This window comes from Electrophorus electricus, chromosome 8 (assembly GCF_041902795.1).
Source record: "Electrophorus electricus isolate QZ-2024a chromosome 8, ASM4190279v1, whole genome shotgun sequence".
In the NCBI taxonomy this organism is placed as follows: Eukaryota; Metazoa; Chordata; class Actinopteri; order Gymnotiformes; family Gymnotidae; genus Electrophorus; species Electrophorus electricus.
This window is the reverse complement of record NC_137504.1, coordinates 6,043,978-6,103,184: the sequence shown is the minus strand read 5'-3', so window position 1 is coordinate 6,103,184 and position 59,207 is coordinate 6,043,978. Positions and strand designations below refer to the sequence as shown.

The window sequence follows — 59,207 nt, the reverse complement described above, 5'->3', positions numbered from 1 at the left end:
TACTGGATAAGATACATCAGCACTTAGATAAAGCAAATGCTTATGTCTGGGTTATTTGTAGGGATTTTCAGCAGATTTTAATAAAGTCTAGCCTCATCTTCTCCTAAAGCCCCTGTGAAATCTGAATGTCAATACTAACCTGGTGACTATGTGGCCATCACAGAAGGATAATCCTCATAGAGGGCATCCTCTACCTCCATTACTGGATCCTTCAAGCAGTTGACCTCCGAGTCCAATCGGAGGCTGATGTCCTGGTACTCCTCACTCCACTTGTACTCCCCGTAGTCTTCCTGGTAGTCCCAATATGGGTAATAGGACCCTGCAGAGTCCGACCCTGGAGACTGGTCGCCATCATACCAGTTCCGGTAGTCCATCAAGGATCTGTAGGACTCCACCGAGTCCAACTCTGTACTACACTCAGGGCCCCCCCAAAAGTTTCCAGGACCACTCTCCCCTGTTGTACCAGTGTGGAGAGTGCTCAAGAATATGGGGGGTTTCCCTGCAAGGGCTGGGGAGGAATGGTTACCTGCTTTCTTCCCCTTCTTCTTCTTTTTGCTCCTCTTCCATGGCATCCTTCCGCAGTCAGCATTTCTGTAATGAGGGGAGGCTTGGCAGGAGGCACAGATGAGCCATGTGACACACTACAGCATTTATTGATACACACAAAAGACAACGTAGTGCTTAGACTATCGCGAGTTCCAACACTAACAACAACTAACGTTTAGACAAGACCTTAAATGCACACATGACAACGATGGAGAACGAGAAACAAGTATGAGACACAGAGGGGGCGGCGGGCGTGGTCCTACCAATGAACATATACACATGCACACACACATGGAGGCGTTTGGAAGGAGGGGTCGTACCGTGACATTAGCACACTTCAACACCCATTTACTCATTTATATACCTACACAACAGCACCATATTACCAATATATCTTGCAGAATTTAACTTACTAATATGCTATCATTTAACTTTGTAACTTGGAACATTTGTGATAATGGCACACACAAAAAAAATTAGATTTAAATCTTTTGATTCCATTTTCTCCAAATGTTACTGAAAAACAAACCACCAAGAATTAAACAAAAATTAAAAAAGCACAGAGACCTTGGAGCTCCTAATTTTCAACAACATCTATTTGCAAATCAACTACAGAACATTCTCAAATGGATAAAGTCTAGTCAGTTAGATGAACTTTGGAGAGAAATAGAACAAACCCTAGCCAGTGAAGTCCAAATCTCAAACTTTTGCAATACTTAAACAGCACCCTTTTATTGCAGACACAAGCCAATGATAACTGGCACTCTGACAGCTTGGTCGACACACGATCACAAACATCTTAACACGAACTAAATTTGCACCCATATGGCATAATCCTGACCTCCCACTTACCAAAAAAATTCCATAAATAGATTGAAAAGGGTTTAACACATTTCAAGCACAAAATAAGAATTTTATATCTTTCTCACATCTAACCCAGATATATGGTATTGGACGTATCAAATTCCTTGAATATCTACTTAAATCAATTACATGCTCAAAAGAAAAAACATCAAACATATCAACTTACCTGCCAAATCTGTTTTCATTAATCTTCCTTCAACAAATTAAACCCCTATCCAAAATGTATAATATCCAAATCAGATAGCATGTAGGAAACTGAAAGATCTTTCATTTATTCCCATTGCTGATAGTCACAAATCCTTAAACATATTTAACATGACTAACAGTACTAATCTGCATCTCATACAATGCTAAATTATTCACTACATTGGACAAAAATGATATAAAATAGGATTCATAAGCCTCCAAAATCTGCTCACACTGCTCACCAGACACCCCTGATAACTACATTCATCATATAGCACTGTATGTCTATTAAGCATTTTTGGCAACAAATTATTCATCATTTAACCACACTATTGAAGCAGCCCACTTTCTCTATCACTCTGTCTAATAGGAGATATATCCACAGTAAGATTAACAGGAAAACAGTAGAATACTTTGCGCGTGCACACATTAATAATAATATTATTGTAAATAGTTATCATTTATAAATTAGACTTATGCATAAATGTTGAATGACAAGTATGTATAAACTCATTTTATTTTTTATTATTATTATTTTATTTACAACCTTTTCCCATTTCTTATTTAATTTGTTAATGTTATTGTTTATCTTTCCTTTTATATGGCTTCCTTCTTAGACCTCAAAGATTAATTAAATATGTATTATGAAAAATAAAGCACTATAAAGCACTATTCCCCTCCAAAGAGTGGGAATAGTTGTGAGCCAAAAAACAAGAAGTGGACAATGAAGTATTTATGATTTCGATTAAAATGATGTTTAGTCATGGAAATTGTTTGTAGTTTATTCCAAATGATGGGCATTCACAACCTGTTGTCTGAGATCTTCAAGAATGTCTCTCCTCTGTGTCAAAACATCCTTTGAATCTATCTCAGTATCATTTAATGGTGAATAAGAATGTTATATGCAGAGGACTTTGATGATGCCAGTGTCTAGTTAACATGCCTAACACAGACAACATTCTTCCCAGAAATCCATATCACATGATCTCACCATCACCCTGAGATACTTTTATGGTGTTTTCAATAACAACATACTATTCAGGATTCTATTGCACATGCTTATTCTTTGGTGATGGAAAACAACTGCATTTGGGTGGCAAATCATTCACATCATCGTGTCATCTCAATGCATTTTTATAGACTGGTTATGAAACAATTTGACAGAGGAAGAGACGGATGTGTCAGTAATGAATCCTGAGGCTATAGCTTGTTAATATAAAGGAACATATGAGAAGTAGCGGCAAGACTGGTTTGCCAGTTCCTGATGTCTAGCTGTGTCAGTATGAGGAACAAAGAGATCTGCAGATCTTCTGTTTTGATCTTTGTGAAGTTTAAAAGCTTTTCTTCAGATCATGGACACCCTTTTCACCAACAATGATCAAGATATGTGGTATAATCAGGAGATGGCGGGACTGCTACCATGGCAGACAGACAGACTACTATAATACACAGAGGCACACATTTTTCATGCATGCAAACATCTAGAGATATGTTATGCCTGTTGTCCAATAACTACCACATTAATTTTCTTTCATCGAGTAGCTCCATTTTCAAACATAAAATATGTAACCACACACACAGTAAGCTTTTAACAAAAGTGTGAAATATTTTCTTGAATATTGCACTACTACTGCACTAGTCTTTGTAGGAATATCCTTATTTGAAGACCCAGTTAGCAACTCCCTCTTCTCCTTTCCAGCATCTCAGTGTGACCTCTGTGCCAATTAGAAATAATGAGCTTCTTTGTTCATTACATATTGTGTATACCTTAAACGTGTATGCCGATAAATCTTTAAATAATAATATAAAAAATCACACTGAGAGGTCAGTCTTACCACAGTGTGCATCATTATAAGTGGGTTTGTTGTAAAGTTAATTTGTCACATCTGTATTCAACTTGATGGTTTTGATGGTTTTAGAACAAAACAAATAGACCAAATATTATATTTAATACTGTCATGCTGATCTGACCACCATTATCATAGTATGGGTTCACTGCTTTGGAAATCACTCAGTTAAAAAATTCTCTAATCCAAAGTAAAATGGTGCACATGTACATATGTGCATGTTTCAAAGCCTTGATTATTCTCTTGATTATTATATTTTGAAGTTCAGCTTTGAACAACTGTGTTATTATTTTCCATATTACTTAAGGTGAAGTTGAATATGCATTGCATCAAACTCTAGATGGCAGTATGTCCTTTACTTAAGAAGTCATCCCTTCCTTCAGGTGATATAACTAGACGACTTGTTCTGCATACATCATATGTGTACAAGTGTACTCATGTACATACAGGAATTCAATTACAGACTTTATATTACAATACTACATACATACATACATACATACATACATACATTATATTATATATATATATATATATATATATATATATATATATATATATATATATATATATATATAAATAGAGAGAGAGAGAGAGAGAGAGAGAGAGAGAGAGAGAGAGAGAGAGAGAGAGAGAGATGTTCAAAATTGCAGAGGCTTTAGTCAAAGGTTTCCAAAGAAAGGACATTTCAGACAGAGATTCTTCTGTCCCAAGATACTTCTGTCTATATACATATGATATATGCAGAACACATAAAGTCTGTGTAAAATTCAGGGCAGTCCTTATCCTCATCTGGTTTTAAATATTTGCATGAACGATGTAACATGCAGTTAACCTCGGTGCAGTGGCTGCGAAGCATGCCTGTAGCATGTGTTAATGCTGACAGAGATGTAGGATTCCTGACATGCTCTGATCAGTGTCATCTAGCTATTTATGGCCAAAGTGAAACACGAGGTCGGCTGTGCTGATCACGCCGAATGCTTTCGGTCAGCATAAGTGCACTCAGACTTCTAAGACTTAAGAGCAATAAAACCTCTTTGAAACTATGGCACTTCAAAGCTTTATCAGTTATGACTGTGGTTAAATAACAAAGATGTGCTCGCGAGTGTAGCAACATCATAATTAGGACACAAAGCAGCGTGGTAAATGTCATTTACCTCTGTAATAGGGTCAAACAATCAAAATCCAATTCCAGCACCCTTGAAGTTATCTAGAAATGTTGGTGTGGAAATTTCAGTTTGGTGCACAAAGCCAATTTTGAGAGATTTTGCATCAAAATCCATTGCTTAACCAGTTCTGAACCAAATAAAAATCAACTGAACTGAACAATTAACTGAGCTAAAACAGTCAACTGAACAGAACAGTTAACTGAACTGAAACAGTTAATTGAAAAGTTAACTGAACCGAACAGTTAACTGAACTGAAACAGTCGACTGAATTGAAACAGTTAACTGAACTGACCTGAAAATGTATATAAACTTCAAGGTCTTTTTGCACCTTGTAACAATATGTAGACCAGTGTCTGAAGCAACACTTTTGTTCTTGCTACTGATATGGGGGATGTGAGAAACAATAAATGCACATTTGTATGCAAATATGTGACAACAAATGATTTATTTGTGATAGGTTATATTTTCACAAAAAGCTTTCTACAGAGGACCTAGGACATTTTTGTCAAAACAAGAATTAATGATTACCACAAATGAATGTCACTGCACAGCATATTAACACATATTAACAAAAAGAAAGAAAAAGCTTTTGAGGCTGTTTTTTGTTCAGGACATATTCCAAATAATAAATAGATCAAAGTAATTTCTAAAATGATTTAAACTGTTGGTCCTTCAACATTTCGACAAAAAAATACAAGCATCATGAAATCCAATAGTAATAATTACAGTAATAATTAATAGTGACTACGAGGTATATGCTACTGAAAGACGTATCTAAAGCCTGTTTTCATTGCACTTTGCCCCTGAGGGTCTCAAGACATCTCTCCATAACATCTGTTTTTGTTGCAAGCCCAGTCTGTATGATATAATACCTCTATTATATTTTCTGAATGATTGATCAATGGTAATATGAAGTAACCTCAGAAATTTCCACACAACCCACGGGAGACTGATGGACTCAAAACTGACACTGTTTGATTTTAGAGTTAAACTAAACGTCTACCCTCCTGCTCCTATCTGTAATGGTTGGCCCTGCTCTCGAGCCAGAGAGGCGGTCAGCTCATATAGGCAGAACTATGCAACAGTGCACAAAGGCTGGCTAACGCCACAGCTCTTAGGGCCATTTAAAGTCCACTTTCAACTGCACACCTGAGGAGAACAGCTCAGTTGTTTTCCTTTGTGCCTTTGGGTTCATTTATCGCTCGGCCCAACATCCTGTCTGGCAGGAGCAAGCCTTGTCGTCCAGCTACACACAGCCCTGGAGACAAATCAACACACACATCTGGGCTGATACCACAGCATAGAGAAGCACAAGAAAAGCTACAATGATAATTTTCGATAATTGTGACCTACATTGTGATTGTACTTAACAGTAATTCAAAGGGGTTACACACTTGAAAACATGTGTCTGAGCTACCTCCAATGACTGATATCAGGAACAGGTGAGACCCAGTTTTCAGGCATACTCAGAATCAGTGCTGCTTATTACTAGGACTGCTTATAAAGGATTGTCATAGAGCTTGTATTCTAAAGGAAGGAACTCAGACTGTGGCCACTGAATAACAGCTAGTTGCACAGGTAAATAATAAAACATGTTAATAAGAATACCCATTTAATTGCATAAACCATTGTGTTTTTGGTTCTTGTTCAAAGTAGAAAGTAAATCAACTGTAGAAAGAAGGTGTATCTGATAGATTTTAATCCAGTTACCCCCTTACACATTACTTAATCCCAGAGAGACAGATGTTTTAGTGACTGTAACACATTCAGTCATTCATATCATTGAATATCTGCTATACTGAATGGCTGAATATCAGTGACTGTCGAATCCACTTGGATCCTCATAAAGTAAACAAGCATTGAGTAAACGGTTAAAACTTAACCAAGCTTTGCAGAGATTTCCATCTTTAGACCAGTACTTCCCTGCCGTGCTAAACAGAACTCCTATGACTTGCTCTTCATAATCAGCACTTTCTTTATTTGGGAGTCTTTTGTTTGTTTTGTCTAGGCACCCAAGATGTTTACTCACATGATTTTTCATAAATTTAGCAATTATACTTGCTACTGTTGAGTTCCCACAACAGCTCTACAAGAAGAACGCAGCATTAACAGTCATATTAATCAAATTTATTGAAGCCCTATTGTTAATAGCAGTTTTTGCTGAGAAAACCACAAAAGAGTGGGAGAACTGGTCAAGTTCTGGTTCCTACTGAGGTAGTTGGACTTTCAGTATGGTTTAGCTTTCACTAGAGAGTCCAGCTGTGAGCAATGCACAAATAATGTACGCCAACTCAGACATGCTTTATGGTTGGAGACTTTATGCACACATGCCCTTTTACAGCTTCCAAGAGTGACTTGCTGCTTTTGATCCACCTCAGGGAAGATCACATTCATTGTCCATTTAAGGAGTGGAAACAGTGTACCATCCGATTTATCTGACAGATGGGTCCTAGCTCAGCTTAATAGATGCCAAGATTTGAAGACTTACCCCACTAGAAGCACACAGAGGTTTATGATGCTTTTTAAAATTATTTTACCTAAAAGTAACACCACCACTACTAATGTATTTAGCCATGGTATGGCTTGTATATTCAATTCTAATATCCAGATCAATGATTGGGTCATGATTGGCTCTGAACAATCAGGTACCAAATAGACTATTAGCATTGCACTGGGTGGTGAACTAAATGGACAAATACATATGGCCACATGGACATGCAAGGATTTAGGGATCTTGAAGATACTCACTTCATACAGTATTTGTATCAGATGTGTCTGCAGGGACAGCTGAAGCTTCGTTTGGGTTCAGTGTATTAAGCCTCTCCACTTCATCCCTTTTTCCATTTTTTCTTTTTTTTCCACAGAGTTTCAGTCTGCTACTGAAAAAGGAAAGTACAGAAATACTCTTCATTATGTTGCTAGTGTACAGTTCAGTTAATAAATCACCTTAACTGTACAAATCACCTTATAACAACTTCATATTAATATCCAGCATATGTTATTAGAGCATAGTCACTGGTTCAATCTCACTGGTTCAATCTGATAAATACACAGTGGTTTCACACCCGCCCTTTTCAGTCTGATTATGAGGCCAGTGTGATACAATTATTTGTACAATATGGGAGTAACATTATAACATGTGTAGAGAGAACATATGGACATTTCCCACAACAGAAGGATCTGGCCACAGTACTAGATTGCCTCATAAATAGCACTTTGTGATCTGATTACATTCCAGTCATTGGTGCCCACACCTTTTTTAACTCACTGGAATGCGAATAAGGAAATGTGCAGAGAATGCTCTTGAAGAAATGTAATCTTACATTTTAGGCATAACAAAGCAGACATACAAAAAAAATAGATCAAGACTGGAAATTATACCACAGAATGGTACTACATATTTTCATGGAAAAAAGTTGTCACTCACTGTACACAGATGCATGTGAAGACAATGACGAGAAGGAGAAAGACCAGTCCAACTATAACACCAGCAATGACTATATGCTTGCGATCTCCCACCAGCCAGCCAAGGTCTAAATATTCACATCTTGAACCAATATATCCACTTTCACATCTGTATAAAAACCAGACATTTCAACACCATGGTAGAGAAGAAGAAGCCAGAATATGATCAGCCCTGTTCTATAGGGTAGGCATGGGAACAGAACAATAATAAATAGGTAGCATGGCATAATGATAGATTATGACATAAATAATTTATTTTGTAAGGAAAAATTACTGAAAACCACAACAGACTTTAGAAGACCACCACTGCACCTAACTACATGCTCAAGAGAGACTTGCTCCTACATTCTGACTCAAATTAAAGCCAGACCTGTTGGCAGGAAAGGGACAGACAGATCAAAGGCTTACCTGCAGGCTGGAGTGTTCTGCTCCTGCACAAACTGGCAGGTCCCATGGATGCAGAAGTGTTCATACTCCTGAGGACACTTGGAAAAGTGGCCACTCTGTCTGTGAATATCCTTCTCATCTATTCAAGACAGAAATAATTAGCATTAGACACACACTGGAGAGCAGAGCTTACTTTTGAATGTGTATGAATGCAAAGTCCAAAGATTTCCATTTCCACTGCTCCAGATTTCTACCCCAGGAGAGATATCAGTAGACTAGAAAGATAATCACAATCTTTGCTACTACTTTTCACACTGAAAAGACAGCTTGGTGTGAAATAACCAGTGGAGTCAAATTAAAGTATTACCTTTCTGTCTTTGTCAAAATGGACTTTGTGTGTGTTTGTTTTGTTTTTTTTTGTTTTTTTGTGTGTGTGTGTGTGTGTGTGTGTGTGTTACTGTACGACGCTAAAGGCTACTGTGGCTAAAGGGCGTGGCAGCAAACCAGCTGCATTTCAGCTGCCTTCTGAAACTCGAAGTCCTGATGCCTTCAGAATGACTTACAAGTTGAATGGAGTAGGATTTGGTTACTACTCCCAAGCATATGTAACATGATATTCTTGTTCAACATCAGGAGATTACCTCACAATATAGATGCTTTGAAGTGTTCTTAACCGAGAATCCTTTGCAAATCTAAAATTTATCTTATTTATCTACAGCATGTCTACAGCATACATAGCATTGTGTAAAGATGTGTGTGAAATGAGCCCATTCTTTTTGCCTGACATCAGGCTTCTTTAAAAGCACTGATCTGAAATATGTGTCTTGTGATGGCTTATAAAACAAAGACATTGAATATTTTTCACCATTATCTTTTAAATTCCTTGTGAATATTTTCTCAGCATGTTCTATGGCAACTGATAGCATGTACACAATAGTTTCATTCACAAGGCTAGAGATATTGTTTTCCTTTAAACTTGCTTTTATTGGTTCATGGCAGATAATTAGAAATGAAATTACAGGGAGGTGCAAGCCCGAATTATTTACCTGCGCAGTCGCTGTTGTTGTCATGGGGACCACAGGACACAGTCTTATTTATTGTGTCCTTTGTGGCATTCCATTGAGCCTGTGAATATTTGCATAGGGCAACAACTACAGGTAGAAAAAAAAACACAGGTGGCAAGATGCACACAAATAAATAAAAATCCATACAAACCCTGAAGCATCTGTTCTCTTAATATGAATAAAGCACAACAGAAATTCCATAATGTACTAAACTATCTATGTGGGGCTTTGACACACATTTATGGCAATTCTTAAACAAAAGCCTTTGTTTTCAGGCCTCTGGATAACAAAAAAAAATATATTTTTAAAGTTACAATTGTTAACATCAACAGCACGTTAAATAGAACAACTTAAATATAACAACTAAACAGCTGATTAAGCTTAAGTATGAAAAAACTGAAAGTTCTCAAAGAAGATTAGCAGCATTCTGACAAACATACTCACGCGCCTAACCACTCCCTCCTAGTGTCATTCATATGCAAAAATAGCAGAGACTTCCTAATGCATACTTGGCAAAATGGGTGCTTTGGAGACATGGAAAGTAATGTTTCTGACTTTTCTCTCGCTAGGAGGCTGAATGATTCTTACCTGTAAATATCCCCAACATTAATTTGTGTGTCTTGTCCATCGGTCATTTGCTACGGCTCCAAATCAATAGTTCATTCTCGAGGTCATCTCTTCATACAGTCGCTACGACATACATGCTACTGCAGTTCCGGCCACTGCGGTCTTCATCGGCGTACATCCAGAATCTTTTCTATGTTTGCACCTATAACTCGTCTTCAAGTGCGTAGTTACATACACATTACACGGCTGACTTGTTTTCCTTAGTTTATTTAGCTTGTCTACGATACAGCATGCCAGGTTCAGGTTGGTTTACCGATTCAAGGGGGCGGTACCGGACGGTTTCTTTCCGCCTACCCGAATATGAGCGGTCACTACTGCGCGAACGATTTATTAATAACCGTAACAACAAGCGCGGTAACCGCAACAACATCAGGGGCAAATGAACTTTAAGTGACACATAAGCAAACAATATAGTAGCTGTCGTACACTGGGTTTCATTGACTGCATCTGGCCTTCTACGAAACTGGCATCAACTAGCCTACTATAAAACGTACAAGCTTAATTAAGTACTACAATTAATCTGTTTATTATTTTATTTTCCCCTGGCCATTGCATACACTTATCACCATAGTCCATTCATGTAATAACCTATAACTGCTCGCAGAATACAGTAACTTTAAAAGTCACAAAAAAAATTATTTATTTGTCTCAAAATAAAAAAAAAAAAAAAAAAAAAAAAAGATTTAATTGTCTTCTGAAACATAATGAATACATTATATGTCCATGATTTTCTAGGCCACCTCTGAAAATTCGCGGCGCTGTAGCCAGAAGGTGCCTCATAATAAAAACAACACCCGGTTCAGAGTGTGTGTTTGTGTTCGTTGGCCAGTCGGCCAGAACGCTTTCCCCCATGAGACTGAGGAGATGTGTGGCTGGCACAACCTCCAAGAGTGTGCAACCCTGGTACAAACCAGGCATTATCGAGGGCCACGGCAAACAACGAGCCCTTCAGCCTGTGCCATCCCAAAGTTAGCACTGACCACTGTACCAGGTGAAAACATCCACTCAGACTATAGTATCACGTTAATGGATGGAAGTAAAGATTCCTGATTATTAACAAGAGTACCAATAAATTCATTTTGATAATGTAAATTCGCCATTAATGCAATTTAGCCGTGCTCTTTGAGATTAAATCTCAGTGTAAATGTATTTCTCAAAAATCCTTATTGAGGACCGGATAATGTCCAAAATGTAAAGATATTATGAACAGGAACTGTGCGCTGGAATTTATTACTCATTTGTTTGGTATAAATTAATCAGTATATAACACAATAACAACTCATTGGTGGTAACGGTAGTTCAGGTCCTTGACTTGTAATCGAAAGGTTGCTAGTTCAAGCCACACCGCTGCCAAGTTTCCACTTTTGGGCCCCTGAGCTAGGCCCTTAACCCTCAGTTGTACTTGGTCATAATTGGAAGTCGCTTTGGATAAAAAGTGTCAGCTAAATACCATAAATGTAAATAATTTAGATGAATAGTATGTGACATTGTCCATATATTTACAATAGTCAAACAATTAGGTGATATTCTTCCCAGTATTAAATAATTGTATGTGTTTGCAAATTAACCTTGAACACAAAGAACACTCTTGCATCATAATCATTCAAAATTACTTGAAATGAAAGACAACTTTTAGTCTTAATGGAGAGTATACAGTATGGGAATATTGCCATCTAGTGGACAAGCCACTAGGTTATGGAAACCCAATTATTTAAAGAAGCAATATGTAAATTTTACCACCAAAAATTAACAAACATTATCTATGAAAGTGATTATTATTTTAAAAATTTTAATATAAAATGTAGCTCACACAAGATGAAGAATCAAATTGCTTTGCAGTCCTCAAATGAACAAGTTTATGCCCCATAGAGCCGGTGCCCCCTCATGGAGGTGACCATGTTTGAAACAGATTTAGTATAGAATCTACAAAATATCCAAGCCACTGTGTATCAGTATCATGTCTGTTTCATAACGTGAAGAATCATCATTGAAATAATTCTGAATGAAAAAAAATGTATTGCTCCTTTAATCAATTTATTTAATTAATTAAGTGACGTGCGAAAAGGAGACACAATTTAATTCTAAATATAGTACTTTTAATTTTTAACATTTCTATTAGTTCCTAGTGTATTCAGATCTTATTTTGACCCTCTCCATTTGTAATTTGATCTATTTTAATCAATTATGTTTAATTTTATTTTCTATTTAATTCGATACTTTTGTTTATGTATATAACCTCTTTCTTTTTCTTTGTGCAATAATGGATCTTGGGATGTAATAAGCTATGTAATTTTATTCTGTTATGTGAAACCCTTTGAATTGCCACTGAATATGAAAAGTGCTGTGTAAATAAAGTTGCCTTGGTTTCACTGCTTTGATTGTAATTTTTATTGAATATATAATTTTTAACACATTATTTGAACATTGATCATGGATATCATTATGCCATAGTTTCTAAAATGTCACAGAGAAAGAATTTCCTAAAACTCACAGATCTCTATGTATTCCTGACAGTTGTCTACTTCAAATGATGTCTTATAATTATCTTACTAAAATAGCAAATCTCTCGAGTCTGATTCACATTTTGGAGGCTAATTTTAGACAGCATTAATGTTCTCACCATGCTCTGGAATTATCTGGTCTGCTGAAATTAGCAAAACATATGGCCCCTCTACATACAGAACAGTTCAATCAACACAGGAAAATCTGCAGCGTTAAACAACCGTGTTAAAAATTGACCTTACATATTGCATGTATTCAAACAAATCAAAACATATGGTTTAGCAATTCTTATGTTTATGTTGTTGGAATTGCTAAAAAAATACCTTGCATTAAATTCACTGCCACATTAACTACAGTTCAACTTATTACTACTAAATATTTTTAAATAAACCAAGTCTTTAAAATATAGCCACTTACATATAAAATATCTTTCATAAATTTGAACCATTTAGAAAAAATTGTGGTTTTCATTTGAACTGCCATTTTCCTGTTTAGGTATTAAGTACAAAGCAAACACTTTTATAAAGGTTCAAATTAACAGTACTAATTTGGCTTCTGGACTTCTGGGGCCTAGCCTGACAACTTGCCCATGTTTGGTGTACTTTGACCTGCCTGATGGTCCCTGCTGGAGTAGAGTCGTCCCTGCTGGGCAGTGTATGATGCCATTCATCCTCTCCGTGCCTCTCCCTTTCACTGACAGCTGTAGTATTTAAGTGGTTCCACTCCCATTAGTTACACATTTGAACATTAGCCTCAGCATTTGTGGAAGATGGTATGTTTTTATGAAGACTTTGTAGGTTTTAAAGAGGTTATCTTAAGCTAGAAATAGTTTAATTATATCCATTATCGAGGACTGACTGATATAGTGTTACAGCCTTGTCTACATAATATGAGTTTTATAGATAATTGGACATTTTGAAGTAACAGATTACTAACAGATATAACTAACAGTAACAGATTACACCTTTCAGGCCAGCAGGAAGACCAAGAAGAAAGAGGGAGGTGCCAAGCGTGCCCAGAGGGCTTCCTCTAATGTCTTCTCCATGTTTGAGCAGACTCAAATCCAGGAATTCAAGGAGGTAAGAATTTTATTTTATCAAAATGACACAAAACAAGTATGAGAATCCAACCAAACTATCTACTTGTCAAATCTCTTTTTTAATACAGGCTTTTACACTTATTGATCAAAATAGGGACGGTTTCATTGACAAGGAAGATCTTAAAGACACATATGCATCTCTTGGTTAGTATACCTTTTAGTACCTTATCCGTGATTTCTATACATAAACCCTTGTATCATAGATTGCATATTGTATGTAAATGAGAACCAGTGAAATATGACCGCTTACTCACAGGTAAACTGAATGTCAAAGACAGTGAACTGGAAGACATGCTTAAAGAAGCCACTGGTCCAGTCAATTTCACTATGTTCCTTAATCTATTTGGAGAAAAACTGCATGGTAAGCTATAAATTGAGTATGGATGGCAACTAGGTCAAAGTTGCAATTAATCTGTTGCAAATAATAATAATTTTGGTTTTGTTTGTATTATTTATGCATGTATCTACGAGCATACCTTTCCTGCCACAGTACTTCACAGAACATATCACATGGGTTATGAATGTCTCTGAATATAGGCACTGATCCTGAAGATACCCTGCTTAATGCCTTCAAGATGTTTGATCCTGATGCAAAAGGCTTTGTACATAAAGATGAGTAAGTGTTAATGGCTGAGTTCTCAACATAAACTTGCTCAAGAAGTCACAATTTAGCATCTTTTCTTGAGACGTGAAACTGAAATTTCATCAATGGCATTTTATAAATTCCAGAATACAACACATCCTAATGACACAAGCAAACAAGTTTAGTGCAGAAGAGGTGAGAAACTTAAAAATACAGACATTTAAATGTGCTTTAGTGCCATCTTCACAAACACATCTTAATTGTTTTAATCAAAGGTACGTCAGATGTTTCAGTCCTCAAACATCGACTCAGCAGGAAACCTGGACTACAAATCGCTCTGTTACATAATCACACATGGAGAGGAAAAGGAGGAGTGAGGACCGTGAGCAGAGATCAGCACATCACTGTTAATACTGCCGACTCATGCTGTCATCATCTAATAAAAATCAGTAGTGTGCCACTTTTTTCCACTTTATTCCTTAAAATGAGAGAAATGCCTGAGATTCTTCTGCTGAGCTTCCCAAAAAAAGAGGTTTCATGGATAGAAGAAACCATTGTAAGTATATATGAAAATGAAAGGACTGGCCAATATTGTTACTGGAATCATGAAAATCTGAAAAATAAGTATACAAATGACAAATATCAGACACTGAATGTTGCTGTTCACGGACTTCAGGAACACATGTTACAGAAAACCAATTATAATTTTATTGTGTAGAGATCATATTCAGTATAACAAATATAAACAGTATAACAAACAAATACTGAAATTCAAATTCATCTGTCAAATTGTATAATAAAATATAAAATAATAATAAATGTAATTTTAATTCTGTTAAGGTAATAACTAATCCAGTGTTTATCTCATTAACAAAACATTTACATTCTTTCTTAAATTGCACTGTGATAAGCTTTTTTAAAGTCTTTCAGAAGAAAATAAATAAATAAAACAATCACATAGTTGAAGGTTAAGGTTATTTGGCAAAAATATACATCAAGTTTGAAACTTTCAAGCTCTTTAACCAATTTTCCTCAGACGTGAAAGCCAGACCAGCTACAAATTTCTGATAAGGTCATATTCCCAGATGCTGTCAGCAAACAGCAGCATGGGCTTGTTGCAGAATGTAGAAGGCAAAAGACAGTCCAGGCAGCTTGAGAGGTTCCCCGAGAGGCACCTCTGCTCCACTAAGAGGAGGGAGTGTTCGCTCATCAACCATCTTGAGAAGCGCTCCATTCAGCTTGATAGCCCTGGAGATTAAAAAGAATTCACCTCAAATCATATCAACTTCAATCAAGACCAACCAGACCTAGTGCAAGAATACTAATATGGGGAAAAAATGAGTGTAGTCAACTGTACCTGGAATACAGCCCCTTTTCCCCTGGCTCTGCTGACTGGAGCACAAAAGCCTTAATGCTGCTGTTGGAAATGCGGGCTGGCAAACTGATGTTGATTTGATGTTTGCTTAGGTTTAGGGTGAACAAGGTAACTGCTCCTTGTCTATAACTTGAACTAAGAAGAAATGTTTCACAATAATTTCCTTCTTTTTCATTTTTGAAACAAGTGGTTGTTCATTCATTCTCAGGAGAACCTAGCACATGTTTAAATTCAGTACCTGTTTCTGTTAGTGCAGTGAAGGTATACCCGTAACAGCCGTTTTGGCACCGAATTCGAGAGAACTCCTGCTTTCAGAACTTCAGGTCCTACAAGTCTCTTATACAGCACTGACAGCCAGTAATCCTGCCATGAAGTCTCAGGGTAAGTGGGCTGATATGATTATAGCAAGATAACCACTGGATTTTACTGTGAGAAACACTTTGAACACTACTATATACAGCCAGCCATAGCTAATATGGATACTGGGATGAGGGCAGGAAGAAAACTGCCTAATATACAAACTTAATCAGGAGTATTAGATCTTAATCTAAACAATCAGGAGGATTCATATTTTGTAGATTCTCTATATAGAATATACACACAAAGGACATGGCATTCATTTTTGACTAATGCATAAAACATACCGGAAGTGGATCGAGATTATCATCTACTAGATGGTATGTACCAGAACCAATTAACACCTGTCTCATGACAACATCCAAACCCATCTTAGCAGCAAGTCCAAGTTTATCCAGCCACCTTCGGCAAACAAAATAGTTTCGGAAAATATTTTTCATGTCAGTTGCTGTGTTGAACTACAACCTTAATTTAAAAGAAAAGATTATAACTGATAAGATGTTGAGTAATGTTAGAATAAGTACAGAAAGTCATTTAGAACATTTACTCACATAAATCCAGCAACAAAAGTGTCTGAGAGGCCCATTGCACCCCCACCATATGCTGAGCTCGTCTCTCCAAGCCAGACTTTCTTCATAGGAGACACAGAAAGCACAGTCTGCACAAAAATGAATACAGCAGTAAATAACATAACATCTGTTACCATTAAGCATGCTGTTATGTTTGAATTATATTGATATTAGCACATCTGCACTGCACTGTGATAAGAAAATACAGTGGAGTCTAGAAGCAACTGAACAGTGACAATGTTGGTTGTGAGTCTGTAATCCATCATACTTAAATTTAATGTGAAACTGTGCCGGTGGGGTATACAATATCATCATTAATTTAAAAGGGGTATTCACATCTATATCCATATAAGAATGTTAATGTCTTTTTACATGGTCAGTCTTTGAGGAGACAGAAGAAACTGGGCAAATGCCTGAGTTGTTTCTTGGCCAGCTGTGTCATTGTATTATTCATGCACAAGTGTTCATGTACAATACAGCTAAAGGGTGTAGACTCAATTATAGATGTTACACTGTCCAATTACTTACAGACCACAACTGCAAAATCCATTAAAGCCATGACAGTGTTCTAATCAACTACAAGACATAAAACATACTAAAAATTATACAATTACCTCAAGGACCTCATTAGTTTTGACAGCCAGTGTATCAAGGACTTGAGGATCTAGGAAATCTTCCAAAGATGCATCTCTACCATTGACATAATAGCTAGTATTCAAGGAAAAATAAACAAATATGGTATATAAGGTAAAATATCAGGCAAAGGCTTATTTATAGAGAAACCTACTAGGTGTTGCATTTATATAATTATAGAACCGTTGAAGAGCACAGACTAGACATTCCATGTATAATCATGTACAAGAACAAGACCAGGCATTCTGCTTGCTCATTCAGGAGGCATATGATTTGTAGTGCACATACTGGTGCCAGGTTGTTGCATCAATGGCATCAGCTGCAGTCTCTAAAAACCTATAAAAAACATACCACTGACTTAATTTTACAAGTGATTATCAGGTCTTCATTCTAACAACAATCTGGGACTTTGAGATTTTAAATTAAAAAAAAAATTCTAAAACAAAACCATCAATATCTGCTTTGACCAATTTATTAGCCTCTTACTCTGTGAGTATATCTTTGTGGTGTTCTCGTGGCTGACCAACATCTGGTCCATAGAGCCCTGATGAGTGGTAGAGTTTAGACTCCTGTAGGATGTTTCGAAGATGCAGGAAATCCTGTCCCAGCTGGTGGCCATCTATTCTGATTCCTGCCTTCTTCTCATAGCTATTGGGCTCTGGGGAAACATTAAGTTGTAGAGCAATATCAGGCTCCAATATTAACAGAAAAAAAAAAAAAAATCACTCATGGCCAACACCACAAAGAGTTACCTATTTAAAAATTTTTTTATTAAACAACTGATTGAAACATATCTATTGATTGCAGAACTCTTCAAAGATAGAAGTCAGAGGAAAAAAACAAACATCCAAAGTCAGACCATTGCCTAGCTCCCAGGACATGACGTAGTGTCTGGATTCACAGTAGCTCGTTAGCACCTCAGCATTCTGGCTGTCCCAGGTGTTTCCAGGCGTTCGGAGTAGTGCGTTCAAACCAAAGATCAGGTCCAGTCCAGAGCAGTTTGCAAAGGAGTAGAGCAGGTCAACAGCATATTCTGTAAGACCATGAAAATATAGCAATTTGCATGTTAACATGACCACATTCAACACAATAGGCCCTATAAAATGGAGGAAAACTGGATGTAGTGGGCTACATCGGTTACACTAGAAAAGTACACATTTGTATGTACTCAGTCGTGACAGAATTAACTTGCTTACCAGAGAACTTTACTTTTTTATATTTTCTCTGCAGTTCTTCCTGATGCAAGAGTGATGTTTGTAGTGTCCATTCTTGCTTCAGTTTATCTTCTAACAATGGAGGCAGCTCAAATCTGTCACATGAATACCCTATGAAAAGTAAAAGCAGTTTTTCCCAACACGTTTGTAAGTATCGTAAAAAAAAAAAAAAAAAAAAAATGCAGACTACGATTATGCCCTTATAGATTATGATCAGAGTTAGCTACTCAAGTCAAGAATAACTAAATACATTGCAATTTTTCCCTGTATGTGGTCAATAGAATAGTTTTGCAGATGGGGAGTTTGTGAATATTGTCTTATTACAGCCAAACTGGAATCATGCTGTAATTGTCATCTTATCATATGACCATAAACAAGCATTCTAACATTTCATCCTACAAATCTAGCGGTCCAACATACATGTGCACAACCTCATAACCATTGCATTACTAAGCACTCACACAATGTCTTTCCCGCAGTAACAATGATCACACCAAATACCCAATATATTCAACACTGACCACACCAAATACCCACCAATATAGCCAACACAACATTATAAAGAAACTGATAATCGTACAGTACATCTGTTTAAAATAGTCTGGCACAAAAAAAAAAAGTTTAATTTTTACTTTCTGTTTTATGCTAATTGTCCTTCCTTTTATACTAACACTGGGAGTATTGATCTGCCTATAGTTTTTTGTTCATTTGTTAAAAGGGCATTTTCTGTCACACTGTGCCACCTGTAGGATTATTTCCTTTGGCAGAACTTTCCAATAACGTCACGACAGAAAATCCGGAAAAGTAGCGCAAAAACACCCGGGGTATTATATTCCCACAAGGTAACACAAATCGATAAACAGTATACATATGCTCCTCGGTTGAACATATGGACAAAGTAGGACAAACGCACCACAGCTCTGACGTCGACGACAAAAAAAAGTATACCTTGATAATGAACAGACTTTCTGCTATTGCTCTTTGATGACAAATATTCACTCTGCGGGTTGAATTTCATGAAATCTTGTTTAGTTCCGCCGAATCGTAAAAACGCTGGAGTCAAGGCTTTTGCAAGAGCTCTTAGTTTTGGTGACCTGTTATTTCAGGAATAGCACATAAAGAGAACTTTATTATATTAAAGAAGTCATCAAAACATGCTGAATATATAATATTGAGTTTACTTCGTAACCTGTGACGCCGAAGCAGCAAAATACTGTCAGGATAAGTAACACTCACCCAAGAAGGTACATAAACCTCTCTTCAGCCACTAAACTCGCATCTATAGTCACTGAGAGGAATCTTTCATTCACTCTTTTGTGCACACTGTGAACATTCATATCAAGGCTTACAGATTCAAAATCTTCTGCAAGAAACAACGCTAGGACCGTCTTGGCATAAAGTGCGAGAAAAAGTAGAGTACTAAATAGGGCTAACGGAGCCAATGCCCCCGAGGACTTCATGGCTCCAGGTTGTCCCATCTTATCGTTGTAAGCCCTAGACTACATCCGTACTGTTTTGCCTGTTACTAAATATGGCGAGGAAAAAGGTTTTGACTTAAATAGTCGAAAGTGCAGACTTACTTCCTGTTAGTTATTTGAGTTCATATGGGTAGAACGAAAGTCTACAAACCACCGGTGCGTGTTTGTTCCGTATAGGTTGGGACTGAACTCTCCACAACTGAAAACGGCATCCATAAAAACGAGAATCTACTGTTGCACAAGCTAAGTGCCGATAAAAAAAAAAGTAGGTACAGAATGTGATTCACAGTTATATTTATTCACTAGGCGCTCTTGCAATAAAAAATCTCGAGAAACTAGAGTAAGCTTACTTTTTTTCGTATTTTAATTTAGCCACATGGGCTAGCACTGATACAGAACGGTAAAACAATATACACATTAAATTACATAAAAGACAAATGTTAGACAGACGGGAGGTCATTAGGTAACATGAGCAGGTCGTCCACCTCCTGCTGTAGCGTCTCTGCTTTCTCCTGTAACAGCATCTGAAACAGTTCACATGAGATTTAGTACCCACTCATTCACTAAGCAACTGGACAAAATCATTGTTTACAATTCTGCCACTGACATTTACACACACTCGCCAAAAACAAATACCCACCACTACCGATCCGCCCCCTACTCACTTTTGCTGAGGATACAATCTGATTGGCTTGCTTCTTATAGAGGTTCTCCATACTGTTGACCAAAACATTTGGGTCAGCATTGGCAAGATGAGCCAGTGTCTTGTACCCAGCATTGTACAGCTGCTTGGCTCGGAACTGAAAAATTAAAACAGACAAGATATATCCTTTATAAGCACTTAGTATAGTAGTGTTAGTGAATGTGTTATGATTTCACCAATACTACCTGATCCATTTTCTCATTACACATGTATGGATCCAGAAACACTCGTTATTGAATCTATAGACTCTTTAGCCAAAGTATATAAAACCAGAGTGAAGTTTCACTTCCACTTACGCAAACCACTATGAGTAAGTAATCCTTTAGTAAGCACTCATTGGAAAAGACATCACGCAGGCCCTGTTTATACTTGGCATTAATGCACATTTAGTATGCCACTCTTCTGCTGCATTTTTTTCAGACAGAATCCTTACCCATGGAATCCGTGCTCATGTTCCAGTATGAGTCGTTTCAAACTTTTCATTGAAGTTCAGCCCAGTTGGAAATGAGACAGCGCCACACCAGCCACAATCATCACTTTTATCCATTACCCTAGCTTTCTGAGCTATGTTTAGAGCGAATGATCGTGCAGTTATTACTAGCGCAATGATGTGCATGATATGGATGGTACTTTCCTACTGTAGAGGACACAGACTCCGTAACTACTGTTCACTTCCCTTTACTGTGCACATTTTATTTTGCATCTGATTCAAGTATGACAGTTCCATTATCATCATCATTATTATTATTATTATTATTATTAATCATGCTGTTTAGGAAACTCTTTATGTCAGAGGAGATGGTAGAGTGTAGAATTTGATGTTATTGTTTCCTGAGGAGAGGTGATGAGATCCGATACACACCTCCATCACTCCGGCTACCTCCATCAGGGGGATGAGCTCGGCCTGCACACAGTAGGTCAGCCTACGGGTCAGCTCGGTGAGGAGGGCCTTAAAGGCCCAGAACTCCTCCAGCTCCTGCAAGGGCAAGTCGAGACTAAAATGTGTACAGATCCTCACCGAAGTCACATTCACAAGCCAAAAGTTTATTATGGAGCCTGCAAAGGCAATGCGGAGTTGCCAGCAAAATTACAAAAAGATGATGTGGAGACTAAGGCTGATGTAATAAATGCAGTGTTATGTCAGGGGGCTATAATGTGCTCTGATCAGACCTCGGTGAAGTGCAGCACACAGGAGCAGAAGGCTGAGGCGGAACTGAGAAGAGCCTGGACAAAACCCCGGGTCAGCTGGAACCTGTCAGAGATGTTCCACAGGGTGGTCTCCCTCAGCAAGGAATAAAGCACCAGAGCCAAGTACAGCCTAGTCACCACCACAGCATCCACACACTAAGATGCACACGAGAGACAATCAGGAGGAAAGATGCAGTAATGATAACCTACATTCTAATGAAGGTTTGCCAGACTCTAATGGCTTTTAGCCCAGCTAGGTTAACTGCTGTTTTCATGAATTTAAGACTGGAAATATTTTCCTGCTTTAGGAGTAACAAAGAAAAGGCATATTAAGAACAGAGTGGCAGATGATGAATCTAGACATACCTTTCTCACACTCTGTCCAGCTGCTTTTCTAGCCACAAAGCTCTCGGGCACACCGAGAGCTGCTGCGATTTTCTGCTCAGCAGCAGACAGCTTTGTGAACTATTTAGATTTAAACAAACAAACAAACAAAACATTTTCAGGTGTGACCCAAAATCAATTTACGAATACTATACCTAAAAGCAATGCATCAAATAGCTGGGGTTTTTTTTATTCTAAAGAAGTTCAAAGAAATTAAATTAAGTCCAAGACTGCAAGCCTCTCACCTCTCTAAAATATATCATCCAGTCTGGCTTGCATAGGGAAACCATGTCGTAAGGGGTGACCAGATAGACCAAATGCATGAAACTATTGAGCAGTAAACCCTCCAGACCTTTTGACAAATCTTTGTAGAGTACATCACAATAGCTTAAATGTATAGAACCTGTAGAAGGGACAAGAAACAAAAAGAATGCTTGAAGCAGATGTAGTGGTGACTCAAATGCACTATACATTTAACTGTTTATGTTATATGAATAGTTCATTTTTAAGTGGAATTTTTACATTAAAAACACAAGCCAAAATAAATCTTAAATATTGCAAACTAAAATATTTTCATGCACTCTGAAGTCTCACCTTTAAATGTTGCTCTGCCAAGCCTGGTGATTTGCAGAATAGCATTATCAGGCACATATGAAGAAGCTTCAATGAGACCCTTTTGTTTCAGTATTTCTGTTGACTCCTGTATGAGCTCCTTAAGTGTTTTCTGCTGACAAACCTGAACCTCTTGCACACTGAGTAACGTCCCAGACATGAAACCCAGCACCTGCTCCACAGTCTGGGTTACCTGAAATGAAAACCATGATTGCATTACACCTCTGATGCTGTGGGCCATTAGGTGGACATGTGGACTGACTTAAGAAGGTTAAATTACAGACAGACTTCTAGACTTTTGTGGGATAAACAGCTAACCTCTTACATTAAGGCCGATGAGGGAAAGGATGAGACTTAGAAGACCTCTATTCCCGTCATGCAGAAGGTTGCTGTAGCAGGTCTCCATTGGTGCAGACACTAGGTTCTTAACCTAACAACAAACAGTGTACAGTATAGCCCAGTATCTGAGTTTTTAGTGGCAGGATATCTTCAAAATTATATCTTTCCATCTTTTACTGAATGGCAATATTGCAAGTTGCACTGAAGCAAAACTGGTGAAAAGACCAAGCAGAGACCAACGTTTGAAGGTCATGTATGGAATTGCATACCTTTTTCTGTGAATGATGCATTGTGGTTTGTGTGGACAGCTACAAAAGGGCTGCTGATATATACCTTGTCTTTGTCTTTGTCCTGTAGGATGAGGATACTCTCACCCACTGAATCAAGTCCAGCACGTCCTGCTCTTCCCACCATCTGTTTGTACTGACTCCTCTTTAAGAAGTCTGCACCCACATAAGGGGAGCGGAGTATAACCCTTTGGTACATACACAAGAGATTAAGATTACCAAACACAGTGACTGTTAAATAAACAAACTCAGCATTCCTATGGATGTCCTCCAAATTATATCATAACTGCCATGATGTTGACAGTAGGCCACACTGACATCTAACATTAACTGAAAAAAAGAGTGTTGTTATCCACAACTGCAGAAATCCAGCAAGACTAGATGACATCTAAATGCCTCTGACCTGCAGGCAGGCAGGTTGATGCCTGCAGCCAGGGTGGAGGTGCAGGTGAGGAGGCAGAGCACCCCTGAGGAGTAGGCTTCCTCCACCAGCTTCCTCTCATCACTGGTCAGACCGCTGTGATGGTATGCCAGGCCATAGGGCACAGTCTTCTGCAGCACGGGACATAGACAGCCACTTCCACTGTCCTTTAGCTCAGCCAGGAGTGCAGCTTTCTCTGGCTCCCTGTGCTTTAGGAAGTCTCTGAAAATATTTATAGTACAGTGCTTTAACATTTGAAATTAAAAAGGTACTGTTTTAAAATATATTTTTAAATGAAATACTTACTTATTCAAATACTTGCAAATCATACCAGCTACATTTTCACAGTTCTTCTTAGTGGCACAGAAAATCAAACAGGACTTCTGTGGTATTACTTCAGCAACCAGAGCAATAATGTGATCTGGATCCACCTTCTGCATTGCACTGGAGTACTTAAAGAAATCATAATTAAAAAAATAATAAAAGAAGGTCACGTAAATTAAACCTGCTTGTTCACCCCAAACTGACTTCATCTACCTTAAAAGACAGAAGTCGAGAGAATGTAAGGCCGTCTTCCTCCTTAGGGTTAACTTCATATATACTGTCCCTCAGTTTCACATATTCTTTCAGTTGGACCTGACAAAGCAAAGTGCAGGATATGTTACTTCTAGTTGACATTTATTTTTGCTGTTGTCACAAAAAGTTGTTAATTACTTAAAACCATGATATTTACAGGTCTGAAGTCATTAGTGTAGTTTTCAGCACTTAGGAACTTCTGGAGATCTCCAACGTTGCCCAAGGTTGCACTCATTCCAATGATTTGTGTCCCCTCTGTTAAGAACACAAACATTTGTTGAATGCTAAAATCATTTAAAAATATGAGAATATTAAAGAGGATTTGGTAGGTCAACTTACTGCAGACATACTTCACTTTTGCCAAAGTCATTTCTAGAACTGCCCCTCTGCTGCCATCACCAAGCATGTGGAGCTGAGAGGAAGTTTATAAATAGATCATTTATAGCACATCATAAACCCCAGACTCATTACATAATCACTACTCTAAGAATTCTATCATCTTAAAATTGCAGTGACAAATGTATTACTGAGAAGAAAAACACAACATTAGGCATTTAACCACCATTCCTCGAAGAGAAGCTAAGCACTATGGGAAATCATGTCTTGCATGTCTGGATGAATCATCCACACCTGTAATGCAGATGCTGCCTTGTGTTGAGGGTGGGTGACTCCACCCCCACACGTGTAACCCTTTGCTACATGCATCTCCCTAGTTCCAACACTGTTCTTCTCCAAGTACAAAGATGAGGAGAAGCATGTATTGTACATTATTCCCCTTGTTCAGGGAACAATGGTTATATGCATAACGTTGCATTTCCTTTCATTCACTTGGTACATGTAATATGGGACATATCTGACCCTTATGAGAGAACAGTGAGCATTTTCCTCAAAGAACCACCTTTAAAATTGGCCCATGATGTAGCTATTTCTCATGTGGAATGGGCAGATACTGTGTCCAGCAACTAGAGGCCCTTGGGCTGGGTTGGAAAAGGAGGGGAGATTAACCTGCAGCTCATCCTGCTCATTATCAGATAAACCATGCTGGATTATCATGCTGGTGGCTGCTGTGATTCTTGCGTATTGGAAAGCTGTTTTAAAAAGTTTTACTATAAAGCAACTAACTAAAAGTTAACTAGTTCTAGACTTAGCAAGGTGAAGACTGCAAGAACTACAGAGAGGTAAAAAGGGGTATATGTTTGGGGGCCAGGTCACCCACTCTAGTCAGGAAAGCATCTGCCTTACAGAGTGAATATGTGAAGTTTAAGATATTCCATAGTACGTGTTGTACTAAGTATACTGACTAAAGGGGAGGTTGGTTGAGTATTTGATTTAAAATATATATCCCTTTTGCAAAAACAAAAGCGCTCAAACATGAATAAGCAAATCATATCACTGATCACAACCTCATCAACAACAACCAGCCCAATATTGTCCAGTCGGTGTGTCTCGATCAGTGAGTTAACAAGGCTGTGGCCCTTCTCAATTGTGGTGATGTAAAGAGAATTCTTGGCTCTTCTTTTCACTGGAGGGAACTTTCCTTTACTCCCAGCATACTCCTCCACCATAAAGTCCAACTCGATACCAAAACTAGACAACCCTCGAACCTAAAGAAAACACATTTAATCAGTATTCAGTATATGAATGGCCGGAAGTCATGCATTTAAAATTTCTTAAGGATCTTCACTGGTTTTTCCAGTATGAAGTGTCCCCACTATTTTATTTACCTTTTCTTGCACCAAGGATACATATGGTAAGATAAGAACTGCATCCTTCTTTCGACAAAGAATCTCTTTGAGAATAAGAATCTCTGCGACCAGGGTCTTCCCACCACTAGTTGGTAAAGAGTAGATAAGATTCCTTCGCTGTATCACTGAGTCCAAGCTCAGACATGCCTTTTGCCACTCTAAAACAGAGGGAAAATGCTGTCAGTTAATATTACTGATTACATTATTGATTTATTGTAATGGTCTTGTAATGGCCCAGTCCATAATAGCCCTAGCCAATCTGCGTTTATGCATTACTCTAGCTACCCCCCCACCCCCCCAAAAAAAGTCTACTGATGAAGGGTCTTCATCACTAAATACCTGAGTCAGGTTGAAAAAACTCCCAAGCAGTTACTAAAGGTTCCCTAAGGACTGGAATGAAGACTGATATACAGGATATAACATGTACAGACTGTGAATTAATCACCATACAAGTCCTGGATTCCCTTCAGTCTTAAGATCAAATCCTTGACTTTGGATGGAAGGCCAAAGAAAGGACCAAGGTCCCCTTCCATGGAAACAGATTCAATGGCCTGCATGGCAACATTAATTTCTTCACTCATCACAGCTTCCTTCTGCAGAACAGTCTTGGAGATCCTGTTAGACGAGGCTGCATTTTCCAGCATTGCTCTCTTCAACTGATCCGTCATGCTTCTTCTAGCCTTTGGTGCTGATTTGTTGCTATCTATATAAGTATTTGTAGAAATAGCAGGTTGCTTTGATTGTTTCACATCTGGGGTGGATGTGCTCACGATGCCGAGAGTGGGAATTTTGATGTTTGACACGTCTCGCTGAAATACAGTGTGGGAGGCTGGAAATTCCCTTAGTGAGGCATCATGAAAAGCCTCTGTTAAAACAGAATCAGTGAGATCATCCTCACAAGAGTGTTTAATGCTTTTAGCAGTCTGTTGGGCCAAACAACTGTTTTCATGTTCCTCTATGTTCTGTTCCACATCCTCAAGTTTAGCAAGGAAGGAGGAGTCATCCATGATGCTGTCATAGCCATCAAAAAGATCTTCATTATCACTGTAGTACTAAAAAAAACAATTGCATGAAAGTTATTTCCCCCAATCCTGTAACAAACGGCTTATTATAAATGAAAAAAAAAACTGTTGCATAAGTCATTTTATGTAAATTATTAGGCAATATATGATTGGGTGTGCATGCTACCTGCTCTTTGACTGTGTCTTCCTTTTCCGTCATCTGAGGTACAGCATTCTGCTCAGCATTCGGATGACATTTACCGAGTAAGGCACTCGCGCGTTTCTTAGCTGGAGTGAAATCACTCCTCATTCCGTCCCTAGTCCTCTTTTTGGAAGACCAAGAGTTACGTTTCACAACTATGTCACAGGTGTTGTCCACGTCTGTGTTCATACCTGATGGCATTCATAAATACTAGCTAGCTATATAGCGTTGTTTAAGTTAGCTTACTACTGTGCAGCGATACCTCCATTACTCAGCTATTAACTAGCCTGTAGCCTCAGGCTGGCAAATTCATGTCTAAAAGTAAATTTAGCAATTCAAGATAGCACATCGTACCTATGTGCCTAGCTCGGGAGTCCGAGTGACCCATGGTAGTACTAGCTACAACATTTAAGTTCTTAATGACATTGCAGAAACACATTGAATTCTCAAACGAGCAACATAGGCTGAATAGCTAGATAACTAAGCAGCTAGCTAGTTAGACTAAGTTGTCGAGCTATCGGCTGGTTTATTATTGGAAGCAAGACTTAAAAAAAAAGACAGCTGTCCAATTCAGAGCCGGCATTTGCCTCATGTTGTCGGAATTCACTACATACATCTTAAGGCATTTTAAATAATAAAAAAAGTTTAGAAAATTAATTCATTTCAGATGTAATATTTTTTTTCTGGAACGGTCCACATCTATGTTATGTTTTACACACAAAACTATAAAATCTATACGCTGAAGCCGCACCAGTCCAGTAGATGGCGGTAGGTAAACAATTGGCTCAAATGCCTTAACGTGGTTTCAGAAATATAAGGAATGTCATGGTGCTCCCCACTACGTTAGTACAATGCTTGCTTTTAGAAACTGTCGTGTGCTTAACTTTGTCCTGTCCAAGCCCTTACCCAATATTTCAGGTATGCGATATTCTTTATTTTGAAAACGTTCGTTAATTTATAACTAGCTTGTGTTTCTGTTGTTTAGCTAGGTAACGTTAGCAATCTAGCTGCTATCTCATTATCTTCCATGTCTTTGACTTGGGGGCAATAACAACTAAGTGCTACCTAGGTTGGTTATCTAACTTGATGTTGTGACCTAGAAACCTTTACAATTTTAAAGCCATACGGTTGCTGTTTTTCAATACTGTTGGTATGCAATTGCTTACTGATTTTTTTCTTCTTCTTCTGTCACACAGCGCCGTGTCTTCGAGGTTTCGCCACCACCCAACAAGAAGCCAAAATAAACGATATGGTAAGTCAATAAATGTTTCTGCACAATATAATCAGCCTTGTGTTAAATACAGCCACCAGTAGTAGTGATGACTCTTAAATGTATTCTGTCAGCCCATTAAGATGGAAAATCCGTTCAAACAACCTGAGAAAAGATGCATCCTTTGCGACGTTTCAGTGGATTACAAAAATATTCAGGTTAGTAATTTGAGGCACAATTCACCAAGTCTCTTGTTGCATTCACTACTTCAGATTTTAGCTGAGCTGACATTTGAATGCATTTCTTTGCAGTTGTTGTCACAGTTCATCTCTCCACACACAGGCAGAATATATGGGAGACACATAACAGGTGAGTTGTTTAACTTATTTCTTACCTGTTCCAAATGTCATGGTTTTCATGTTTAATTAAAACTAATTTTATGCAACTCTTAAAGGCTTGTGTGGTCAGAAACAAAGAGAGATTACAAAAGCAATCAAGAAGGCTCGATCAGTGGGTAATTGTGATTATTTCCTTGTACCCTATATAAATTTTTTTGTGAACTGTGTGGCTGCACATTATAAGTCACTTTGTTTTTCTGTCAACAGGCTTCATGTCAGTTACGCTGAAAGATCCACAGTTTATGAAAGATCCCAACATTTGCAACATTAGACACTTGGAGTAGCTTCAGCCTCATCTGACAAGTTTCCAGTCTCCCATGATTTGATTTCAACAACTGAATAAAATTCTAACCAAATGCATAAACCTGTCTTTGTTTGACACAGGAATTTATTTGTTGAATGTTACTTTTCAAACTGTAAGCCATTTTGCTGGCTGCATTCAGTGCATTGTTACATTGTCTAAACATTCAAGAAAAGGAAAAACAATAACATGGCATTAATTTACTTCTCTACCATTGGTTTATAAGTTAACCAAATTTACCATAGGAAAAATAAGGTAAAGCAAAATTACTAAGATTTCCTTATTGTAAGGTTTTAATAATTAATTTCTTTAGGCAGGCTGTTAATGAGATTCCTGTTCTATATCTGGCTGATATGTTCCTTTAACAATCGTTAAATACACAATGTACTGACCATTTCACCAAATGATCTCAACAGCATTTAAGACAACAAATCTGATGTAGTCCACTCATACTGCTGTCTAAACATAGCACAAACAAGGTAATCACTAGCCTTTTTTTAAAAAACTGGAGAATTACGGTCAAATTGGCTGGTTATTTCCACCTCTTCTTCGGTCCCGCTTTCTGACAATGATTCATTTGTATCCACGGTCATGGGCTTCCTTTTATTTCTGTGTGAAATACTAGTGGGATGATATTTCCCCTTTACTCTACAACCTCTGCTCATTTTCCTCTTCCTCATGCCATGTTCATACTCCAGTACCAGTGGCAGTCTCGTGGGAATGTCAATGCCATGGTCAGTGCTGCAGCACATCTCTAATACTGAGAAGCCCTGAACGGTCAGAGTTTGCGTCTGAAACGATGGCATATTTGGGAAAAGAGCTTTTAGAGCTGCACACAGTAGTACATTCTCCTTGGGTTCTTTTGGAGTAGGGCTTTCTTTGGCTAAAATAAAACAAAGTGTAATTATGCAATAATTTGTTGAAAGCTTATTAAATTAACTGATCGATTATGCAACAAAATATGTTGCAAATATAATCAGTCTCTTACTGTCAGTCTCTTGATCCTTTTCTTTCCGCTTACTGATGGCCTTTCTGAGCTCAGTGATCTCTGCCTGTAGCTTCTCCACTAAGCGTTCACTGCTTTCTACTTTATCACATGCAGTCTAGAGCAGGGCAAAAATGCATGCATATTTAAGAACAAGACTCATTCTCTGGGAAGCTCCAAAGCCACCATTTAGAATTAAAAGACCAGTCCCAATACTTGCCTTCATTTCCTCCAACAAGGCCTCATTCATATTGTTGACTTTTTCCACCTCTCTGAGATCCTCATCTGAAGAGAAGAATTTGGCTCTAAGGACACAAGGAATAGAACAACTCATGGTGTTAAGAACAAGAGGCATGGGAGCTAGAGTATTTAAAAAAATATATAAAGTACCTGTGTTTTTTAACAGCTTGACAGTGGTTTAAAGAAGGGCACATGGCTGAGGCTCGCCAGTAGTCCTGCTGGTCCAGCATACCCAAGTTGCTTATTGAGATGGGGATGCTACTGTACTGCCTAGAAGGAAAGGAATCGCAGAGAGTTCAGAAATATCAGGCTTGTGTAATAATAAGCCAAGCAGCGACTCTGCCCACCTGCCATGCCATATGAAGGCTGTGTATTCCAGGCGGTGAGTGGAGCCTGACAAAGTCACCTCAGAGGGCGTCAGCAACAAGAAAATAAGTTCCTGATATGGCAGGAGCTCTCTCAAATTCTGATGAACCAATTGTTCTTTTAAAGTCATTTGCTGACTGGTGTTTCTCCGTTGTCTGTACCATCCAATCACATTCTCCTTTGGTCAAAAGAAGGGAAATTTGTTACTAAAGCCAGACATTATATATTCTTGACACTTTTTCAAGTATGACATGTAGCAAAGTGGGGGAAAAAAATCATAGTACCTCTCTGTAATTTGACAGAATTTGCCTAATCTTCTCTTTGTCTACTTCACAAGCATTATTGTAGAAGCTAGTAAGAAAAAAACAAAACATTGGAAGGTCATGCAACATAAACAGAATCGAAAGTGCTGGAAATGCTCCACCTACCTATGAATCCTTCTGCAAGTAATGTGTTTTTGAACATCTGAAAAATAAGGCACCTTGCATTTTAAGGATGACAAACGACAATTTATTTAAGTTCTTTATGTATAGCGAAATTGTAGTTATTTTGGAAATGTGCAAAAGTGGCTTACTTATTGTGTGTACAAATTGTATGTGATCCGTCTGAGAGTCTGTTATTTTGCTCTTCTCCTCTCCTACACTCTCACCAAGAAAGAGTCCCTCCTGTTTCAAAGGCACCAGAAAAGCGAACATTTAAGCGAGGGGGTCGTTGAAAGATTTGTCAGTCGTGATGAAAGCTGTTGCTTACAATGTCGTACTTGTTTTTTAAAGCTAATTAGCTAACCTAGCCACATAATTTAGACAACTTGCTTTCTGTCTAAGAGCTCAATAGTAGCTAGGTTAGCTAGCTAGCGTCACGTTAGATAGTTAGCTACTTACAACATCAGAGTCACTATTCAAGTGTTGAAACATTAATGAACTCAAAACGAATCCAGATATCCGCACAGTAGTACTGTATTCTTCCATGGCTTTGAGTTTGATTTAACTTAGATAGAATAATTTAATTGTTCTTTTAAAAAAACAACAACAACTGCGTTAATATTAACAACAGCGAATAGCTCCTTAAATCTTCACAAACTTTTCTGCGGATTATCTTTTTTCTACGATCAGGACTGTCGTTTACAACAGATTTCAGTTTGTCGCCGCCACGTGGTTTGGAATGGAAATTACAAGTTAAGTTACGTTTGAACCTGACCTGTTTGCTTAATGTTAAATAATCGTTGTCACAGGCTCCAACCAAGGCAAATGTAGTCATTATTCGACTAAATACAGTTTTTAAACCCTAATCCTAAATTGACTTTCGCTTGGTTATTGCCTGAGAAAAAAAACACAATTGCCAAGGCGATTTTGGGCGTAAGTAGTTGCCTTTGAACCCAGACGAACCCATATATTTGTCCCAGACAAATGTCCGAGTTCCAGGGAAAGGTTATGGAGTATGAGTAATAGCAGGCTTTTTGATGATTTACTTTACAAGCATTTAATGATTTAAACTGACAAAAGCTACACTTTAATGACCAATCCGTGCCAACGATTATAATACCGAGCCCTGATTTAACCCGAGAAAGGTAGTGCGTGGTGGAGCCATTGTTTTCGACAGTGGGAGGCGCTATTATATCATATTTCTAGATTTTTTAAATTTTGTACTTTAACTTTGTTATGAGCTACTTTAAAGTTAATTTAGAAAAGATCTTAGATTTGTAACATCAGTCTCAAGCGTCTGGAATGAAGACAAGGTCATCCCGGTAAGCGATTGTGCAACGCTTCGTGTAGTTATTGTTCAAGCGACGTTGACATCCATGTTACTGTAGAGCGGAACATCTAAAGGGGCAATGTTGTGACACAAATAGAGCCAGATAGCTAACTAAACGTCTTTGAACTTCTCCTATTCATAATAAATCACTCAGATGTCTTTGCACTTTACATATTCTTATTTACACTGTTAAATTTTAGGCGTCAGAACAGCTTAACCTTATCAGCTTGCAAGAGTGCCTTCTCGTCGCTTGGACTGGATTTTGGTGAAAATCACGAAATAAAGTGTTTATTCAGGACAAGGTAATAAAACGCCAGAACATAGTATAGTAAAGTTTTCCCATTCCTTCCCCGTGTAGCTGACCTGCTACCAGTGTGATCGAGCACTGGCTGACAGCCGTGTACAGAGGGATCCTGGTGGCTGGCGAATGTGTTGTTGGGGATGTGGATTTCTGTGGTGCTGGCGCTCACTGTGCTCCCTGCCATGTTCGGGCTGTCGCTGGGCTTCACAGACCTCTACATTAAAGTGCTGGTCAAAACACTGGAGGTAAATACACGGGAACAGTTTCCAGTTACACAAGGCATTTAGAGGTTTTGCGGGTTACAGTGAAGTCAGTGCTTTTTCCCATGAATCTCATATAATATGTTTCCAAAGTTAAATTTAAAACAGAAACATAGAGTATACCACTGCTTCTTAATAGCAAATTACATTTTACAATGTCATCAATGTGTAGTTAGTCTAGTTTTAATAGCCATACCAGTTAAGCAATGGCTTGTATGTGTTAAAGTTCTGTGTAAAAGGGCACCCAGAAATAAACTCGTTCTCTGAATAGTGGGCAGCTCTGAGAATTCAGAGGGCACAGAAGGTACCTGCAGTCCCCTGTCATCTACCCAATGGTGAGTATATTCATAGATGTATTTTTTACCATAGACCACCAAAATAGATAGATGCAGTACACATGTGAAACAGTATGTTATATGATTTACTGATTGTAAGGGAAATTTAGGATTAATCGTGACTGTGTTAGTGTACAGTGCACAAGCAGTTATATATTTATTGGCTGGAATCTGTAACACATCAGGCTTCATTGCAAAATGAAGTATAAAGCAGCTTATTTCTCCATGCACAAGTCTGTGATTCAAGTCAAGTCAAAACATTTTAAAAGCACAGCCAGTGTTCAATATTATATTATGCAATTAGGTTTTATTCTAAAATAATTTTTTCATTCTTTATTATTTTTTTCATGAAATGGCTCCATTTTTGTTTTACTATCTACATTCACTGGAACATTTCTTGGCATTAGCAATATCCATTCAATTGAACTGAGTGTAAGTCACTGATTTCATAATTTTAGTTGGACAGCTGGCATTTAGATTTGAACTTTAACCAGCTTAAGACATGACATCGATCAACTCTAGAGGCATTATTTATTTGAAATCTACTGAATGACACTATATACACCAGTCACAATTATAATTTTCTAGACAAGCATTCTTTACACCAGTCAACACTAGACACCAGTATTCAGGAACCCTGGTAGTCCTGACCAAAACATTACTTTAATTAACAAAGTTTTCACTGAGTTAGAATTATTTTGTTCTCTATTCATATTTTGACATTCAGACTGTAAAATAGTAGCTTTTTAGTGCATGAATACATGAGTATGTGTTCCATTAGTTTGTTGATATGCAATTTCTTACAAAAAGTTTATTGCATTCATATTATGTGTAATAAATACTATATACTACATTTTTGTGTATATAAAGATATCGTAACATCTTAATGTAAAAATACAGAAAAACAACCTATCCAATCATGATCACTGAGAAAAAGTTCTCCGTGGAGTTCATTAAGAACACAGCTGGCTGCAGTACTGAGTCTGAAGAAGGTCCACCATTTCAGGAATTATTCAGAAAGGTGACAGCTCTATGGAAGAAGAGATCGTGGAGCTGCGTCGCATGCATCCACACCCTCTTACTGGGGGAAACTTCACGCTGTGTGACACCTTTTACTTCTGTAAGAAGGGCATAGAGAGCATTGTGGAAGATCAGGTCACTCAGCGCTTTACGTCTGAGGAGCTTGCCTCCTGGAACCTGCTGACTCGGACAAACAACAACTTCCATTACATCAGCATGCGAGTTACCATCATATGGGGCCTGGGTGTGTTCATTCGCTACTGTATCCTCTTACCTCTTAGGTGAGTCTCAGGTGACTGCTAGTGCTATTGGCTATTAAACTATGTGTCTGTTCATTTACTTGACCTAACTCCTTACGTTTATTTGTTTGTTACATGTATGTGTCCTTGTGACAGGATCATCCTTGCTGCTACTGGACTGAGCTGGCTAGTGATAGGCACCACACTGGTGGGCATACTGCCCAACAGCAAGTAATATTCCAGTTTGATAAATATGCTCTCAAGAATTAAGCACAAAGACTTGTGTTGCACGAGCAAAGTGATAGAAACCAATGAGCAATAAGCGATTAAACTTTAACATGAGTGTTTTCAAAGGTTCGCATTCAAGCATGTGGTTATGTGGGAAGCCACCGTAGGAGTTGAACTATGTACTAACATTAACCTTTCCGTCATTGTCAGTGTGAAGGACAGGATTAGTGATCTGCTCCACATTACTTGCTACAGGATCTGTGCTAGAGGCTTGTCAGCCAAAATTCACTACCACAACAAGTGGGTAGCTGCTTCAGATCCTCCCCCACCCTGTATCTTTCTTCTTCCTTCTCCTCCACCTCCTCCTACTTCTTCTTCTTCTTCCTCCTCCACCTCCTCCTACTTCTTCTTCTTTCTTCTCCACCTCCACCTCCTGCTACTTTTTCTTCTTCCTTCTCCACCTCCTCCTACTTCTTCTTCTTCCTCCTCCACCTCCTCCTCCTACTTCTTCTTCCTCCTCCTCCTCCACCTCCTCCTACTTCTTCTTCTTCCTCCTCCTCCACCTCCTCCTACTTCTTCTTCTTCCTACTCCTCCTCCACCTCCTCCTACTTCTTCTTCTTCCTCCTCCACCTCCTCCTACTTCTTCTTCCTCCTCCTCCACCTCCTATTACTTTTTCTTCTTCCTACTCCTCCTGCACCTCCTCCTACTTCTTCTTCTTCCTTCTCCACCTCCTCCTACTTCTTTTTCTTCCTCCTCCTCTACCTCCTCCTACTTCTTCTTTCTGCTCCTCCACCTCCTCCTACTTCTTCTTCTTCCTCCTCCTCCTCCACCTCCTCCTACTTCTTCTTCTTCTTCTTCTTCTTCTTCTTCTTCTTCTTCTATGTTTTGTCTAGTGTTTCTTTACCAGTTATAACAGTTTTTATGATTGCAGAGAAAATCATCCAAAGAAAGGAGGCATTTGTGTTGCAAACCATACTTCTCCAATCGATATTGTTATTTTGGCTAATGATGGATGTTATGCTATGGTATGTACTTAAGCTTTTAATGATTTTTAAAAAATTAATTGTAGTCTAGTTTGGTATAACCACTACTGCATTTAATACAATATGCTATCTTATGGACTGCAATTGATAGCTTAAAATGCACATGTGAAATCATGAGGTGTTTGTATCATGCATGTTGTAGGCTGACAAGAACACATTTAGTAAATAATGCCTACCAGTAGCTTGTGTATCAGTCACCTCACCTCTTCATAGGTCGGTCAAGTTCATGGCGGCCTGATGGGGCTCATTCAGCGGTCCATGGTGAGATCCTGCCCCCATGTATGGTTTGAGAGGTCAGAGATGAAAGATCGCCATGCAGTGGCCAAAAGGTGACACAGCACATACAAACAAAAGTTAGCGCAGGAAGCGAACAGTGAGATTCTGAACAGTCTAGCAGTGACTGTAGTGCAGAATCTGTCTGCCTGTGGTGCACAGTCAGATGTTACATTACTACAACCATGCCTGTGGGGAACCTTTCATTTAACCACTAGCTTGCTTTTTCTGTTTTCCAGACTGAGAGATCATGTTGCTGACAAAACCAAACAGCCCATTCTTATTTTCCCAGAGGGTAAGCCCTCTACTGTGTTGATGTGTTTTGCATTACTTCTGTTGATTAGCTATGTGAATTTGTATAGCAATATGATTATATGATGTGAAATGATACGATTTAGCATTGCAAGTAGTTCTAATTCATGCACAGCGACATATAAATACGTTTTATATGGACATATCAGAGATCATAAAACAATAGCAACGAATACCTTTAACTGCTCCAGCAAAATATATATATATATATATATCATATATTGTACATGCCCTCTCCTTTTCTTAAGGCCCAGTAGTGCTGGGACCTGGACTGTCCAGCACTTAACTGCTGAATCAGCAGTCTGGCTCAAAAAGAAATGCATGGAACATTTTCTCAGGAATTTGACTTAATTTGACTTAACGTTGGACTGGAAGGTTGTCATACCAAATTATTACTGCATGCTGCATAATACTCTGTTTCACAGGATAAGAGGATTTAAAAATAAATAAATAAGTAAATACATTTACAAAATTGGACTACTTACACTGCAAAGTGAAGAGGCACCATTGAAGTTAAGGAGATGTCAATCATTTGGTCTAATGCCAAAGGACCAGAAGTTCAAATGTGCACCTTCTCTTTCCACTTACTGTAGGAACTTGCATTAATAACACATCTGTCATGATGTTCAAAAAGGGAAGCTTTGAGATCGGAAAGACCATACACCCAGTAGCAATAAAGGTATTTTAATAGAAGCAGACAAACTCCAACATGGCATTCTGAGCAGTCCTAGTTAGATCCCATGGCTTTGATGACACCTGCCCTCCTCTTCCAGTATGACCCACAGTTCGGAGATGCTTTCTGGAACAGTGCAAAGTACAGCATGGTGGCGTATCTCCTCAGGATGATGACCAGCTGGGCTATAGTATGCAATGTGTGGTACTTGCCTCCTATGAGCCAACAGGTAAGGCAGATACAGTGGTTATGTAAAACTGTGGTGCTGTGTTGTGTGCTTGGTTATGTAAATCGATGGTGCTGTATTGTTTATGTTTGGCTTTGACTGGCTTTTGCTAGGATGGGGAGGATGCTGTCAATTTTGCCAACAGGGTGAAATCAGCCATAGCGCACCAGGGGGGATTGGTTGATCTGTCCTGGTGAGAATTCAGCCATATTTATGCCTCCTTTAGCCTGTTTGTCACTTCTTATATAAAAACATGAACTTATGTTTTCCATAACTTAACAATACACATTAGGTTATTTGTCTAAACATAATGAATACTTATTACTTGACTAAAACGATTTTAGTGGGCAATTTCTAGCCTGTTCTTGTAGTATTGATTTTTTTAAGGTAAGTATACGCTAACGACCGAGTTGGTTGTGTTACAGGGACGGAGGCTTAAAGAGGGGGAAAGTAAAAGAGTCTTACAAGGAGGCTCAACAGAAGATGTACAGCAGTATGATAGTAGGGCACTGAAGAGACTACCCTGCCATTTCCACAGGTCTACACTAGTTGTTCTAGAAACATCTGGAAGCCTGCAGTCTGGGATCAATCTAAATGGTTCTTGGGAAGTCACGGTTGATTGATTCAGTTTTCTATCATGGTATCAGGCCTACTCTGTATATTTTCACCTAGGGGTTGTATGACTTGTGGAAAATACTTGGGGAAAGTGGGAAATGCTTTTTTCTACGTTGATTGAGACATTTGATATGAGCATGTCAGTGAAAGCTGTATACTGAATTGTCAGCTGTATACTGAATTGACAGCATTTTTTAAAATGCAAATTATGATTTCAGTTTTGTTCTTATACTTTGATCATCTGATATTAAATCACATTTTCTTTTTTCTTCTTTTAGCTGTTGCTCTTTTCAACTGTTAAAATATCACTCAGGCTGGTTGTTTTGATGCATAGTTGTATATGTATCATATTTGTGATTTGTTATGAAATTAGCTGTGCCATTTCTTCCAAATTGTTTGAATACAGTATGTGTGTGTGCATGCTTTTATGTGTTTGTGTATTTTTGTGTGTTTTTATCAGCACTTTATAAAGATGTTACTAATTTCAGGACCCGTTTGGCTCTTTTGCTTTATTAGACCACTGGAGGTCACTGTAGATCAAGAAAGAAAAATATGCCCTACTTGAGAAACAAGACTGAGAAGTCTCTAAGAGATTGTGTGTAGTCTGTGTGCTTTCACAATGGTCACAGCTGTTAATCAGTGTTATCAGTGCTGAAGAATTTCTTTGAAACCAAGTGATATGATGTAACCTTAATATACTTAAAAGCAGTGTGTATTTTTAATTTAATATACTGAGACACTTTAAATATGGCTCAGCTTCTTTGTCTCAGTTTCTCTCTTAATGCTAATTGTTAGTAAGCAACACAGTATATGTTTGAAATCAAATTAATATTTTCAGAGTGGTTTAGTTGAAAAACTGAAGACTTTTCAAACTTTCAAAAGATGTGTCTTTCCTCTGTCATTCACTACTAATGATATTAAGAGCGTCATTGACTTCTTGATTGCAATATTACTAGGTCAATTTTTGCTCAATTGCAACGCCTGTCATTATAAGCTCATTAGAAGTGAATGTTTCAGAGCAGAAACCCTCAAAGTTTCCTTGCCCAGAGGGAACATGCAACTCTGGTGAATGTGAACAGCCTGAAGACAGGGAGTGTGAGCAATACATGTTTACTGTGACGGCACTTTAATAAAGAAAGCAGTGAGTGTGAAATAGCACAGAGTTATTCTTTGGCACAGAGGGATGGAGCAGGCTTAGATTTCATAGGTTCCCTCTCTCTTCCTTTCTTTTTCTCTCACTCGCCAGCTTATATCCAGACCATCCTCAACTCCCAGGGCAGCACTGGGCTTTAATAACAATCCTGCAACTTAAATTGCTCGAACAGAAATGTTTGTTCTCTCCTAACAGGATTGTGAATTATTAATCGGATCTGAAGCTGATTTCATAACCCGATTGTTGAGGTGGGATTCTCTGCGAGCAATGCTCCAGCGCACCATTTACTGCGATGTATGTGTCTGCACATCTTCATATCCAATTTAATGCGATTCCGATAGATTTCAAAGAGACATCATAAAAAGCGCAGGAGTGACCCCTGCAGGACTGCCTCTGTGTAGTCTCTCTATGATTACCCACCATGCCTCCGTGTTTTGATTAGATTTTCTTTATTTCTTTTCTTTTTTTACCCAGATGTGATCTATACAAATGCAATGCTAGTACACTCAGTAAATATGAATAAATCACTAAATTAGATCATTTTCCCAGAGAATCTAGTTCAAGCCAAACATTGTTTTAAATCACAGTTTGCCTGGACACAGAGTGGCTTACCCAATCAGAAGGGTAAATGACCCTGGCTCTGCCCTGGACCCACCATTAGTTAGAGGAAAATGTTTTTTAAATACATTGTTCCACAATCCTTTCTGTGTCTCTAGCAGACCTTTTGCACTAATGTAGGAGATTGTGAGGTACGATGCGTCTCTCAGGGAAAAATCAATAGAGGAACATTGAGAAAAATCTCAGCACACTCCCTCCCCTCTCCAGTGCCTTCACACCTTGACAGGTCTTAATACTTGATTGTGCTCTACCACTACCCCATTAAATGCATCTCATAGAGTCAAGCTGTAAATGCTAAGTGTTCACTAAGGAAGGCCGTTACTCATGCCTGGCTGGATTTTGGATAAGAATATGTTCATTCTCACGACTGAATGAATCAACTTAATTGTGAATCCTAGCTCAGCTGCTGCTGGCATTAGGTTCAATGTAGGGTATGATTAGTCTAATACATGCTATTTTAAGTTTAATATCTTATGCATACTTACATCTTCATATATATATATATATATATATATATATATATGTGTGTGTGTGTGTGTGTGTGTGTGCGTGCGTGTGTGTGTGTGTGTGTGCGCGCGTATACTATATTGGTGAGCAACTTATAAAAACACATTTCCCAATTTCCAATTAGACAATTTAGTCTCCATTCAGATTAAAACTAGTTAACATATTAAAACTGATAGCCAGTGGCTGAATACCCAATTTTCTGTAGCAAGATGCAACTGCCTATAACATGCACTTTCACTGACACTGGGTACAGTCAGGCCTGACTGGAAAAAATGAATTACAAAGAGTGTACATGGTTCAAATGAAAGGGCTGAGCACATGGCTGCCGCAAGGATAAATAATCCAATCAGACGTGTGTGCTCAGCCTCCACGGGTCTGCTCAGCCAACTTCTCATACTGGACCATGGCAGGAACCAAAGGACACGCTGTAACACACTATGGCCCCAAACTGGCAAACGAAGATCAACACTTCAATTATCCATCATTCCATAGAGCACACAAAGCCATTTTGCCACAGTGAAATTCTTGAATGCATGGTAAAGTTTAAATACTGTTAATTCACTGTAAAAATGTAGTTTTATGAAATCAGTTGCACATTATTTATATTAAACTTATGTAAGCAGTTTACAGCTTAGAATTAAACTTAGATCAAAGTGAAAAATGTAACTATTTGCATAATCATTTCAGCAGTGCACACCACATAAAGCAGAATATTTTTTCCAAACAGTGTGTACTATCCCATGTGTGGGAATTCCAGCACTTTGGCTCTGGAATATAGGATATAGTCTTGTTCTCATTGTTCTGAACTATGAGGATCCAGCAAGAGGAAACATAACACCAACTCATTTGTAGCTCTGCCTGATTAACATAGCTTAATGAAACAGGCTATAATTAGGCCGCATTGATTTTTTCCCCCCTTTTTGATTGAGCTACGATGGAGTCCGAACTTCTCTGAGCAGAGAGTTGATTGATTTGCGGTAAGATTCCGAGCTATTCAGTTTGAGAAATAATTATGTTCTTATTTAATTATCACTAGTTTCCTCTTTACAACTGAGCCTTTATTGCATATTTTGGTCTCTTTTTTGATGTGAAAATCTTTAGCTTTGAAATTGGTTGAATAACCATTCTTAATAAAAACAAACACTGTAGATATCTCATGAAACAAATCATCAGTGTTCAGATGCTGCCATAAAACCCACAGACCACTGTGAAGGTTTCATTATAATTAACTATAAATTTGCCAGCTTTTGCTTTGGGATATCATAGAATGGATTTTTCATAATATTAAAGGCTAGAGAAACAGACCAGTATAAAATTATCCAGTTTTAGGAGCATGGCCATAAATAGTTGCCTGTAGTCTTCTGTGATGTGAGACACATTTCTTCTTTTATTGACAGAGTGGCAGAATTTCACCTTGGATGTGAGGTGTGTGTGTGGTTCACTGTTCCAGGCATTTCACCCTTTGCCGTGATTGCTTTTGTTTTCAGGTCACCTCCTATCTATCGCTTCAACTTTTCCAATTTGTCAGGACTTGTTATATGAAGACAAAGGCCTGCTCACGTGGAGACACAGACAAGCAGCTCTGTGGAAATATACATAAAGCCATAAAGGGGAAAAGCAACAAAGCAACTGATTTAGAGTGTTACTCTTTCATGGCTTCTGAGCAATGGGTATCTTACCCTGAACAGATTCCATAAAATTCACTCTGCAAGTTCATCAAATAAATAATGAAATAAAGGCTGCGGTCCATTAATAGAAAATTATCCAGGCTCATGATTAATTGCATTAAACTTATGAAAGTGTGTTTTTGTACAAATCAAGGGGAGGAAATGATGGATGAGAATGCATGATGAATGAAGAAAGCATCTGAACTAAATTGAAAGTGTACTCATCCGTTCTCTCTTCACAACTAATGATAAATTGAGCATGTCACACTGAACAATACATGTAGAGGTTTAAACCTAATCCACACTTGAAAGCAGGAAAGGACAAAGGCAGGTAGTTTCTTGCACAACATTTGAAGTGTAAATTATGTTAGATGGGCAGTTTTGAATTTTTTTGGCATGCTTTTTCCTATAATTTTTTAAAGGTAATGTATATGGAGTTTACTTTAAATAAGAAACATTTCAACTTGTCTTCATATGTATAAATACTTGCAGCTATATTTATGATTACATAGCTAGGTACGAGTATCTATCTGCCACAACCTACATGTATTTATGAGTATGTATTTTCAGGTCTTGTTATATATACAAATAAAATATTTGTAACAAACATAAATATTGTATATAAAATATTTGTATATAGGAAAAGAATGGTATAAAACCCTGTCTCATGAATCCTCACTAGGTAGTCTAATGAATCCTGTGTTTGCTCTTTCCTTACACACAGAATGCTCCATCAGCCTGTATGGGTGCATTCTGTGTAATCTAGATGACAGTTTTATTTTACTATAGCTGGTCTTCTGGGAATGGTAGGATTATGACAGACTCTAAGTACTGACCAGATACACATTCATAAATGGTTTGATACATTTATTATTTATAAGGAACTTCTAGCTAATGGGCTATTCTGGGCTTAATCTCTGTTTATCTTAACTGTAGCAAACTGCAAAATTTGTTGATTCAGAAATGGGAACTTTTACTGAAATTGACAGTTCGCTACAATTGCAGTAGCTACAGCTCAAATTACATTTAATCTTTCTTTGATATATTTGATATGTTCACTTGAATTTAAATGGATATCTATGTTCTGATGTTTGGTGGTTCTCTAGTGAAAGGAAAACTTTATGAAAAAAAAGAAAGAAAAAAATAAGATCAAGCACTTTGTTTGTTGAAAAATTGTACTAATTGACAAGCTGCCAAAGTTACAGATGATCAAATTCATATTAAGCTTTCATCTGGCCCTGTTCCAGGCCACCGTGTGTGCTGTAAATAATATTGCCATCTGTGAGGTGCCGACAGTTGGGAAATAAGAAGTCACATGAAAATAATTAATGTAGAGAAGATAAAGGAAGTGGTGTCTTCATAAACACTCCCGTTCATTGTGAGTTGATTTTCCTTTTCTTAATGCGGTCCACCTAGAATGACTCTCACATGTTAATACTATATGAACTGCTCATTCTGCTATTAAAGAAATTGAGGATTTGTCACTATTGCCAAATTAGTCTATTGCGCATATATAAGGACTGTTTAGTTAATGATAGCTTCCTATGATAGTTAATGAGGTATAATAACAAATTTGGTGATGATTTTTAATTTGAACGTATGTTCACACACTAGACAGCCTATGTATTTTTTTTCTCTGCTGCATAGTCAAGAGCAATGCTTTCTGGGACATCATGGGAAACTCATAATGGCAGTCACACTGTCTACATATCATATCAGGGCCAACAGCAAGCGATGCAAGTGATATTGAAATGCACTGTTCAATTTCATTTTCTCCAAAGAGGGGGAAAAAAATAGAAGCCAAAAATATCAGCTCACTGGAGCAGCACGTTACAAGTTCACACAGAAATGAATATTTTCTTTAATTTCTCTGCTTGCAGTGGGCTTTGAGCCCCAAGACAATGTTGATGGATGATGTTTTAATGCTGCTGAATGTTATTTTTACTGAACAGGGAAAACTATAAATTTTTACTTCATTGCCAATGATCGTGCCCTATGCATAAAAGTGTGGCGGGCCTGCGTTGCCCATGACTAATCGCCTCTCGCAGCAGATGTTACTTTGCAGAAACCAATTCTTCAGATAAGATTTGCAGAAGATTAATTGTCTACAGCTGTTTCATGGCCCAGTGCAATCTTAATACATTTATGATAAGTTTAAAAGCTCGCTAGACGCAACACACGCTCCCAAGTGAGACAGCAGGGAGAAAGGGAGGCTTTATTCCTACATCTGGATTCACCTCCTCCATCATATTCATTATTGCCTTTATGCAAGGCGATGGGGGCTGCACGGATTATTATTGTGCAAGGTGCGGGAATGTTCAAGCTCTCAACCCTTCCCTTTATCCTCTCTTTCTTTCTCGCCAGCCCATATTTTCTCTCCTTTTTTTTCCAGGAAGGAATTATTCAGATCTGTGCAAATGAGTTGTTTCCATTTCTTGCCCCTCTGGGTGGAAATTGAAAGTGACCCGGTGTGACCCTCCTCTATTAATCGTGGCAAATTGCAGCAAATGCACAATCCAGACCAGGCTGATGGTACAGGGTCCCCCCAATGAGCCCTTAATGAGGGAGATATGACCCAGCTGGCTTCTCTCACTTGCACTAGTTAAGAACAATCACAATGTTACGACCCAAACCAGGGGTCTTATCAAGTGGCTTTACATTTTTTCTATTGACGACTAATCATTTCCCTTGGCCTGGTCATATGCCAAATGTTCCACATGTGCAGGGTGTTATTTAAAGAGGCCTTTGTGGTTCCTGGCACAGTTCAACAGAGCAGCAGTGGTGAGAAGAGCACAACAGATCCCCCGAGGAGTCTGTGTATTTTTCATCACATTACTGTAATAATCTCAGTAAAACCTCTTGGCTGAATCCTTTTCTTCTTTATAATGGGATCCTTCTACATACATGCCAGCCAAAAAACTAATTATGTTTTGCATTCCTGACATTGTCATATGGATCCACCATATGCGATATGGTCAATATGATAACTGTCCATGATAGTTAAGGAGTTCCTAATGACGATATAATGCAGCTAATACAACATGCAATGGTTTATTTTAGGTGACCTTGGTAACACGTTATAGGTGTATATAAAACTACAACATGCTCCCACCTCACCAACAGATCTTGTAGATAACATTGGTCAATAAAGATATTGCTTCCTGTAAGAAAACCTGTTTATTATATATTTTTGGACATTGAATTCTGAATTCTTTCTGAGGAAAGTGGATTCCCTCTATGTTGGCAGAGTACTGGACACTGAAGAGGGATGTTCCTGAGGCAAGATATAGGCAAAGTCATACACTGTAGATTTTAGAAGTGTGATTTTATGAAACGATTAATTATTTATGAATAAGCAAAAATGAATTGCCCTGTCACTTAAAAACTGATAGAGACCAATAGAGCATTTTTAAACACAAATTCTAAAAAGTACTATAAGGTCCATCTATTTTGTTTTGTGAAACAAAAAGAAGGTCAAATAGTCTTGCGCAGTATAATCCGCAGTATAGTTGTGACACCTAAGAGAAAGTCAGCCCCACAGGTCTGACCCTAGGGCACATTTACAGTATGTGCCTAATATAATTTGAAGAAAGTACCCATGGAGTCAGCATGGGGATATCCAGCGAGTAGCCATGTAGGTCTCATGATAACCATCATAGGACTTCTGGCTCCTGGTTATTGCTCCCCAGAACATTAAAGAGCAATAAAGCCCAACTGTGTATTAACTGACAGGTAGGCCATAAATAACACTAGCTAACCTTGGCTAGTGCTTTGATTCAAAGCCACCTTGTGCATTGAACACGACTTAATATTGTGTAATAAAACAAAACCTTCACTTCATAAATTTGCATGATTTATATGAGGAACATTAAATTAATATAACATTATGAATATGCAAATACATGAAACTGATGTAGCTCCTTAATGTTCATTTGTTCTAATATGACATGTACTTAAGTAGTGATTGGTTGCTTTTTCTTTCTCTCCTTTATCTACAGGAAAAAGAAATAATCAAGTTAATGAACTTAATTATGTGGCTTCTGCACAAAGTTTGCATCTCATTTCAGCCAGTGGTTTTCCTTACAATTAAACAATTTTAGTGTGATGTATAGCATACAATATTATATATCTGATAGCTTAGTACTCTGAATTAATTCAAAATTCTTTTTAGTAAAAATGATGTTTTTTTTAACCTGTCTATAAAGAGGTTAAAAGTGTTTTGTTTTTTTTCTGCACATGGACATTTGGAAATGATGACCCATTCTATGCAGCATGTTCAACACAGTTATTATCCACAGGCATCTGCGTCTTCTGAGCAGTGGTGCTGGGGATGACAGGAATGTGCTTCCTTGCTGCATCTTCCATCATCATTCCGCTCCAGCACCCCATTCCGCCAGCACACCTTCCTGCCCTGCGCATGAACAGATAGCTGTCACGTATGAAAAATAGGATGCCTCCTTAACAAATGTCTCATTCTCTGCAGATTATTTACTTTTAATGGGCGGGGGATGAGAAAAGCACTTAATATGTGGTCGCGAGGGCCATGATGTATGGGGTCACCGGAGCTGTGGTGGCACCACAGTTTGCTCTTTTCTAATAAATCTATCAAGACCTGGAGATTTTGTGTGGCTTATAACAAATTGCGTTATAAAATCCCTATTCCTCTCACAAAAGAACTGCTCAATGCCACTAATGTCTAATACATTGTGCTTGTAACTACCACTGGGTCATTCACTTTAGCTACGTGGTGTTAAAGACAATTAAAATTGAATTCATAACTGATAGTTAAATTTATGAGTGCTCCCATCAAATGTATTTTTAAATCTGCTAATGTATTTTCATTTTCATTTTAATTTAGAAAAAAGCCCAGCTGCTAAAGTCAGGACTGACTTTATGGATGGACTGTATCTGAGCCCAGTATGATGATGTTTTTTAGAGATTGTTTGTGACTTGTTGCATAACTTACTTGCCCTTGTTATGTCATTGTAGCATTATGACTGCAGAATAACATCGTAATGTATTTAGCTCATAGATTATGAGTTAATACCTTCTATTATTCAGCCTTCAAATGTTTGATGATTAACGTGTGGAAATTTTCAGTTATGTTATTAATATCCTGAATGATGGTAATATCAAACATGGTAATATCAAGTCCCACATAAAAACAATGAGATGACTTCTATCATTTGTCTTATTTAAATAACAAATGATAACACTTTATTTCAATTCATAAAGAGATTCATTTTCCTCAGATTTTGAGTACTGACTAATCAGAGTAATTTCACCAGAGCTTAATCAAAACCCCCCAAATCTGCCATCAATCTTGCTAAAAGAGCTCTAGTAGATGGTTTGCAATTTAAATGTGTATCCCCTTTTATCTTTTTCTCTAACCCTCCCAAATGATCCACATTTTTGTGGGACATTATTCATCTCAGACATGTCACTGCTAATTGTACTGGATGTAATATAAGATCCAACGAGTGCTTTCAGTGTTAACACAGATGCACAAATAATTTTGGTGTGTTTTGTTTCACTGATGACAGTGAAAATTGCTTTTCTTCTCTAGGGCATTTTTTTGTATAATATTGTCCTATAAAATATAACCTAATCAGGACAGTGACATTTTAAGGGGAAAGTTGACTAGTGAGATAACACTCACAGCTGGAACTTTGATCTATCCAACTTTTAAATCATGTTTAGGCAATACTGTTTGACAAGAAGAGAACTTCCAAGTGAACAATAGAACTTTGTCTGCTCTTCAGGGTTTCTGTGTTTGTGCACACGTGCATGTGCTCCTAAGGCCCAGAGTGTGCACAGTGAAACAGGTTACACTTCTGAAGTAATGACAGTAGTGAACTTACTCCACTGGGGACCTGAGTGGTGACTGTGGAGACCTACTCAGAAGTCTGCTGGCCTGAGAAACCCCCCAGGCAAGGTGTAAGGAATGAAACAAATGTGCAGTGAGAGACAGCAAGCTGCTTTGCCAGTGTTTGTGTTTGGAAGGTGAAATGAACAGGGAGGCTCATCACTGGGGACTGGAGACTGCTGCCACTTGTTGATGGGGAGGGTGAAGATGAATCACTAGATTATGCGCAGGGCCATGCTCTCTGTAAATGACAAAAGGGGCATTGGCTGACATATGCAGCCACTTTCTCATCATCCTTTTAATAACCTGTAATACTGTAGCGGGGGATTTTTGCCATCATGAATCTGATTGATGGCCTTGCCCACAGAACACCACAAGAGCAAAGTAAATTGACCAAACAGCTAAACACATAAATTATTAAAAAAGGCGGGGCTTGCCTCCAGCCCCTTGGGAGCAAGAAGAGCAAATGGCCTTTATTTAAGATCATCCCATTTCCAAGAGCAATTTATAGTCTATTGACTCGAGACAGTTTCTTTTCAGGTGCGGAAATTGTCTTACATTGCACATGAGATGCTGACACCGGATTTGGAGGCCATCACAAGAGCAAACATCACATTACAAATCCCCTGTTCAGGTTGCCAGATTTACCATCTTCACCTATCGACGAAGGCAATGCAGCCCCTCTTTCTCCTTTCCTGGTCATGCCAAGTCAAACAATTCCAATAACTGCGGGGAGAAGCAATGTTTTTTGAAAACTTGTTGTGTCGACACCAGCTAAGGAGAATTTTCCCATTATCTTCCTGCCTCTGGTGTTTTGACAAGAGAAAATCCTTCACTGCCACTCAAGTCTATCAATGTCAGGAGAGGGCTTAGTAGCAGCCCTATATATTTGGATTAAACAGTCAAAGTCATTATACAAAATGTTACTGACCTTTTAAGAAACAAGTTTAATAGGTTTTTGTCATCTCTTCTCACTGAGTCTGCATCAAGCACAAACTGCATCTCTCCTTATAAACTCTTCACAGGATTTTCTCCAAATGAAATCCAACTGTTTATGTTTGGCATTATTTTTTATCTGGAATTGTTGCCATGCACAGAGAAAGAAAAAAGAAGAATGAAACAAGACTAATCAAAGACTAGGACTACAAATGGGGATGGCGATTAGGATTCCAAGAAAGGCCACTAATTTTACGCTCGCTTGGCAAGCTTGATAAAGCCTGACTTTTCTGGTTTGGCTGAGTTTATGATTTGCTGAAGTGGAAAATGAAAAGAAGTAACAAACATGAATATTTTAATGTGATTATAAACTTGAATCTTATTTCAAAACAGAAAAAAAAATGCATTATTGATTATTAAAGTGCACAAAAAATATTTTGTGATTTATTGGCTGTATCATATACTTGTATGTGAATGTGTTTTTAACAGGTCGTCAAAAGTTGGTATTATGAATATCATCCAAAACCCGTGAGACAATATTTATCATAACTCCTTAACACTTCAAATGTGTAAAAATCCAGAGGTATTACACAAGGTATCTCGTCTCCTGAGAACAGGCGGACCATCCAGCTAGCTGTCTGTGATGTGTATAGATTCTCTCACCTGCCTGCTGTCAGAACCGGCACAGTTATTCACCATCTCATCAGCACTTAGCTTTCTTCCAATTTCAGGCCCAGGGAAGTTACAGCTTTTTGTACAAGCGCCTGCTGTAATTGAATTTGCCACAGAAATGGCGGGCTGGAAAATTTCATTTTCTTCCCCTATCGCCCGTGTATGAGTGCAGGGAAGCTGAAGCAGACAGGCACCTCCCCTCTCTAAACTTATCTTATCTCACCCCCATCTCCCCATTACGGTCAATCTTTCTCTCTCTCTGTGTCTCAGCAGAAGACAGTCTTACCCAGCCTGTCTCTCTGTCTCCTTCCTCAATCCCTCTGTGTGTCTGCAGGGCACGTTGTCCCTCAGAGGGACAGTCTGGATCCCCCTCTCTCACCCTTCCCTTCTGCCGCGACCAAATCCTTGTCCTCTGATAATCTCCGTGAACGTGGGGGCTTGTCACTGCGGCTATTTTCCCCTAAATGCCTTCTACAAATAATGGTTTTCAGAATGAGCATTAACAGGCTTGATTACACGAAATGGCCCTTTTAATTTACAGCGGGATTCTATTGATCACAGGAGTGCAGATTAAAGCGTTCAATGAAGCCAGTGATGAGGTATTAACCATCTGAAGCCCCCCAGGGGAGCAAAGGGAGCAGGAGGCAGGCCAGCCTGGCCAGCCTGTGTACTGTTATTCCCCCGTAATGAAGTGCCTCTATGCGGCGGCATGAAGCACAGTCAGGAAAAATAGATTGAAGATGATGAGCTCTTCAAAGTCATTTCTTGCTCTCTCATTCCCCCTCATGCCCTGCTCCTCCTGCCATTCTTCTGAGCTACTTCTTTGCCAAAATGCCCAGGATTTACTTAGCTGGACCAATGCAATTTTTATGACCTTATTGCTTTTTTACCATGGTAATAGTTTTGAATCAATTTATCAATCTGCAGGAACCATCAGGCATGTTGCCCTCAAAGATCAAGTCCAGGTCATTCCATCAATTCACTGAGGTGCACTGAGATGGAAGGTGAGGAGAAAAAAAGACCCCCATCCTCCCCTCCCTGCCTCAGCTATAGTCTCCTATAAAAGGGCATGCTCAAGCTGTCTCAGATGACATGCTGCTACAGGGTTGACTTTATCCCTCTCTGGCCTTTGTCATAATCATCACAAAACTGTTGTAGCACAGGGTTGTTGTTTATCTGCTTTTAGAAACTAATGCAAAAAGAAAGTGCAAGACACAGTCCCATTGAACTCTATATAGTAAGCAACATTTCAGAAGAGCTGAGCTATATTTTAAAATAACCTTTGCAACATTCTGTTTCATGAACCAGTTGATTTAAAATATTTTCTAGTGCATTTGGTCATTTTTTTAAAACTGCATTGGTCCCCGAAGATTTATCTGATTTGTTTGAAAGTCTTTTAATTTGGTAGCATTCCCTTGATGTCCTTTGTTTAGCTTGAACAAATGCCAATTAATGTTCCATTTCCCCAGTCGAATGGGAGCTGAGCTCCCTAATGCAATTGTGATGAATGATCTGAACGGCCTACTGTACATCGAGTAATGGTAATGCAATAATGTGATAATGACAGAATAGCTTTTAGGGCCCGGCTTTTAAAATAAGATGCATTTATCAGTGGTTTAATTTCAAAAGCCTGTATCAGTACAGTGCATGTAACAACTGCTTTATGTTAGATTTTACAAAGCTGTGGATAACCTATAATGTATCCAATATAAACACATAAATAAACACAAAAAGAAAGACTAATGTTGTTTTAGAATAACTATCTGAGTTTCTGTGACTTTGTACTCATTGTTTAAAGTGTAAAATTATGTATACTATTCATACTAATCTCAACATGTTTAGTGAAACAAGTTCAACAGAATAGACATGTATTTGCATGAAACTGAAAAGAAGGTGGTTGTGTATGAGGATCTGCCCTTCATGCTCCCTTGGCCTTTCTCTCGCTGCACCATGGGGCAATAAGTCTCCGGGAGCCCCAGCAAATCGGATCCTAATGAGCCTCTTTAAGGCTGTTTGAATTTCTAATGAATAACTTGAGGCACAAAAATAAACACATTGCTATTGATCATGCCATGAAGATTTAGGATAATCTAATAAGTGGGGCCAGTATTTGGCTTGAGTCTGGGTGCCTGGCACTCCAGCCACAGGGTGCTATTGTGTCTGTGTCTGTTTTTACTGTACGCATTATTTCACCAGATCAAATCCAGATCTAATATCTGAAGCTACTCACTTTATGAGGTACCTACAGTGGAATATTTGCATCCTTACAGTTTATTACATTAGATTATGTGATGGTAAAAGACTTATGGCAATAGTAGGCTAATAGTAGTAATATAAACTGTTTTGTTTGCATGCATGTATATTCTTTTAAATGACAAAAGACAAATAATGATTAGGTATAATTTAAAGGATTTAGATAGAGAATACATTTATTTTGTGCTCTAGCTAGATTTTCACGGTGTCTCTTAACAGAAATATACATTCGAATATTTATTTTGATTGAAGTGCAAAAAGAAAATGTAAACAAAAATAAAGAAAACAGTTAATGAATTTTTAAAAAATCCAGTGAAAAATAACCTAACAGTACCATTAATAATGGAAGCAATAATAATAAAATGGTAATAAAATGTCTACATTTTGTAGTCAGCCTAAAAGCTACCCTATCTCTAATACAATAACCTTATTATCATGAAGTTATTTTCACAGACCTTTAGGTTTATCTAAGCCAGCTCTCGTCACACTTATAATAAATTATTACATTTAATACAGCATGTTGCTTAAACAAATCACACCATTTTAACACCTCTAATTTCAATGCAATAGTTATTTTTTAATTTATAGGAATGAAATATTATATGTTCAGGACAGACATAGCTATTGTATGAATCCACTCTTTTTCTTTTGTGCAGGGCACATTTTTAGGTACAAATTAAATGTAGTTTTTAAACTTATTTTGGGATGGTACAAAACAGCATATTGTCCCTTTCATTGCAAAACCAACACCAAGCATCATACGGATATGCCTGGTCTCCGTTATTCACATTTTGTCTTCTCTTTTTTTGGTGTTACATTTTCCCTTTGTTGCTAAAATATGAGACATTACTTTTAATTTAGAAATGGTACTTATGGGAATTAAGTACAATTAAATGTTAAGAGTTAAATGTTAATGTAAGAGTTAAATGTAAAATTATTTTCTACAGTTAGGACTTTGAATTCATACTTGATCACCTCAATGAAACCACTTTAGCAGGTCGCCATGTCCCCTATTAATTCTTACTTAATGTATTGAAATGTTATGCAACATGCTTAAGTAATAGATGAGTGCAGTCATGGGTGAGGTACAGGATTGATTATTCGATGACACTATCCGGTAGTTTTTAACTCATCCCTTTAAAGTAGTGCTATCTGCCCCCTGGAGTATAGAGCCTTGCAATGGTAATGGGTCTTTAGGGCCTGCTGTAATGAATATTTAAAATGTATCTTACATGCAACTGTGTCAAGGGCACTTTGTTAAATGTTATATTAGCATCACTCATACAAACTTAGTTTCATTTGAACATTCTTTACATCTATGTCATCGTTGCAGAATTTTTTTTTTTTTTAAAAAAAGCATTTTGGTTAAAGTCTAGATTTAACTAATCAGTTCCTAAGGGTTAGTTATAGAGAGTTATAGAGACTAAAGATGATCAGCTATAGTACAATTGCACATTGCATTCATAAACTTTTCATCCTTTGCCATGGCTTCCACTAATGAAGATTTTTTCAAATGGCAATAAATTTACAATCCAAAGCCTCCTGGCTGGATAATGCCTACAGTAACTTAATGTTTACCGTGATGCATTCTAAATGGCCTGGGAGAGACATCCATCTTTCTCTGATAGCTGCATGGCAATGCTGCACTTCCGAAGTGCAAGGGCTGTGTGTGGGCCAATAATGGGGTCACGGTAGTGTATTCCTGATTCCGTGGGGAATGTGCCTGTAGCCAGAGCCCTCTGTGAGTCTTGACCTACAACGTTCCAAGAAAGAGGTCCAGTATGCAGTGGCTATTATTATACTATAGTACCCCTATCTCTCTCCCCTTGGAGGTTAGCCTTAAAATGAACATTAAGCAAATAGCTAATGGAATTTAGGGGTATAATAATATAGGCATATAGTGAGACAATTCTATTAACAAGATATAAATCATGTTGAGTGTGAGGTAAGTGTTTTTTAATTGATTGATGGAAAAGACGATCCATAGGTTTTCTGAAGACTAACAGCCATTTACCGTCTCCTCTGTAGTAAAAGAGGCAAAAAGGGAAAGATAAGGAAATTACACTGTGCAGGGGATAAATTATTCAGAGAAGATAATCATTTTGTGCTGACATTACTAATGTGAAGAAGCATTTAATCTCCCCTTGCAAAACCTGCTCCTTTGGGACAGAGGACTTGGGTGAAGGTTTTTATAAAGATTAAAGCCTCGTCCTCCTCACTGGGCTTCATTACATTGAGCCTTCTGTATTCTAATCACTGCAGGTGGTGGAGAAAGTGCAGGGAAAGTGGAGTTTCTGAGAACACTCCTAAACTCATAAACTCATAAAACATTAAACTTCTAAATGCAAATTCTCCCTGCTACAAAGTAAGGGCAACCCATTTCAGTTGTCTATTGTCTTTATCGAAATAACAGGATACTGTGTTTACATTTTGTTAGCATTGAATTTCCCCAGGAACTTGGGTATTCATTTTTTTAATCCAATTTTACAGTTTAAACATGCTCAGCTGTGGTACATTGCTTTTAGCAAATGGTCCAAGTTGTTCTTGGTACTGCCTTGGGGAATAGTACATGTGAAATGGATGTTTCAGTCTGGGTTTTGGCCATCCATGGGACAGATAGCTCCTTTCACATACCAACAGCTTCCTTACATCTGCTTTGGTGACACTACATTGGAAGACAAATTGGGGTAAATACAGATTTATCTGTGCAAACAAAAGTTACTGAATCTAAACCGCCTTGTCTAGATTTGAATAACAATAATATCTTCCTAATATTAACTGATGACAGCAGGCATGTTCAGGCCTTAGATGTAAACATCCTGTTTCTTGTGAATCAACAGATGTCTCCATCTGCCTAGAACACCCTCTGATCTCTAACTCACACACACACACACACACACACACACACACACACACACACACACACACACACACACACATACAGAACACATCTGCAATGTATACCCACATTGATCGCGGCATAGATCCATTGTGTCAGGATGATACACATTATTTACAAGTGTCTGTTCTCCCCCTCTTGCTATTTTTCACCTCACCTCTCTTCAAGGGGTGAATTAGAGGAGGAAGAAAAGAGAAAGCAAGAGAAAGAGAGACAAGAGCAGCCTTCTGATAGCCATCTACCATGACAAATTATGAGTGTTACAAAATAAAATGACAAACAGGCGTGCTGGGCTGGAAGTTAACAAGGTGCTGATCAGCCTGGGCTGCCGTTATCTTCTCCTCATGTTTATTGCAGGCAGACCTCTTATTGCCCCCTACCCTGACATTGATCGACAGCTTCTATTAAGGCCCCTTCCCTGCAGGGAGCAGATACATTAAATAAAACAGTTATTGCTTTTCATTGGCTGCCCCGTAAAATATTGCCACTAAATAGCTGCTGCCATCAGATGCAGTTTTGCTACAAGGTTTTAATTTGAGAGACTGCTTTCTAACGGCAGCGCAACTGACACCAGCCTTTGTCTCACGGCTGTAATGATTGTGTACATATCGCTGAATTGATGGGCTCCTGCTTTGTTCACCTTTAATGTGTGGCCCTGTTTGCCAGGCAGGGGAGCAATGCCTGAACACGGATTTTATCTCTCCATTCTCTGTCTGCTCCTCCCCTCCTTGCCTCAGAGGCTCTCCTCTCTCCTTTCTCTCTCTCTCTCTCTCTCTCTCTCTCTCTCTCTCTCTCTCTCTCTCTCTCTCTCTCTCTCTTTCCCCTTGTCTTGTACCCAGGCCGTATGCCTTATCAGAAGCTTGGGCTCTGGAGTGGTCCTAAGCTCTCATCTGGCTGCAAGATAAGACATTCCTGTCCAGCAGTCTGCATGGAGACGCAACAAAGGCCCACGTTGTCAGGCCCTAATTAGGGCTGTTTTTGTGTCTGAATGATACCCTTTACACATACACACATACACACACAGCAATCGGAATTACAAGCGTGAAATGGGTCCCCAGTGCCTGAGTGATAATGATGTATTCGGTAGAGGACTGTCCAGCTCTGTCCCCCTCCCCGCGCCATGCTGTTATCTCCACAGCGACGGCGGGACAGCTGTACTCCGCGGTGTTGGTGTCATGTCCCTGCTTTGTGTGCTGCATATTAAAAGCTTTATGGAAGCAATTAAATGTGTGCTTAATGGCAAGGAGCTGGCAGAATGAATGTACAATTGAATTAGCAGTTATGATGGGGCACATTACAAGATGAAGTAAATGCAATTACCGCAAGGCATTTTTTCTCTCTCTTTCCCGTCAGGTTTGGCAGCCTGACATGACTTCATTACCCTCTTTGTCACATACACTTTCCCACTGATCTAATTTTCGCACAGCTGGAAGCATCGGGTCAAAGTGAGCATTTGTGCTCATCTCTGCACATCCATTGATATTTCTAATACCTTTTTGGAATGTGTTGCCTTGGAGCTGACTCATCCCCATAGTAATTACCTTGCAAAGTGGCATGGGCATGAGGAAGCTGCCGCCCGGGCTAAACTCAATTACGGCCACACTCTCCTGGCTCCACCAGCCGTGTGTAAGACAGCACGTCTCAGAGCGCTGAGGAGCTTAAGACTTTTGTCATGGGTTAACCTGAGAACTGGAGCCATTATGTTGAAGGTAAAGTGACTGTGTTCAGTTGGCACTGTTCAGTGTGAGAGCACTGATTGATAAATGCATGGATTCTTTTTTGATAAGGATATGAAATGTCACAAAGTATAAGAATAAAAGATATAGTGTAAAACAGTTGTTGGGATTGATGTTATCACAAGAAAGATATTTGTGCCACAGAGGTCATCCAAAGATCAGAAAAAGTATTGAAATAATGTATCATAGCAGCTCACCTCTGTCAAGCAAAGTACCGTGGAAAGAGTCCTTTTTGTTGCAACATTTACTGAGAAGGAAATATTTGTTTGACTGTGGCATGTTTCTTGTACATTTGCACTGGACTGAAATGTACACCATATCAATCAAAAATAACTCAGTTTTTTTCATTTTTCTAAAAATTGTGTTTCCAGAAAAAAAGAAAAAAAAAATTCCCCATGAGTTTTCTCTTTGCCACAGGTGAGAACGGTAGGAGAATTCCAGCGTCTCCCTTTGCTGCCCTATAAGCAGCAGAAGCTGAGGCTGAGCTCTCGGCCTACATCATCCAGCAGTGAGCGCGCTGCTGCTGAATACGGTGTCCTTGCAGATCGAGTGGTCACTTGTTCAACTTTGGCCATTAACCTGAGTGCAGCAGGCAGTCTGCACTCCCCCAGGGCTTCAATGCTCATTTATAGTGCAGCGACACACTAATGGAAGCCCCGCTAAGGTGTGTTAACAATTTTTCTAGCGATTAATGAAGGGGAATCATGGCCAGACTAGACTTAGCCCACATGATTTAGTAGCTTTTAAGGTAGTAGCGATGAATATAATGCTTTAGAAAGAGCTTCTGTACATTAGATATATGACACCTGCTACATTAAGCTACATTAAGGTTTAATATGTCTTCATTACTGGCAGGCTGCCGAACCCCTTCAAGGTTGAAATAGAGATCCACCTTTCATTATGCCACACATCATTGCTCTGTGGAGAGATATCAAATAATAATGGAATTGTTGAAACAGTTCTGCTCGAGTTGTTAATGTTAATCGATGTATTAAATATTAAGGATTTTCATAACAGGACTTTGAACAGCTGCCACAGTGCTGGGTGAGGGCGATTCGGAGTTCCTCCAGAGGCCCAACTTTTCTCTCATGGTTAATTAAACAAAGTAGAGCATCACAATAGCCCTTGGACTTCTCACCTCTGACCTGCAGGAAAAAAAAAAAAAAAGTCATCAAAGTCCTTTGTGACTTATGTCGACCTGAATATACGTTCCATAGCATCATTGGACATGCTGCTTCAAAATATGTTTGCAAAGAGCTAAGTATTAATGTACACTATATTTTCAATTTGACAGTTCTGCAGAAATAAAGTACTAAATATACGCTATACATAGTTGCTGTACATGAAAACCTGGTATTTCCAAAAACAATGTTTACAAGAAGAAAAAAATGTTCTATGAAATTTCATTCCAAGTCATTTTTGGACCATTCCTATTGGTCCACTTATCATGATGTTCTCACAATGTAAAGGGCAGCTGCCATTTTAAATTGTGTAAAAGTAAAGAAAAGAAAATCTGACAAATATAGAGCTTTTTTTATGGCAGCTGCAATGATAAAACAAAAACAGTAAATTATGTTTTTGCAGTGCATAATTGCAGCTTGTAATTCTACATAATATTGATTATTTCATCACAATGCTTTAATATTAAAGACCTTATCATAAAAATGTGTGTTGAAATCTCATTATTAACTTTATTAATACCCAAGTCTTTTCAGCCAATGTGTATCCAGCATAGTGTACAGCACTGTGGAACTTAAGCAGCAGTTCCTGGACCTGTAGCCCACTCTGAAACTTGCACTAATACTGCATAAACAGCAGACCCTGGAGCTGTAGCCCACTGTGGAACTTAAAAACAGCAGGCCCTGGAGCTCGATGCAAGCGACAGCAGCCATGCTGGATTCCTAGACACCGCACACGATGCTTCACAAATAAACGCAGTGCAGCAAGTCAGGCTGAGGCCCTATCCTGACTCGGGCGCCCATTGCCCTACCCGTTGTATAGAAAGAAAACAGGCTCCCCTGCAGGACGCCTAAGCCCAGGACCAGCCAGTGAGATATTCCTGTCTGCTCTCTGTTTCTCTTTCCTTCAGAGGGTCCAAAGGCTTTGTCGTGTTTACTTTGCAGTCCTTTGATGAGAGTAAATGTCTTTTTCTCTCTGGACACTTTCATTCTGTCCAAATAGTGACAAATCAATTATAGGTTTTCAACACTGTGGAATGCCAAACTACATGTCATGCCATGGTGCTTACTAAGTTCACCAACTGTCACTGTACAGTGTTAGGGTCTCAGAGTAACTTTATGATGCAGGGACAAAAAAATCAGTATTAGCTATTTATCTTCATTTCATAGTGGGCTTTCATGACATTAATAGTATTAGTTCATGTGTCAGCAAATTTTGTCAACTAAATATAAAAAAAAAGCAGGTAATGCCAGAAACTCCAAACCTGGCATCAGAGATGACAGAGCATGATAACGTAGACGGAGCGACACTGCAACAATTACTGATGGCAAAATTTCTCCATTTGTCCCTCCGTGGCACTTTTACGGGCTGTAATGTGAAATTGTTGCCAATATCCTGCATGGGGCAGATGGGCTAGTCAGCAAGATGGATCAGATGCCACATAAATTGGCGGGTGCCACCGAAAGCGTGGAGTGATACAGCTCTGTGTGCTTTATAGGCCAGGGCAGAGAGAAGGCTT

At 38.5% G+C, this 59,207-nt stretch overlaps 7 protein-coding genes across 15 annotated transcripts; 3 read left to right on the top strand and 4 right to left on the bottom strand.

Moving 5' to 3' along the window:
- Positions 1–5,038: 5,038 nt before the first annotated feature.
- Positions 5,039–10,442, bottom strand: btc (betacellulin, epidermal growth factor family member). Of its 2 annotated transcripts, none has more exons than XM_026999365.3 (6): positions 10,117–10,442; positions 9,511–9,615; positions 8,486–8,603; positions 8,040–8,186; positions 7,361–7,488; positions 5,039–5,870 (listed from the first exon to the last, which is right to left on the bottom strand). In XM_026999365.3, the coding sequence occupies exons 1-5, from the start codon at positions 10,154–10,156 to the stop codon at positions 7,362–7,364; spliced, it is 537 nt and encodes a 178-aa protein (XP_026855166.1). In that variant the 5' UTR covers positions 10,157–10,442; the 3' UTR covers positions 5,039–5,870; position 7,361. The 2 variants fall into 2 exon arrangements, with proteins under 2 accessions (XP_026855166.1, XP_026855165.1); XM_026999364.3 differs by having other exon boundaries at positions 7,361–7,491; positions 10,117–10,440.
- Positions 10,443–13,633: 3,191 nt separating this feature from the next.
- On the top strand, positions 13,634–14,998 carry LOC113570755 (myosin light chain 5-like). Its single transcript, XM_026999366.3, has 6 exons — positions 13,634–13,736; positions 13,825–13,900; positions 14,013–14,117; positions 14,294–14,372; positions 14,486–14,534; positions 14,615–14,998. Exons 1-6 carry the CDS (start codon positions 13,701–13,703, stop codon positions 14,714–14,716), a joined length of 447 nt encoding a protein of 148 aa, XP_026855167.1. The 5' UTR covers positions 13,634–13,700; the 3' UTR covers positions 14,717–14,998.
- Positions 14,999–15,024: 26 nt separating this feature from the next.
- hpse (heparanase) lies at positions 15,025–20,056 on the bottom strand. 3 transcript variants are annotated; one of them, XM_081718799.1, is made up of 12 exons: positions 19,724–20,056; positions 19,436–19,581; positions 18,470–18,598; positions 18,133–18,306; positions 17,760–17,931; positions 17,562–17,609; positions 17,255–17,348; positions 16,623–16,729; positions 16,359–16,473; positions 15,953–16,104; positions 15,697–15,849; positions 15,025–15,587 (listed from the first exon to the last, which is right to left on the bottom strand). In XM_081718799.1, the coding sequence occupies exons 1-12, from the start codon at positions 19,963–19,965 to the stop codon at positions 15,431–15,433; spliced, it is 1,689 nt and encodes a 562-aa protein (XP_081574925.1). In that variant the 5' UTR covers positions 19,966–20,056; the 3' UTR covers positions 15,025–15,430. The 3 variants fall into 3 exon arrangements, with proteins under 3 accessions (XP_081574925.1, XP_026855164.2, XP_081574926.1); XM_026999363.3 differs by having other exon boundaries at positions 15,953–16,077; XM_081718800.1 differs by lacking the exons at positions 15,953–16,104; positions 16,359–16,473.
- A 250-nt stretch (positions 20,057–20,306) lies between these two features.
- On the bottom strand, positions 20,307–27,963 carry helq (helicase, POLQ like). 3 transcript variants are annotated; one of them, XM_026999421.3, is made up of 18 exons: positions 27,409–27,961; positions 26,666–27,272; positions 26,200–26,378; positions 25,879–26,079; positions 24,815–24,887; positions 24,633–24,730; positions 24,437–24,535; positions 24,206–24,351; positions 23,882–24,121; positions 23,525–23,666; positions 23,178–23,282; positions 22,835–23,045; positions 22,486–22,643; positions 22,223–22,321; positions 21,839–22,012; positions 21,531–21,644; positions 20,631–20,765; positions 20,307–20,489 (listed from the first exon to the last, which is right to left on the bottom strand). In XM_026999421.3, exons 1-18 carry the CDS (start codon positions 27,622–27,624, stop codon positions 20,406–20,408), a joined length of 3,081 nt encoding a protein of 1,026 aa, XP_026855222.2. In that variant the 5' UTR covers positions 27,625–27,961; the 3' UTR covers positions 20,307–20,405. The 3 variants fall into 3 exon arrangements, 2 of the variants coding, with proteins under 2 accessions (XP_026855222.2, XP_026855223.3); XM_026999422.3 differs by lacking the exon at positions 27,409–27,961 and having other exon boundaries at positions 26,560–26,698; XR_014124789.1 differs by lacking the exon at positions 20,307–20,489 and having other exon boundaries at positions 21,839–21,920; positions 27,409–27,963.
- A 225-nt stretch (positions 27,964–28,188) lies between these two features.
- mrps18c (mitochondrial ribosomal protein S18C) lies at positions 28,189–29,395 on the top strand. 2 transcript variants are annotated; one of them, XM_081718802.1, is made up of 6 exons: positions 28,189–28,341; positions 28,620–28,675; positions 28,768–28,851; positions 28,945–29,002; positions 29,088–29,143; positions 29,239–29,395. In XM_081718802.1, exons 1-6 carry the CDS (start codon positions 28,275–28,277, stop codon positions 29,257–29,259), a joined length of 342 nt encoding a protein of 113 aa, XP_081574928.1. In that variant the 5' UTR covers positions 28,189–28,274; the 3' UTR covers positions 29,260–29,395. The 2 variants fall into 2 exon arrangements, with proteins under 2 accessions (XP_081574928.1, XP_026855090.2); XM_026999289.3 differs by having other exon boundaries at positions 29,088–29,147.
- A 4-nt stretch (positions 29,396–29,399) lies between these two features.
- Positions 29,400–32,033, bottom strand: abraxas1 (abraxas 1, BRCA1 A complex subunit). The gene is made up of 9 exons (XM_026999288.3): positions 31,805–32,033; positions 31,498–31,588; positions 31,352–31,388; positions 31,208–31,274; positions 30,905–31,101; positions 30,708–30,827; positions 30,538–30,622; positions 30,321–30,435; positions 29,400–30,215 (listed from the first exon to the last, which is right to left on the bottom strand). Exons 1-9 carry the CDS (start codon positions 31,889–31,891, stop codon positions 29,830–29,832), a joined length of 1,185 nt encoding a protein of 394 aa, XP_026855089.2. The 5' UTR covers positions 31,892–32,033; the 3' UTR covers positions 29,400–29,829.
- A 143-nt stretch (positions 32,034–32,176) lies between these two features.
- Positions 32,177–38,689, top strand: gpat3 (glycerol-3-phosphate acyltransferase 3). Of its 3 annotated transcripts, none has more exons than XM_026999424.3 (13): positions 32,177–32,667; positions 33,034–33,221; positions 33,508–33,571; positions 34,578–34,872; positions 34,987–35,061; positions 35,269–35,358; positions 35,992–36,085; positions 36,317–36,432; positions 36,616–36,671; positions 37,282–37,367; positions 37,462–37,590; positions 37,701–37,780; positions 38,013–38,689. In XM_026999424.3, exons 2-13 carry the CDS (start codon positions 33,117–33,119, stop codon positions 38,098–38,100), a joined length of 1,278 nt encoding a protein of 425 aa, XP_026855225.2. In that variant the 5' UTR covers positions 32,177–32,667; positions 33,034–33,116; the 3' UTR covers positions 38,101–38,689. The 3 variants fall into 3 exon arrangements, with proteins under 3 accessions (XP_026855225.2, XP_026855226.2, XP_081574927.1); XM_081718801.1 differs by lacking the exon at positions 32,177–32,667 and adding an exon at positions 32,751–32,940; XM_026999425.3 differs by lacking the exon at positions 35,269–35,358.
- The last annotated feature ends 20,518 nt before the right edge of the window (positions 38,690–59,207 follow it).

What these genes read in the sequence shown, in the direction of transcription:
- btc (XM_026999364.3), bottom strand. Translation starts at nt 10,156, where the DNA reads ATGGACAAGACACACAAATTAATGTTGGGGATATTTACAG. An exon ending in AATGTTGGGGATATTTACAG is followed by an intron (nt 9,616 to 10,116) that starts GTAAGAATCATT and finishes TTCTACCTGTAG; the next exon opens with TTGTTGCCCTATGCAAATAT. An exon ending in CAGAACACTCCAGCCTGCAG is followed by an intron (nt 8,187 to 8,485) that starts GTAAGCCTTTGA and finishes GTTTTTATACAG; the next exon opens with ATGTGAAAGTGGATATATTG.
- LOC113570755 (XM_026999366.3), top strand. Translation starts at nt 13,701, where the DNA reads ATGTTTGAGCAGACTCAAATCCAGGAATTCAAGGAG. An exon ending in ATTTGGAGAAAAACTGCATG is followed by an intron (nt 14,118 to 14,293) that starts GTAAGCTATAAA and finishes CTCTGAATATAG; the next exon opens with GCACTGATCCTGAAGATACC. An exon ending in GGCTTTGTACATAAAGATGA is followed by an intron (nt 14,373 to 14,485) that starts GTAAGTGTTAAT and finishes TATAAATTCCAG; the next exon opens with AATACAACACATCCTAATGA.
- hpse (XM_081718799.1), bottom strand. Translation starts at nt 19,965, where the DNA reads ATGGGACAACCTGGAGCCATGAAGTCCTCGGGGGCATTGGCTCCGTTA. An exon ending in GTCCTGGGAGCTAGGCAATG is followed by an intron (nt 17,932 to 18,132) that starts GTCTGACTTTGG and finishes ATGTTTCCCCAG; the next exon opens with AGCCCAATAGCTATGAGAAG. An exon ending in GAAAAGGGGCTGTATTCCAG is followed by an intron (nt 15,588 to 15,696) that starts GTACAGTTGACT and finishes TTTAATCTCCAG; the next exon opens with GGCTATCAAGCTGAATGGAG.
- helq (XM_026999421.3), bottom strand. Translation starts at nt 27,624, where the DNA reads ATGCCATCAGGTATGAACACAGACGTGGACAACACCTGTGACATAGTT. An exon ending in CTCGACTTCTGTCTTTTAAG is followed by an intron (nt 24,352 to 24,436) that starts GTAGATGAAGTC and finishes GATTTCTTTAAG; the next exon opens with TACTCCAGTGCAATGCAGAA. An exon ending in GGATGATATATTTTAGAGAG is followed by an intron (nt 22,322 to 22,485) that starts GTGAGAGGCTTG and finishes AAATCTAAATAG; the next exon opens with TTCACAAAGCTGTCTGCTGC.
- mrps18c (XM_026999289.3), top strand. Translation starts at nt 28,275, where the DNA reads ATGCTTGCTTTTAGAAACTGTCGTGTGCTTAACTTTGTCCTGTCCAAG. An exon ending in AAGCCAAAATAAACGATATG is followed by an intron (nt 28,676 to 28,767) that starts GTAAGTCAATAA and finishes GTATTCTGTCAG; the next exon opens with CCCATTAAGATGGAAAATCC. An exon ending in ATATGGGAGACACATAACAG is followed by an intron (nt 29,003 to 29,087) that starts GTGAGTTGTTTA and finishes CAACTCTTAAAG; the next exon opens with GCTTGTGTGGTCAGAAACAA.
- abraxas1 (XM_026999288.3), bottom strand. Translation starts at nt 31,891, where the DNA reads ATGGAAGAATACAGTACTACTGTGCGGATATCTGGATTCGTTTTGAGT. An exon ending in TTCTGTCAAATTACAGAGAG is followed by an intron (nt 31,102 to 31,207) that starts GTACTATGATTT and finishes TTTTGACCAAAG; the next exon opens with GAGAATGTGATTGGATGGTA. An exon ending in CCTTGTTGGAGGAAATGAAG is followed by an intron (nt 30,436 to 30,537) that starts GCAAGTATTGGG and finishes GCCCTGCTCTAG; the next exon opens with ACTGCATGTGATAAAGTAGA.
- gpat3 (XM_026999424.3), top strand. Translation starts at nt 33,117, where the DNA reads ATGTGGATTTCTGTGGTGCTGGCGCTCACTGTGCTCCCTGCCATGTTC. An exon ending in AAAATTCACTACCACAACAA is followed by an intron (nt 35,359 to 35,991) that starts GTGGGTAGCTGC and finishes TTATGATTGCAG; the next exon opens with AGAAAATCATCCAAAGAAAG. An exon ending in TGCCTCCTATGAGCCAACAG is followed by an intron (nt 37,591 to 37,700) that starts GTAAGGCAGATA and finishes GGCTTTTGCTAG; the next exon opens with GATGGGGAGGATGCTGTCAA.